The sequence below is a fragment of the Tursiops truncatus genome, chromosome 4 (assembly GCF_011762595.2).
Source record: "Tursiops truncatus isolate mTurTru1 chromosome 4, mTurTru1.mat.Y, whole genome shotgun sequence".
Lineage (NCBI taxonomy): Eukaryota > Metazoa > Chordata > Mammalia > Artiodactyla > Delphinidae > Tursiops > Tursiops truncatus.
This window is the reverse complement of record NC_047037.1, coordinates 6,980,129-7,052,217: the sequence shown is the minus strand read 5'-3', so window position 1 is coordinate 7,052,217 and position 72,089 is coordinate 6,980,129. Positions and strand designations below refer to the sequence as shown.

The 72,089-nt window shown below is 39.7% G+C and overlaps 2 pseudogenes; both read left to right on the top strand.

Moving 5' to 3' along the window:
- Positions 1-21,092: 21,092 nt before the first annotated feature.
- On the top strand, positions 21,093-22,040 carry LOC101338648 (E3 ubiquitin-protein ligase RNF220 pseudogene; annotated as a pseudogene).
- Positions 22,041-49,126: 27,086 nt separating this feature from the next.
- On the top strand, positions 49,127-51,202 carry LOC101317346 (centromere protein U pseudogene; annotated as a pseudogene).
- Positions 51,203-72,089: the final 20,887 nt, after the last annotated feature.

Below are 72,089 nucleotides of genomic sequence, written 5' to 3'. Positions count from 1 at the left end.
GGCTAAACAAGGCTCGCTACAATGGTAGAATGGGAGCACTCCATGCTTTGATAAAACTCTACAGAGATAGAAAGCTTCTTGCCTTCTAGTCATTATGTCATCACTAGGGAAAGAGAGAATTCTGTTTCTAACTATGAAGCACAATTCCAGTGACTTATGAAAGCTCTTGAATAGTAAATATGTACACCCCCTGCAAAAAAGTCCTATGTTAAATTCGTAGAAAAGCCTGAATGGGAGAGGGAGTGGTGAGAGTAGAGATCAAAGGATCTACATACCTTCCTGTATAAAAATGTTCTAAAGTCTGCTGGAGTCTCCTGTGTCAGAGATGACGTACCTGTATTGCTACCTGAAAGCAACAAAAGGCACCAGACCTCCATGGAGTAGCTATTGTGTACCAGATGCTCTAGTAGGACAGACAATAGTTCTTCATGGAGTTGAGAGACTGGAAATGAAATGGAAGTGGGCAATGGAGAAGGACGACAGACAACCACAATGTAAGCAAACAAATAAATGATTGAAAGTAGTGGGAAGTGCTACCACAGAAACAAACAAGGTTCTGAGAGTTATTTGGTGGAGATGGTAAAAGCAGTTCTGAGAAGTTAGACCTGAGACCTTAAGGATAAAATTAAGTCATCCATACAAAGAAAGAGGGAAGGGAGGGGAGTAGCAGGAGGAAGAAAAATGTTCCAAGTAAAGACCACAGCATGTGCTTGGCTGTGAAGAAGCCAATTTAACCTCAGAGTGTCCCCCACTATCCTTTTTCATTTTCACAGCCCAGGTGCTCCCATCCTGGCTTCCTGCCTCAGCCTACTTTTCACAACCTGTTTCCCAATTAAATTTTAACTTCTGTTTCAGTGCCTAAGCACCCCGCTCCCTAACAAAGCAATTCATTTTGATGTACTCTGACTAGAGGTAAGTCCCATGTGATACACTTTTTCTGCATGTTTTAATTTTTGTCTATATCACCTGTGTGTATGTGCGTGTATAAACTTACATGTAAAAAATAAATTCTAAGCAATATTTCAAAAGTCCAGCTGAGGGTAATATTTACGGTCAGTGAAAGAATACCCAAATATTCAATGATCACAGGAAAACCTTACCTTAATTTATATATATTGATAGTTTCTCAGAAAATCAAGGTTATACATATGTTTTTAAGTTACATTGTTATTTATTTACTTGTGAAATGTTTTAAATGTAGGGGGGGTTTTGATATTTTTGTTGTTGTTGTAGAGAAAAATCCTCACAGCCTTTTTAAATTGTTGAACTCCTTCAAATTTATTAAATAAGCTCAAAGAGTTGATTATCATAAAGCTGGTGCATAAAATCACCTGCTCTGACAAACATAACTTACAAATTAAAATGAACAAACACAATTTTCTGGCCACAGTCTAACAAACGAATTTTCCCACAACATTTGACTTCGGCCTATAAGCCCTTGAATTATTACAACAATATTGTCAACTTCATAGGAAATCTCACAGGGCTTCCCTGGTGGCGCAGTGGTTAAGAATCCGCCTGCTAATGCAGGGGACACAGGTTCGAGCCCTGGTCCAGGAAGATCCCTCATGCCGTGGAGCAACTAAGCCATGCGCCACAACTACTGAGCCTGCACACCTAGAGCCCATGTTCCACAACAAGAGAACACACCGCAATAAGAAGCCCATGCACCACAATGAAGAGTAGCCCCCGCTCGCTGCAACTAGAGAAAGCCCACATGCAGCAACGAAGACCCAATGCAGCCAAAAATAAATAAATTGAATAAATAAAAAGATTTTAGGAAACAGACACAAATTCAACAAAATAAATTTGATATAACTTTTGTATCATGGTAAATACTATGCAAATATTCACTTTTGTGTGTGGTCAGTGGAAACAAAGTATAATGCTTAATTGTGGCCTTTAAGTTCTCAAAAGCTCTAGGGTCCATAGTTCTCTCCAGGTTTCTATTATTGAAGATAATAATCTCTAAATTTCAATTTTTTATTATTATTAAATATTGAACAGATATAAAGGAATAATTATAAAATGTATAAGGCATAAAGAATAACAATAGAGGAACCCACATGTACCCATAAACTCATGCTTCAGCTTAAGAAACAGAACACTGCTGATTAACCTCCAAACATGTCACCAATTCTGCCATTAAAATACTACATATAAAATTGGTGCAGTCACTATGGAGACAGTATAGAGGTTCCTTTAAAAACTAAAAATAGAGTTACCATATGATGAAGCAATTCGACTCCTGGGATCCAGAGAAAACTCTATTTTAAAAGATACATGCACCCCAATGTTCACAGCAGCACTATTCACAATAGCCAAGACATGGAAGCAATCTAAATGTCCATCAACAGATGAATGGATAAAGAAGATGTGGTATATTTATACACTGGAACATTAGTCAGCCATAAAAAAGGACAAAATAATGCCACTTGCAGCAAAATGGATGGACCTAGAGATTATCATACTAAGTGAAATAAGTCAGACAGAGAAAGACAAATATCATATGATAGCACTTATATGTGGAATCTAAAAAAAATGATACAAATAAACTTATTTAAAAAGCAGAAACAGATTCACAGACATAGAAAACAAACTTATGGTTACCAAAAGGGAAAGGGGGGAAGGATAAATTAGGATTTTGGGATTAACAGATACACACTACTATATATAAAATAAACAATAAGGACCTACTTTGTACCATAGGTAACCATATTTAATATCTTGTAATAACCTATAATGGAAAAAAATCTGGAAAAGAATAGATATATATATGTGTATGTATAACTGAATCACTTTGCTGTACACCTTAAACTATCACAAGGTAAATCAACTATACTTCTTTAAAGAAAATACTACATATGAAAGACATGAGTAGGGACTTCCCTGGTGGCGCAGTGGTTAAGAATCCACCTGCCAATGCAGGGGACACGGGTTCAAGCCCTGGTCCAGGAAGATCCCACATGCCACGAAGCAACAAAGCCTATGTGCCACAACTACTGAGCCTGCGCTCTAGAGCCCGTGAGCCACAACTATTGAGCCCGTGTGCCACAACTACTGAAGCCTGCATGCCTAGAGCCTGTGCTCTGCAACAAGTGAAGCCACCACAATGAGAAGCCCACGCACCGCAACAAAGACTAGCCCCCACTCGCCACAACTAAAGAAAGCTGGCATGCAACAACAAAGACCCAACGCAGCCAAAAATAAATTTATTAACTTAAAAAAAATTGGCTATTATTAAAAAAACAAGAAAAAAAGGAAGACATGAGCAGATGTGACTTTTTCTGAGCATTAGTTTACTTAATCAAATAACTTGTGTTGTTTCTGGAAGTTAAATTATGTAATCAATATTCAACACTTAAAGAAATGTACAAATGAGTGAGCTGAAAAATGAAGAAAGCGTATACAGAGTAAACAGAGATCACTTAACAGCCCTCTATGACAACCAAGATGAACAAATGATGAAAGAGTAAATCAGAACGGGATTCATAAAACAAAGTACCAAATGCAAATAGTCAACACTGTTCATTGTGGAAGAGCAAGAGCTTGAACTCTGAGCCCTAAGATGGAAAATATCTGGGTCAAGAATTCAAAACTTAAACATAACAAATGTTGTTTTGGTGAAAGTGATTCATCTCACCAATGTTCTGGGACATTAACATTTTAATGAGTTTCTTACAAGGAATACACCTGAAGAAAAAAACTACAAGGGGCATGTGTGTAGGATAACAACCAAGACAGAGGATGTCCACCAGATGGGCACCAAGGGTCATTCACTGCCTGTATTAGTCACGAATAACTACTTGTTGGTTCTGCTTCAGAATTTTATCTTAAATTAAACATATAAATAAGGAAATAAAATGCATTAACATTTTATTTAGTATTAAGAGACCTTAGAATAACTTATGTTAACACTATGTGCAGCTAGTTATTTCTTCAGTGTTTCCCTTTTCTTCCATAAGTTTCATAAGGGCAATGACCATGACTTTTTTTATTACTGTATCCACAAAATGTCCAGCCCAGTATCCAGCACATGAAGATCTTCATTAAATATTTGCTGACTGACTACAAATAAGTTCATTGGTTCAAGGTCTATCTTCCAAGAGGTAATACACTTGATTTTTAATAATAGCCTCCAGGAGCTTCCCTGGTGGCGCAGTGTTTGAGAGTCTGCCTGCCAATGCAGGGGACGTGGGTTCGTGCCCCGGTCCAGGAGGATGCCACATGCCGCGGAGTGGCTGGGCCCGTGAGCCATGGCCGCTGGGCCTGTGCGTCCGGAGCCTATGCCCCACAACGGGAGAGGCCACAACAGTGAGAAGCCCTAGTACTGCAAAAAAAAAAAAAAAAAAAAAAAAAAAAGCCTCCAAACTTTCCAACTTTCAAAACAGTCTTTTCATTATTCCAAGTCCACAACAATCCAATATTTTGAGAAACTTACTGTATATTATAATAATTTATATCATTTTTAAACAAAGGCATATAAATCTCAATCAGTACTTCCAATTGGTCAGATAACCAGTGTTATCTCCTTAAATTCTATAATATCAGCCAACATTAAGAAGTCATGATGTTATATATACTACCAAATGTAAAATAGATAGCTAGTGGGAAGAAGCCACATAGCATAGGGAGATCAGCTCGGTGCTTTGTGACCACCTAGAGGGGTGGGATAGGGAGGGTGGGAGGGAGGGAGAGCAAGAGGGAGGGGATATGGGGATATATGTATATGTATAGCTGATTCACTTTGTTATAAAGCAGAAACTAACACACCATTGTAAAGCAATTATACTCCAATAAAAATGTTAAAAAAACAAAAAAGGAAGGCATGATGTTATAACAAGCCTCTGTTGTCTAATCACCAAAGAATTTCCTTTAGGCTGTTTTTAAATACTGAAAATATTTCAAGACTGCCCAGCAAGTTCCTTCTTTCTGCTCAACCTTTTGCTTACATCTGCTACAGCCTCCAAAACTGCCCTCTATCCCATTCATGCAAAAATATTTATCTTCACATTTCACAAAACACAATGAAATAATTATTCTTTACTGATTACTCTTCCTCCTCTCCAAGGCTTCATACTGATAATGCTGCCAAAAAGGCAAAAGAAATACCACTGTCCCACGGGCCCAGTTACAAGGAGAAAATGACTGATTTCAGGAGTTATGGCCTTTCCCAATGTTAAAACTATTTCAAAACTTTGATTTTGTAAATTCTCATGAAGCATTAAACTTCATTAATTTTGTTATGTACCTACTGGCACTGAATTTTTCTTCTCATAGTTGGCAGAAGGACTCCAGGGTATTCAACTTTTCAGAAGTCTCAATTCTTCTGAACAGCCCTGAAGTTAGTTTATTCACAGACTGATAAAATGAATTGTTTCTCCTAAGAAGCCAGCTTGAAATATAGGGAGAAAAATAAAACTCTATTTTTCTCTTAAAAAAAAGAACCCACTATTTAAAAATGTATTAAGTCTTCTATTTACCAAGGATGGTTCTACACTTGAATAGCAAGTCATTTATTACTGAAGCCTGTGTATTGTGTTTGACTTCTGGAAAGAACTTACACCTTAAGTAGCAATATCTTCTTTCTATGGATTCTTCACTGCCATCATTTGTGTTCTTCCTGGAGCTTCCCCATCACCAGAGCTTCAATTCACTATTCTGTAAGAATTTATTCCTCACCCAGGATTCCGGAAGAGTTATACAAGTTTTCCCTAACCTGTCCCCAGATTAACAGAACAGTGAGTATCTAGTGCTTAAAGTAATCACATGCACATCAACTCTGATGAAGTTTTTTTCCTTCTAATTGTCAATGAATTTTGCGAAGCATTCAATTGGTTATGACTACAATTTAGGCTATAATCTTTCAGAAGGCTACAGGGATACTGGTGCAATAAATATAACTTACATCTCTGATATCCTAACCCCTTGCTCCTCAAAGAGTGGTGCAGGACCCAACAGCATAAGCATCCCTCGAGCGCTTGTTACAAATGCACAATTTCAGACCAAATCTCAGTTCTAGCGAATCATCAGCTGCATTTAAGCAAGATTCCAGGTGACGCCTATTCACATTATATTTTGAAAAGCATTGTTTTAACTGACATAATCCACCAGTGCCAACAGCATTCAGAACCATTTAATGAATCTGCCAACAACCACCACCACTAACCATTTATACAAAACATGTGTCCTGTTTCTTCACCAGTGTAACTAGTATAAATAACTGCACATTCTTAAAACCTGGCTTTTCAAACTGATGTGGAATGTTCACAACAAACTTATTCTTGGGTTGAGAGAATATTGTAAATATACTTCAGAAATTGGTTTTTATAAGCTAATATTTCTTGCACCTAAAATGGAATTCTAACCTGAACAGTAATATGTAAGCATATTACTTAATTTCTCTGGAGTTTACTTTTCTCATCAGCAAAATGGGGATAGCAATGGATACTCTAATGGAATATTGTGAGGATTAAATGGGATCACACAAATACTTGGAAAGGGAGGAAGCTGAAACCACACAAATACTTGGAAAGGGAGGAAGCTGAAACCAGAAGCAAGGCAGAGTAAGGCAGATGAAGGGATGGGGATGCATCAGAAGAATCAGCAGATGCAGGGGTGCCTGCAGCATGATCAGCATAGGGTGGAGATAGTAATGTGAGTGCCTGGGGTCCACTGAAGGACACTGAGAGGTTTTAAGCAGGCTGATTAAGGTATTAAGGATTTAGCTCTGCACGCTGCACGTGGAATGGAGTCTCAACTCTGATTACTCATTATAATCACCTGGGGAAATTATTTAACTCATACCTAGGCCACACCCCAGACCAATTAAATCAGAATTCTGCAGGTGAGACCCAACTACCAGTAGTTTGTGTGTTTCCCGGTGAATCCAATATACAATCAATTTAAGACCCACTTACCACTGGATGGGGAGACAAGAATAAGGAAGTGAGTCCACTAGAAGACTGTTGTATTAGTCCACATGAGAGACCATCGAAGCTTGGATGATGCTACTGGCAGTGGAAACAAAGAGCTTCCAGGTATCTCTAAAAAGCATCTCAGGAGGCTGCTTCCTCAAATCTCTCACTTCAAAGCTGTTGAAGGTGGTTTTACAGTATAGGCGTTATGATTTCCCTTCTTTCTCTAAGGTTCAAATTTTACAATGCTTCCTTTTGTAGTCATGAGACACGCTGGGACCTGGGACCCTTTGCTGCAGTGCTTGCACCTGGATACACCTCTCCTCCAGCAACAAAATACAAACTGTATGGGACTAAAAGTAACTGCCTGCATGTTCAGTTGGGGCAAATTATGGACAAAAGATACAGAGAAACCAAAAAACCCAACTGCCACTTTTCAAGAGCCTGGAACAAAAGCAGAGGGTCGGGAGCAAAGGCAGGGTACTGCGCATGCCCCCTGCGCACAACACCACAAAGGGATGGGCAGACCACCTAAGCCACACCTCCAGCCTGACCCCCCCTGGACATACCCTTACCCTCACCCCCATATAAGGAACAAGCTTGCCCTCCCCCGCCCAGGGAGGGAGCAAGCAACGGAAACTTACTTGTTCTCGCTCCCCTCTGCTGAAGCTCCTGAATTTCTTGTCTGGCCTCTAATCAATTTCTGTTGGTTAAAGAGGCCAAGAACCCTGGTCGGTAACAGCGCTACTCCGCTAAGGATACACTGACTCTAGGAAATAGCCTTTCTGTTAACCCTCTAGCCTCCTCTCTCCCGTCCTAATTGGCCCTGCAGAGTCCCTGCTTCCTGTGACCGAGTTCTCCGGGAGCTCTGAGCCCACCGCCGGTCACCTGGAAGAAAAAATTAGGAAGCTGACCTCGCGCTTCCCTCTGCCCGTCTCTGAGGTCTTCTGTCACTGCGTTGCGGGTTTAGAGGTCAGAGGTCAGACAGGCGCGCCTGCGCCTTTTGGCCTCGGGCGGGGCGGGGGCGGGGCAGCCGGAACCGCGGGGGTTTCTGGGAAGCGCCTGAGGCAAACGCCGCCCGGCTGCTGGGCTCGGCCTGTATCCCGGAAGCCGAGTCCTCCGAGCTCTCCGAGCCCTCCGGGATCCGGTGGTCCTGCGACTGCTGTCCCCAGCAAGTCAACAGTTCCACAAACAATTTTTCCCCAATGTCTTCTCCCCAAGCTGCCCAGCCCACATAGCCACCCGGATGGCTGGAAAGGGCTTTCTCAACCAGGGCTTTCTCGGTCTGCCTGCCTGGAACTTTCACTCGAAGTGAGAGAAGCAGAGCGAACAGATGGATACCAGATCTGCCATTTGTTTGGATTCGTGTTCTGAAGCCCTTTAGATAAGACCTTCCTATCACCCATCTCAGAAGCATAAAAGTGTGATGGGATTTTCAGCGGACCGACAAAAGAACCCAGAAGGGTAGAGGAAAAAGTTTTCCTCCTCTCCAATACGAAGAAATGTCAGGGAAAGATCACCGCCTTCACCCCAAGGAGAGAGGCCTGAAACAAATCCTTCCCTGGCAGCCTCAGAAGGAACCAACCCTCCCAACACCTTGACCTCGGACTTCTAGCCTCCAGAACTATTTCTATTTACAGTTCTCTCATATGAGAGTTCAGACAGACCCACAACTTCCAGAATTAAGTCCCCAGCTTGCCAACTACAGCTCTTGGGGCTTCTCGGCCTCCATAATCATGTGAGTTAATAACCTATATAAATCTCTTTATCTAACATATACAAGTTCTGTTTCTCTGAAGGGCCCTGACCAATACAAGTAGTAACTTTCTAAAAAGTCTAAGAAACCTTGGAGTACTTATCGATAGATTACATTGCTTCTTCAGTTAATGCTTTTGTGCTTGAGCAAAACTTCCTCCTTTCATAGCATTGCCCTTATGCGGCTCCAGTCTGTGTTCAAATGTGTTCCTAGGATGCTTAGAGCTTTGACTTGGATGAGCCCAGCTAGAAGGCATCTTGGGCATTCAGTGAATGATAGGAAGCTGGGACTGAGGGAACTCGGGGCAGGGGCAGAGAGGAAGGGAGTAGCCAGAAGTGCAGTGTGCACCCTTCTAGGGTCTTCTGTGGAATAGTCAACATGAGGCTACAATCAGTGTGACAATTCTAGATGATCCATCTATTTGTAATAGACTCCCGGGGAGCCATGAGCTGGATATATGGGGTACAAAGGAGGAAGGGTTGCAGGAACTTGGCAAATATCAATCAAGTGGGCTGACTCTTTGGACAAGATTCTAGTCCCAGTAGAGGACCTGGAGGGTTAAGTAGGAAGCATCAGAGATGCACTAGATATATAACATGGGAGTGAAGAGAATAGGCAGCTCATTAACAATGGGGGTACCCAGGGCTCATCCCAGTGATCCCAGGTATGATTGTACACCCTATCTACCCAGTGGTAGTATCTGTTCTGTTTCAGCTTTTTTAATGCAGGCCAATGAAAGCGTTCCCAGAATCTAACAATCAGATGAATTATTTGAACCATCCTCTTGTAGCTGTTACAGATTTATAGCCTTCTGAAGGGTACTACAACATGATTGGGTCCAGAATTACATGGGCTTGAACCTGAATGAGAGGAGATGGAGATGATTCATTATGAAATAAATATCAGAAATTAGAATCAGAGACCATGCCTTTTCATAATAGCAACAAAAGAAACATTCTTATTGGGTAGCCAGGCCAGAACTGGCGTGAGGCAAGCAAGGTGTTTAGAATTTGTGCACAAGGTGCCTTTCTTGCCTCAAGTAAGTGGCCCGAGGTTGGCAATATCGACCTAGTAGGGACCCTGCTGGTTACCAATATTGACCCAAAGATATTTGATAAAAAACCTAAGAAATGTGGGGAAAACACAGCCTTCAAAAGAGATAAAAAAAAAAGGTGAGAATGGGGGGTGGGGGAAAGGGAGAATAGAATATAGTAGACAGGTGAGAATGGGGGGTGGGGGAAAGGGAGAATAGAATATAGTAGACAGGTGAGAATGGGGGGGTGGGGGAAAGGGAGAATAAAATATAGTAGACAGGTGAGAATGGGGGGTGGGGGAAAGGGAGAATAGAATATAGTAGACAGTAAGCTCTGCACTGTGGTGCTGGAGGGCCCAGTGGCGACAGCGGAGGGGAAAGGCAAAAACGTGGAAGGAGAGCAGTAGACGTTCTCACAGGAGAGTGGAAGCAACAGTGAGTAGCTCAGTGCCAGTGGGGAGTCTGACTCGTGAAGACAGCCTCATGCCAACAAAAATGCGTATCAGTGACAGGACAGGTGAACTCGTGTGTGTGTGTGTGTGTGTGAGTGTGTGTGTTTGTGTGTGTGGGAGAGAGAGAGAGAGAGAGAGAGAGAGAGAGAGAGAGAGAGAGAGAGAGAGAGAGAGAGAGAGAGATTGACAAGGGAATAGCCAGTATCCTTATCCTTTTCAAACAGAGGTTTCTGGACTTTGTCTTGAAATTATACTTTATGGCCATGTATTTGCCATTTGCCCTTATACCTATTTTTTAAAAATTTTTAGATTTATGTATTTATTTTTGGCTGCATTGAGTCTTCGTTGCTGCGCTCAGGCTTTCTCTAGTTGCGGCGAGCGGGGGCTACTCTTCCTTGCGGCGCGCAGGCTTGTCATTGCGGTGGCTTCTCTTGTCGCGGAGCACGGGCTCTAGGCGTGCAGGCTTCAGTATTTGTGGCACACGGGCTTAGTTGCTCTGCGGCATGTAGGATCTTCCTGGGCCAGGGCTCAAACCCATGTCCCCTGCACTTGCAGGCGGATTCTTAACCACTGCACCACCAGGGAAGCCCCTTATACCTATATTTAAATCAGGAGCTCTCCCATTGTAATCTTGGGCATGTTGCTTAACATTTCAGTGTTTTAGTTTCCTCATCTGTAAAGTGGGGCTTACTCTACATATGGTTGCTATGAAAACTAAATAAATTAATAAATGTAAAGTGCTTAGAGTAGCATCTGGCATATCATATGACATTCAACAAACGTTGTTGCCGCCACTATTGTTATTAGTAGTAGCAGTGGTGTGTGAATCTATTACAGCAATATCAAAGTATGTTATACATAATAATGACTGCAGCTCTTTAGTAAATCATTAAATATGTTAACTTAAGAGTGAAAACATACATGTTGGAATGGATGTTACATGTGGATGTTGGAATGATTTCTGTCAAACTGTAGTTAAATAGTTAAGGTTGGGGTTTAAAGGGTTTCGTATTTGCTTATGTGGAAACTTAAGCTCCTTGAATATATCATTTCTAGATAGTGTTGGATAATTGAGATGTTACCATGAACAGTTATGAAATATTAAAAAAAGAATCTACAGGAATTGGTAGTGGATTGGCATAGAGCTGGAGTGGGGTGTGGAAGAGAGAAGAATCAAGGGTGCTTCCTACATATCTGCATAGATGGTGGCTATCCTCTGATAAGGAAAAGATGGAGAAAACACAGGTTGGGTGGAGTGGAGAATCATGAGTTCAGGACATGTTAAATTTGAGACAAGTGAATCATACTGGACTAGAGATGTAAATCTGTGGATCATCAGAATAGAGGTAATATTTTGAGCTATGGGAATAGATTAAATATCTCAGTAAAACATAAAGAGAGAAAGAAGAAGGAAAGTATTGCATGCCAACCCAAGAAAAAGCATAAAGTATTGATGGTTGCAGATAATGTAAATTGGTGTATTTGAGTCTCCCAGGTGATTCTGATAATGAACCAGGCTGGAAACCACAGCTTTATAGTATTTTTCTAATAAACTCTCTGGCAAAGGTACTTCTCCCATGGTTCAAATAATCCCAAGAACGCTGAGAAGGGGAATATGCTGCTCAAAATACTCAGCAAAAGTAATTACTGGGAGAACCCATGAAAAATATCAGTAAGACAATAGAGAAATATGATGTGTATAATAAAATATAATAGATGTGTATAATAAAATATGATGTGTATGTAACTATGTTTCTTAAAGAAAGAAAGTCAACTAATCAGATAGATATCAACATAACAAATATCCTGGTTTCTTGTGCCAACCATTTGAGACCAGGTAATTAAACGTTCTCAAGAAGTATATGTATTTTTCCCAGAAGCTTGCAGCAAACTTCTTAGATCCTGGTAGTGTCAGAAGGAATCATGAAGGGACAGATGGAAGCTCTAAAATGGAACAGTGATTACAGTAAAAGAGCATAACTGTTATTTATAATTACATGCCTCTGAAGAGTTCTTTCCTTCCAGTTCTAGAGGTTTGACCCCTTCTGAGGTAGAGTACTTGTAAATACTAGGGAAGTAAGACAGGTTTAAAGGTTATCTGTCAGGAGGTGGGGGCATATACTTCACAAACTTCCATAGCTTCATGAAAGAAGACTAAAAAACACAGTAAATGTCGTCTTAAGAAATAGGTGCTTAAAGTCAGAATGAATATAAATAATTTATTTAAATATATTTCAGGGCAATACCTATAACTTCTAATAGATAATAAAGACGCATAAAAAGTAGTTTCATTCCATAAAAAAGAATGAAATTTTGCCATTTGCAGCAACACGGACTTGGAGGGCGTTATGCTAAGTGAAATAAGTCAGAGAAAGACAAATACTGTATGATATCACTTATATGTGAAATCTAAAAAATACAACAAACTAGTGAATATAAAAAAAACAAAAAATCAGACTCGCAGGTATAGAGAACAAACTAGTGGTTACCACTGGGGAGAAGGAAGGGGGGAGGGGAAATATAGGGATGGGGGAGTAAGAAATACAAGCTATTATGTATAAAATAAGCTACAAGGGTATATTGTAAAACACAGGAAATATAGCCAATATTTTATAATAACTATAAATGGAGAATAACTCTTAAAAAAAAGTGATTCAGGGACTCTTTCCCAAACTCTGATACTGTCAATGCTGTTATGTGTGGCCCTCCTCTATATTCTTCATTAGTTACCCCACTGGATATCACCCATTATTTAAAATAAATTCATAGAATGAGGAATCTAAAAAAAGTAGATTCATTCCAAATAATCTACTAAAAAAAATGGCAGTCAGAAAGCAAATAAGGACATCCAGATAGCATATGAGTTCTACAAGCAGAATTTTTCCATTTCAACCTCTGCCAAATAAGGAGGCAGCTCCATCCAAAGACTTCTGATCTCTCTGCATCCTCTCTCTGGATAATCTCATTCTCTCACAACACTCATGTTGATGTCGGTGACCCCTAAATTCAGACTTCTTTCCCAACTCTTTTTTCACGTTTTCAATGGCCAGCTGAACATTTTCACCTAGTTAATCTTAAACTCACTCTGTTCAAAATTGAGTGCATTCTCTTCCTTGGAAAACCTGCACCTCCTTTTGTGTTATCTTTTTCTGTTTATGTCATCACCACCTTTTTTTATCCCTTATAAACTGTAAATCTCAGCTCTATCTTTGTCTCCTCCTCTTCTTTGCCTCCAGCAGATGCTGTAAATCTGTGTATTTTTAGCTTCCCAGTTGCCAAGCCCTACACTTTTACCTCAAAAGAGTCTGATGTTTGTCCCATCTTCCCAATTTCCTCTGCCATTTACATGTCTAATTCTTGTTATTTCTTACCAAGACTAGTATTGTAGCCACCCCATTTAATATCTCCTGCACAGGTGGATGTTCTAGGAGGCTAGTGAAACTTAGATTTCAGAACCCAACACTCACATGAGCCCCTTCCAAGGTCCCCTACCTAATGTCAAATTCATTCTTGAAGAGCACCCCCCTAATTATTTAAGCTTCAGGCCCTCAGAGCACCAGACTTCCTAAGGCATGACTGACCATGCCAATCTCTGACTCAGTGGCTCACCATCAACCCACCCAAGGTGACTACATAATAAACACATTCTCCTCTGCCTGATTGAACCTTTCTTGGTCTTGCCCAAACATGCCTTCCCACCTATATCCCTTTTAGTCCTCTTAATATATACTATTCTTAAACCAGTGAGTTGCTACTACACACCCTCTTGTTAACCAACTCCACTGTGCTTTTGCTGACATATTTTCCTCCAACAAGAGCATCCCTCCTGCCTCACCCTCACCTTTCTCCCTACCATACCCCCAAGCTGAGATTTCACCCAGTGCTAAGGTTCCATATTAGGTATCATCATCCTCGTGAAGTCCTCTTAGATGTTTGCTAGCTAAATGCAAGTTCTCCCTCCTCTAAACTCCCACTGACTAGAATTTCCCAAATGAAATTATTACTTTATATCTTTGGGGTATAAGCAAACAATGGCCCATGTGTTAAATCCATACATTTATGGATTTGTTAAATCCATAAATAAATCCTGTTCATAAATAAACTTTTATTGGCATACAGCCACACCCATTTGTTTACATATTGTCCTGTGGCTGCTTTTGTTATACATGACAATAGCAGAGTTGAATCTTATAACTTTTATCCAGAATATATATTTTTTTCATCTTTTAAACTTTCTAAAATTGAGAGGCTTTCTTTTTAGTCATTAGTTAATTAGGTAGACTACCTTATCCTATCAATTTTTATTTGCATTGTTATTTCTTGCATCCCAGGTGAAAGATACCTGGAATGCAAGGAACAAGGAGTAGAGACATTAAGATGTCGGCTGGGTACAATGGGAAGACACTGACTGATTTATACCTTAAGAAAAATCATTCCTGTTATAAGGGCTTGTGGATATAAAAATCCTCCATCAAAGTTGTCTTACCACAGTAGACAATGAAATGTGATTCTCAGATACCCTTTCAAGAAAGGACTCACTTTGGGACTTCCCTGGTGGTCCAGTGGTTGGGACGTCACCTTCCAATTCAGGGGGTGCAGGTTCGATCCCTGGTTGGGGAGCTAGGATCCCACATGACTCGCGGCCAAAAGACCAAAACATAAAAGAGTCAATATTCTAGCAAGTTCAATAAAGACTTTGGAAATGGTCCACATCAAACAAGCAAAAATATCGAAAGGAAGGAAGGAAAGAAGGAAGGAAGGAAGGAAGGAAAAGAAGGAAAGAAAAGGAAAGAAAGGGAGAGAGAAGGGAGGGAGGGAGGGAGGAAGGGAGGAAGGAAGGAAGAGAGAAAGAAAGAGAAAGAAAGAAAGGACCCACCAGCTGTGAGGAGAGTGGTTGGCTGATAGCCTTGCCAACACAATGTGTACTCAAACTTTCTGATATTTGCCAACGATAGGTGAGAAATGGCATTTCAATAGTTTCAATAAGCATTTCCTTATCATGAACAAAATTGAACACTTTTTCGTATTCTTATTTTCTTATGTTTAAGAATTTTTTCATTTCTGTAAGGTGTCTCTTCATATCCTTTGACCATTTTTCAGTTGGGCTGATAGTCTTTTCAATATTTATTTGTAGAAATTCTTTATACATTAGGGAAATTGACCTTTTTTCTACAATGTAAACTGCACTTCATTTTCCTAGTTTGTCACTTGTCTTTTGACTTTGTTTATGGTGGCTGTGTTGCAAGGATTACTTCCTGCAGGTCTGGAATTAGCCTGAACTGTTTGGCAGAAACACATGCACAGCATTGATCAAGGAATGAAATGAACTGATTAATAGTGTTGCTTTGAAACCATGGGTTTTAGGTGAGTTTTGGCATAGTAGTTTATACCAGCTTGTTAGCATTGTTGATTGTTAGCAGTGAGACTGATGATTTGTACCCAGCCTCACTAAGACTCCTAGAGGAGCTCTGACTTAAGCTCTTACATGGAAGGAATATGCCTAAGTGACCAGCAAGGTAAGAATAAGCCCCATCTGAGGCTCCTTTGGGGGCTCCCTGGTTCTGAGATATTTTGTGGAAGGAAGGAAGCCACCATACATCAGTGGTTCCTGATCTGAGAGATAAAGTACATCCTGGTACAGCCCTCCAGACAGAGTATGGTTGAAGTTTGCACCTAGCCTCTCCAGGCTGCCCTTGGCTGTGATGCATATGCTTATTTTAATGTTGTTGCTATATTATATCATTTTCCTAAAATAAACTGTAGATTTGAAAGCCATTGTCATTTGGGATCCTATGAGTCTTCTTAAGCAGTCAAATCCTGTCGCCATCAGTAAATGCAGTGACTTTTGCAATGCAAATTTCTTTTTATCTTTATATAGTCAAAATTGTCAATCTGCTTTATAGCTTTGGGATTTGTTGTGTTATTATTTTTATCTAAACTAATTTTTTCATCTGATTGTTGATTTATTTTATCTTCGCTGTTGGCTTAAAATTGCTTCATTTGTTGTAGAATTTGAATCTCAGATTTGTTGAATGGGATCTTTTGCCTTCTCTCTCTTTCTCTCTCTCTCGTCTCCATCCCAGGTGGACTTATATTGATGATTCAAAGTCCTTATCCCAGAGTGATTTGGGGAAATATAACAAATCCAGTTCAGTCACTGAGCCAGTGGGAGACTTGCTCGGTTGATATTGGTGAGGCTGAATCCCAACCCCTCAGGCTCACAAATTAGTCATAAGCCCACAATAGCCTCTTTATGCCTCATTTCCGGAGCAGGGGACATTAAACAGTGAGCCCTATACAGTCCCTATATACATGTAACCCGAAGCCCAGAAAACCTATACTTTGAACCTCAATCACACCTTTGATTTTCTGCCCAGAGAGATGTTCCTCTAGATTACGAGCCCACACAGGGTCTTTTATATGTTATATATCATTCCAACATGTTTGGAGAAGAATTTATGACTCTATCTTGATCAGAAATGTATGGTGATATGCAAATATTTTTCCTATATTTCTCTATCTATATGCTGAAAGAAATAAAATGTTATATTATTAAATAAAATATGTATTTCACATACATATTTTACTGTCTGTAACTATGCTCCCAAGAAGAACTCTCTTCTAAAACCATGATCAGGAGAACAAAGAATAGCTTTCAGAAGAGTTTGATAAATAACCTCTAATCACTCTCAATCAGGACTCCAGCCAGAATTTCTGACACTGCTGTATATTTTAATAATCCCAGCTACTCACTAAGCAATCCTTCCATGTAACAATAGATCACTGACCCACCATTCCAACTAAAGTTCTGAGTGTGATGTTTTGATTAAAAACTAAATTGCTAAGCATTGTACAATAAAAATCAGACTTCTATAATTATGGGTTTAAGTAGCTGAAAGTGCCTGAAAGAACAGCCTCTGATCTCTTCTTTCACTGATACAGGCAAGAGGATTAAAGCTGAAAGACCATCCAGAGATCTGAGGTCGGAAAGAATGCATGGACAAAGTGGTCCATAAAGAGACTTGGGATCCAACTGAGATCCAGCTTAAGAGTCTTAGAAAGCAAAGTCATTAGCACCTAGCAAAGGCTCTGAGCCTCAGCTAAATCTCTACAGAACTATTGTTCTCCCATAGTAATGAAATGGAGAAAATTATGTTCACTAGAATTCTTTTTCAGGGACAGTACTACCTTTGTTTGGAAGTCACTCCTCAATAAGCCTGCCTGGGATAGATGCTGAGACCTGCAGGGAACCTCAGAGTGTGTGGAAGTGACCTGGAGGAAATTCTCGGTGAAGCCAGATGGAGAGGGGGGAAAGGAAGAAGTAGAAAAAGGTGCGATAGCAAGAAAAGTGGCAAGATGTGCAATATGCCTGTGATCCCTTCCTACGTCCCTTCCCCAAAATTCAGTAAAGATCCTCAAAATATATGTAAAAATTTGATGGGAATGTTTTTTTTTTCCAGTGGAAACAGTGAACGGATGGGCCTATACATCCAAGGGGTCCTGGAACAACTTAGAAACAGCCTACACAGACAAGGGAATACAGGAGCAGAGAGAAACAGAGTCAGCAAGTATTTTCTATAAAGAGCAAACAAGTAAATATCTTAGACCTTGTGAGGTCCATAGTCTCTGTCACAACTGCTCAATTCTGCCTTGTAGCATGAAAGCAACTGTGGACAATATGTAAAATATATATATTTCAGAATTGGAATTTCACATAAGTTTTCATGCATCACAAAATATTATTCTTCTTTTAGTTTTTTCGTCAACCATTTAAAAATGTAAAAGCTATTCTTAATTTGTAAACCATATAAAAACATAAAATTTGGGCTTCCTTGGTGACACAGTGGTTAAGAATACACCTGCCAATGCAGGGGACGTGGGTTCGAGCCCTGGTCTGGGAAGATCCCACATGCAGCAGAGCAACTAAGCCCGTGTGCCACAACTACTGAGCCTGTGCTCTAGAGCCTGCGAGCCACAACTACTGAGCCCATGAGCCACAACTACTGAACACCGCGCACCTAGGGTCTGTGCCCTGCAACAAGAGAATCCACTGCAATGAGAAGCCCGCACACTGCAACGAAGAGTAGCCCCTGCTCACCACAAATAGAGAAAGCCCACACGCAGCAACGAAGACCCAACACAGCCAAAAATAAATAAATAAAATAAATAAATTTATTTTAAAAAATAAAAAAGCAAGAGTTACAATGTTAATATAAAATCAGAATTAAACATTGAAAGCATTAAACAGGAGTGTCATTAAAAAAAAAACATAAAATTTGGCCCATGAGCTATAGTTTACTCTCCCCTGGCCTGAGATATAAGGTATAGGAAGGCAGTTAAGTCATGGGAAGACCTTCAGGCTGTCCCAGGGAGTAGAAGACATGCTAGTCTATAAAGGTAGGGTTGTACCTGCAGCCATGCAGGTAACTTCTATCAAAGCTCCGGCAGCTCTATAATAAAGACATGGGAAACTCTAAGGAGCTTCTTAGTTACCTTAGAGGACCCTCCCTCCTGACCTCTGCACTCCTCTTTCTGCCCAGTGAAACATGTTTGTGTAATATTTAAGCAAAACAAGTGTTTTTTCAGACTAGGAGGGACAAGGAGAAAAGTTTCATGGTGAATAGAAAGAAAGTGATCAGATGACACAAATTTGTTTTTTGGGAACTCAGGATGCAGTTAGATTCCAGGCATAGACTTTCAAAGACTTGAATTCATCATATAATTACATTATTATCTTGGAACTTTGAAGATGAAGGCCCTTCTTTCTCTGGGTCCTCTGAGCCACACATATCCTAAACTAGAAGGTAAATGAAGAATCAAGCAATTCAAGCTTCCATGGGGCTTACAGGCAATGGTGTGGAAGTTTCTGGAGTAGGGAGAGAAAGCTCATGTGTTCCTGAGTCACTCCAAAAAAAGTATTAAAAAACTGAAAACTGCATGTTAGACTTAGAGTAATAGAAAAGGGAACATGTGGGGAGAGAAAATAGATGTGGATAAGTAGATGGGTATAAGAAGAAGAAATAAAGATTAGAGAATTGACTTCAGTTCAGTTTCTAATTCACTAATTTTTTTCTTCCCCACGGCATTTAGAAAGTCAATTGTATTTCCAGTTTAAAATTGCCTTACAGTTTTAAAAAACTGCCTTATGGTCTAAAAATTGCTGGTAAATGTTTTAGGCATTGTTGGAATTCAAAGCCTTCTGGAAAATATGTGGATCACATATTCCAAATTTGACTGTATAATGTACTAACACATCCAGCAGGTCAGAGAATCTCAATACCTTTCCTTAAACTGGTCCTAGTTAAGGACTTAACAAATTGCTCAGGGAGATTCCTCTCTAACTCTGATGGATTAAAAAAAAAGTGAATGTTCTCCCCTCCTTCAGAAACATTAAGGGCATTGGTTCCCGTCCCTTCTGGTCCCAAGATGCTGCTAAGGGCAACCCCTTGAATCCAGCTGAGATAGGCTGGGACCTGGGATTCTTTACCAGAGTGCTTGCACCAGGACAAAGGTCTCCTCCAGTAACAAAATACAAAGACACTATGAATGACTAAAAATAACTACACTCATGTGCAGTTGGGGTAATTATGCACAATAGGATACAAAAAGGCCACAAACCAACTGCCATTTCTGAGGTGCCAGGAGAAAAAACAGGGTACTGTGGCATGATTCCTGCACACGGCACCACCACAGAGGTGAGCAGACCGCCTAAGGTGGGCCTCCTGTGGACCCATGGACCTGCCCCTTCTATTATCCCATTTAAGGACCCACAGAGCTTCTCTCAGGGAACAGTAAAGACACCTGTTTCTTGTTTTTGCTCCTTGGAACTACAGAAGTAGCCTCAATAAAGCCTTACCTGAAATTCTCATCTGGCCTCTTATCAGTTTCTACTGATTAAAGGATCCAAGGGCCCTTGTCAGTAACACAGACTCATGGTGTTCTTTGGTTTTTACTTAGGTCTTTACATCTTTAAAAACACTTGGGATTGCTTATAATAAAACACAGGCAGAATAAGACTGAAGATGATGGGACCTCCCTGGTGGCACAGTGGTTGGGAATCTGTCTGCCAATGCAGCGGACACGGGTTCGAGCCCTGGTCCGGGAGGATCCCACATGCCACGGAGCAACTAAGCCTGTGCGCCACAACTACTGAGCCTTCACTCTAGACCATGAGCACCACAACTACTGAAGCCTGTGCACCTAGAACCCGTGCTCCGCAACAAGAGAAGCCACTGCAATGAGAAGCCCATGCACCGCAACAAATAGTAGCCCCCTCTCGCCGCAACTAGAGAAAGCCCGCATGCAGCAACGAAGACCCAACATAGCCAAAAATAAATAAATAAATAAATTTATTTGTTAAAAAAAAAGATCAAAGATGATTAAAATAGGACCAAGGGCAGCTACAAGCAAACAAGGGAATACCGAGGAGCTATAGAAATGCTCACCAGAAATTTGCTCTGTTTCTGACAGAGAATGAGGTATGTGTCCTTCATTATTATTAGAAGGAAATACACCAGTTTATCTGAAAGATTCAACCCTTTGCTTCACCCTAAGTTTTGAAATGAATTTCATTATTCAGTAACATGGGTTTATTTATCAAGACCGACCTCTGTGCCTCTGGATGTTATAGGCAATAGAGAAACAGAAATAGAGTGCATTTCCTGTCCTCCAGGTGTTCATGGTGTAGGGAGGAAACAGGTATCTAGATAAACTACTAATATGGGTTAAGATCCCTAATGGAACCATATACAATATACTATAGAGGAGCCATCATGACTGCCACCGCCACCAGGCAGCCAGGGGCAATCCGCCCACATACCCGGCCACGGGGTCCCGCTAGAGAAGCCCCCTGGCGGCTATGCTGAGTGTCTGAACCAATGACTTAGCAGGGCGGGGGGCCGGCAGGAAGGAGGAAGTAGGCCTTCCCGCAGACCCTACTGAATGCTCTGATTGGGAAAATGAAACGGAGGAAGCAAGACAAAGGGCAGAGGCTCCTTCATGGCTGTGAATGATGCCCTGGATCGACTGATACCCTGGACGTGGGGCATGAGAACAGCACCACCCTGGGGCATGAGTGGAGCCCACGGAGGTGGAGGCGGGCCACCACTCTCCTGGGAGGTGGTTTTCCAGGCTCTGGCTTCCTCATGTACCACGGCCAAGAGAATCAGGACAGGGATGCTGACTTGGATGTGGATGACATTCTGGAGCTTGGGAAGCCATGGTACAAGGAGGCTGATGCCATCCCCTGCACAGGCGAGGAGCCAGGTGAAGCCGAGGAGAGAGGCACACTCCTCCAGGGGGCAGTCCTAAACGGCCCTCCCAGCACATGCACCACGCCCGAGTTCTCTAAACAGGCGAGGAAAGAGATGCCTTCTACCAGCAGCGGTGAGAGCAGCACGCAGGAGGCCGTGCAGAAGACCGGCAAGGAATAGCAACCGAAGATGTAGCTGTGACCATGTCTGAGGCCCTGCCGGGTCAGGGAGCTTGGACGGCGGCTATCCTGTGGGGACCATTACAAGTGCCTTGTCGGCATGGACTCATACTCGATGCCCCTGAAGACCATCCAGGGTTAGCATGTGCTCTGTGAGGGGTGCTGACTGCGGACCCTGGTTGCTGAGAATCTCCACCCAGAGACCCACGGAGAATCCACTCGTGAACCAGCCACCCCAGGCAGGCCTTGCCTCCAACAGCCCCCCTCTCCGCCCCCTGTCCCCCATGATGTGACCTCCCCCTTGTACACACTTCCACTCAGGTTCTCCACGTACATACATGCACTCACCAAGGACTCTGGAGCCAGAGTGGAGGCAGAGGCTCAGGCCCTGCCTGCCAGATCCCACCAAGATGGGGGACCATACCTGTTCCAGGTTCCATTCCTGGGGTAGGAAGGTGGGGGCAGTAGGAAGGGGAGGTAGCCCAGCAAGGCTCCTGAGATCCAGCCCCCAGCCTGACAGATGGACAGACAGACATGCAAACACCAAACTGAATCACATGTAACAACAGGACCATATATGTTTACAATGTTGTGTATAAATGGGACAACTCCTCCCCTTAGGTTGTAGGAGTTTCTTCTTTTGCTAAGAACACCTGGAAGCAGCGCCGTCTTCAGGTCTGGCTGGGGGCCAGGCCCTTCCACCTCTTGGGGTGCCTGCCTCTCCCCCTCCCTGCACCATGGTGTCACTTCCATCTCCCATGTGCTCCATGTTCAGTGGTGTATATTTCTTCTCCCAAACATGGGATGCATGCCCTAAGGACATGATCTTCTTAGCCTTAGCTCCGGGGGCTCTTCATCAGGGGTTAAGGAAGTCGGGAGGCATGGGAAATGGGAACCCAGCTGAAGCAGGGGCTGAGATTGGGGCTGGAGGAGGGTGCTTCTGGCTGCACAGACTTCAGCTGAGAACCCTTCCTGGAATTAGAGCTACTGTTCCCAGGGAAAAGTATTGTCTGCCCTGCCCCTCTTTTGGACCCCATGGACTGATGCTTTGTCTGTATATGCTATACAAAGGTACTTGTCCTTTCCCTTTATAAACTACATTCAACATGGATTAAACCAATATAGACAGATTTATTGAAGATGCTATAGTGTACAGAGATAAAGGAAAATAACTTTGCCTATGGTTGGCTAGCTAAACTTCCTGTAGAAAGGGAAATTTGAAAGATGAGCAGAGGAGAGGCAGCTGCCCGGGCAAGGAAATGGTCAGCCCAGCTCTGCACTGAGGGATGGAGGAATGCCCAGGAGCCGCCTCTGTTGCTGCTTGGCTGTGTGGCCGAAAATAAAATCTGCAATTTTTTTTAATACTGTTCTAAAAATAGGGGGTTTGCTTAAATCCGCCAGTTGGTGTTTTGATTTTTAAATTATGTGCAGAGGATCATGCTTAAACCCTAGTGAGTATCAGAGTGGGGAGGGCCTATAATTCACTCAAAATAAATAGAAGAAAAACACATCAGGGCTTGTCTCTGAGGTGGGAGAGACAAGTTCAGGACATTGGTCCATCAGAGACCTCCCAGCTCCACGTAATACCAAACAGGGAAAATCTCCGAGAGATCTCCATCTCAACACCAAGACCCAGCTCCACTCAACGACCAGCATGATACAGTGCTGGACACCCTACACCGAACAACTAACAAGACAGGAACACAACCCACCCATTAGCAGAGAGGCTGCCTAAAATCATAATAAGGTCACAGACACCCCAAAACACACCACGAGAGGTGGACCTGCCCACCAGAAAGACAAGATCCAGCCTCATCCACAAGAACACAGGCACTAGTCCCCTCCACCAGGAAACCTACACAACCCACTGAACCAACCTTAGCCACTGAGGGCAGACACCAAAAACAACAAGAACTATGAACCTGCAGCCTGAAAAAAGGAGACCCCAAACACAGTAAGATAAGCAAAATGAGAAGACAGAGAAACACACAGCAGATGAAGGAGCAAGGTAAAAACCCACCAGACCTAACAAATGAAGAGGAAATAGGCAGTCTACCTGAAAAAGAATTCAGAATGATGATACTAAAGATGATCCATAATCTTGGAAATAGAATGGAGAAAATACAAGAAACGTTTAACAAGGACCTAGAAGAACTGAAGAGCAAATAAACATTGATGAACACCACAATAAATGAAATTAAAAATTCTCTAGAAGGGATCAATAGAATAATTGAGGCAGAAGAACGGGTAAGTGATCTGGAAGATAAAATAGTGTAAATAACTATTGCATAGCAGAATAAAGAAAAAAGAATGAAAAGAATTGAGGACAGTCTCAGAGACGTCAGGGACAATATTAAACACATCAACATTAGAATTATAGGGGTCCCAGAAGAAGAATAGAAAAAGAGACTGAGAAAATATTTGAAGAGATTATAGTTGAAAACTTCCCTAATATGGGAAAGGAAATAGTTAATCAAGTCCAGGAAGCACAGAGTCCCATAAGGGATAAATCCAAGGAGAAACACGCCAAGACACATATTAATCAAACTATCAAAAATTAAATACAAAGAAAAAAAAAGCAGCAAAGGAAAAAGCAAGTAACATACAAGGGAATCCCCATAAGATTAACAGCTGATTCTTCAGCAGAAACTCTGCAAGCCAGAACGGAGTGACAGGACATATTTAAAGTGATGAAAGGGAAAAACCTACAACCAAGATTACTCTACCCAGCAAGGATCTCATTCAGATTTGATGGAGAAATTAAAACCTTTACAGACAAGCAAAAGCTAAGAGAATTCAGCACCACCAAACCAGCTTTACAACAAATGCTAAAGGAACTTCTCTAGGCAAGAAACACAAGAGAAGGAAAAGACCTACAATAACAAACCCAAAACAATTAAGAAAATGGTAATAGGAACATGCATATTGATAATTACCTTAAATGTAAATGGATTAAATGCTCAAACCGAAAGACATAGACTGGCTGAATGGATACCGAAACGAGATCCATATATACGCTGTCTACAACAAACCCACTTCAGACCTAGGGACACATACAGACTGAAAGTGAGGGGATGGAAAAAGATATTCCATGCAAATGGAAACCAAAAGAAAGCTGGAGTAGCAAATCTCATATCAGACAAAATAGACTTTAAAACAAAGACTATTACAAGAGACAAAGAAGGACACTACATAATGATCAAGGGATCGATCCAAGAAGAAGATATAACAATTGTAAATATTTATGCATCCAACATGGGAGCACCTCAATACATAAGGCAAATACTAATAGCAATAAAAGGAGAAATCAACAGTAACACATTCATAGTAGGGGACTTAAACACCCCACTTTCACCAATCAACAGATCATCCAAAATGAAAATAAATAAGGAAACACAAGCTTTAAATGATACATTAAACAAGATGGACTTAATTGATATTTATAGGACATTCTATCCAAAAACAACAGAATACACATTCTTCTCAAGTGCTCATGGAACATTCTCCAGGATAGATCATATCTTGAGTCACAAATCAAGCCTTGGTAAATTTAAGAAAATTGAAATCCTATCAAGTATCTCTTCTGACCACAAAGTTATGAGGCTAGATATCAATTACAGGAAAAAATTTGTAAAAAATACAAACACATAGAGGCTAAATAAAACAATACTTAATAACCAACCAAGAGATCACTGAAGAAATCAGAGAGGAAATCAAACAATACCTAGAAGCAAATGACAATGAAAACACGATGACCCAAAACCTACGGGATGCAGCAAAAGCAATTCTAAGAGGGAAGTTTACATCAATAAATTCCTACCTTAAGAAACAAGAAACATCTCGAATAAACAACCTAACCTTACGCCTAAAGCAATTAGAGAAAGAAGAACCAAATACCCCAAAGTTAACAGAAGGAAAGAAATCATAAAGATCAGATCAGAAATGAAGGAAACAATAGCAAAGATCAATAAAACTAAAACCTGGTTCTTTCAGAAGATAAACAAAATCGATAAACCATTAGCCAGACTCACCAAGAAAAAAAGGGAGAAGACTCAAATCAACAGAATTAGAAATAAAAAAGGAAATGTAACAACTAACACTGCAGAAATACAAAGAATCATGAGAGATTACTACAAGCAACTATATGCCAATAAACTGGACAAAATGGACAAATTCTTATAAAGGCACAACCTTCGGAGACTGGACCAGGAAGAAATAGAAAATATGAACAGACCGATCACAAGCACTGAAATTAAAATTGTGATGAAAAATCTTGAGCAGACAAAAGCCCAAGACCAGATGGCTTCACAGGCAAATTCTATCAAACATTTAGAGAAGAGCTAACACCTATCCTTATCAAACTCTTCCAAAATATAGCAGAGGGAGGAACACTCCCAAACTCATTTTACGAGGCCACCATCACCCTGATACCAAAACCAGACAGAGATGCCACAAAGAAAGAAAACCACAAGCCAATATCACTGATGAATATAGATGTAAAAATCGTCAACAAAATACTAGCAAACAGAATCCAACAGCAGATTAAAAGGATCATACACCATGATCAAGTGGGGTTTATCCCAGAAATGCAAGGATTCTTCAATATACGCAAATCAATCAACGTGATACACCATATTAACAAATTGAAGGAGAAAAACCATATGATCATCTCAATAGATGCAGAAAAAGCTATCAACAAAATTCAACACCACATTTATGATAAAAACCCTGCAGAAAGTAGGCACAGAGGGAACTTTCCTCACCATAATAAGGGCCATATATGACAAACCCACAGCCAACATCATCCTCAAAGGGGAAAAACTGAAAGCAATTCCACTAAGATCAAGAACAAGACAAGGTTGCCCACTCTCACCACTCTTATTCAACATAGTTTTGGAAGTTTTAGCCACATCAATCAGAGAAAAAAAAGACATAAAAGGAATCCAAATCGGAAAAGAAGAAGTAAAGCTGTCACTGTTTGCAGATGACATTATACTATACATAGAGAATCCTAAAGATGCTACCAGATAACTACTAGAGCTAATCAATGAATTTGGTAAAGTAGCAGGATACAAAATTAATGCATAGAAATCTCTTGAATTCCTATACACTAATGATGAAAAATCTGAAAGTGAAATTAAGAAAACATTCCCATTTACCACTGCAACAAAAGGAATAAAATACCTAGGAATAAACCTACCTAAGGAGACAAAAGACCTGTATGAAGAAAATTATAAGACACTGATGAAAGAAATTAAAGATGATACAAACAGTTGTTGAGATAACCATGTTCTTGGTTTGGAAGAATCAATATTGTGAAAATGATTATACTACCCAAAGCAATCTACAGACTCAATGCAATCCCTATCAAACCACCACTGGCATTTTTCACAGAACTAGAACAAAAAATTTCACAACTTGTATGGAAACACAAAAGACCCCGAATAGCCAATGCAATCTTGAGAAAGAAAAATGGAGTTGGAGGAATCAGGCTCCCTGACTTCAGAGTATACTACGAAGCTACAGTAATCAAGACAGTATGGTACTGGCCCAAAAACTGAAATATAGATCAATGGAACAGGATAGAAATCCCAGAGATAAACCCACGCACATATGGTCACCTTATCTTTGATAAAGGAGGCAAGAATATACAATGGAGAAAAGACAGTCTGTTTAATAAGTGGTGCTGGGAAAACTGGACAGCTACATGTAAAAGAATGAAATGAGAACACTCCCTAACACCATACACAAAAATAAACTCATAATGGATTAAAGACCTAAATGTAAGGCCACACACTAGGCTGGAAAACATAGGCAGAACACTCTATGACATAAATCACAGCAAGATCCTTTTTGACTCACCTCCTAGAGAAATGGAAATAAAAACAAAAATAAACAAATGGGACCTAATGAAACTTCAAAGGTTTTGCACAGCAAACGAAACCATCAACAAGACGAAAAGACAACGCTCAGAATGGGAGAAAATATTTGCAAATGAAGCAACTGACAAAGGATTAATCTCCAATATTTACAAGCAGCTCATGCAGCTCAATATCCAAAAAACAAACCACCCAATCCAAAAATGGGCAGAAGACCTAAATAGACATTTCTCCAAAGAAGATATACATATTGCCAACAAACACACGAAGGAATGCTCAACATCATTAATCATTACAGAAATGCAAATCAAAACTACAATGCGATATTATCTCATACCAGTCAGAATGGCCATCATCAAAAAATCTAGAAACAATAAGTGCTGGAGAGGGTGTGGAGAAAAGGGAACCCTCTTGCACTGTTGGTGGGAATATGAAGTGGTACAGCCACTATGGAGAACAGTATGGAGGTTCCTTAACAACTAAAAGTAGAACTACCATACGACCCAGCAATCCCACTACTGGGCATATACCCTGAGAAAACTGTAATTCAAAAAGAGTCATGTACCACAATGTTCATTGCAGCTCTTTTTACAATAGCCAGGACCTGGAAGCAACCTAGGTGTGCATAGACAGGTGAATGAATAAAGAAAATGTGGCACATATGTACAAAGGAATATTACTCAGCCATAAAAGGGAACAAAATTGTGTTATTTGTAGTGAGGTGGATGGACCTAGGGTCTGTCATACAGAGTGAAGTAACTCAGAAAGAGAAAAACAACTACCGTATGCTAACAGAAATATATGAAATCTTAAAAAAAATAAAAATAAAAGGTTATGAAGAACCTAGGGATGGGACAGGAATAAAGACACAGATGTAGAGAATGGACTTGAGGACACGGGGAGGGGGAAGGGTAAGCTGGGATGAAGTGAGAGAGTGGCATGGACTTACATATACTACCAAATGTAAAATAGATAGCTAGTGGCAAGCAGCCACATAGCACAGAGAGATCAGCTGAGTGCCTTGTGACCACCTAGAGTGGGTGGGAGGGAGATGCAAGAGGGAGGAGATATGAGGAACATATATATATGTATAACTGATTCATTTTGTTATAAAGCAGAAACTAACACACCATTGTAAAGCAATTATACTCCAATAAAGATGTTAAAAAAAAAAGGAATCCAGTGAGAGAGGTATCAAAGGAAAAAAAAAAAGCTAAATGGCCATACTAAAATATTCCTAAACAAGGTCTGTTCCAGATAAACTGAAATCTCAATCTGCAGACATAAGGAACTCTGATATTTTAAAGACTTCCTTTGAAAGGAACCCTTCGTTAAAAATTCTCGCCTTGGCAGATATAGTCTACCCTGTAGAAATACATAATCCAAGAAACTTCACAGCTATCAAGAAAAGGTTTCTCCATGTTGCTGCAAGTGGCATTTTTCATTATTTATAATGGCTGAGTAGTATTCCATTGTATATGTTTACCACAACTTCTTTATCCATTCATCTGTTAATGGACACTTAGGTTGCTTCCACATCTTGGCTATTGTAAATAATGTTGCTAGGAACATTAGGGTGCCTGTATCTTTTCATATTAGTGTTTTCAGTATTTTTAGATATATACCCAGGAGTGGAATTGCTGGGTCATAAGGTAGTTCTGTTTTTAGTTTTTTGAGAAATGGCCATACTATTTTCCACAGTGGCGGCACCAATTTACATTCTCACCAACAGTGTATGAGGGTTCCCTTTTCTTCACATCCTCACCAACATTTGTTATTTGTTTGTGTGTGTGTGTGTGTGTGTGTGTGTGTGTGTGTGTGTTTTGTTGATAGCCATTCTGACAGATGTGGGATGATATCTCATTGTGGTTTTGATTTGCATTTCCCTGATGATAGCAGCATTGAGAATCTTCTCATGTATGTGTTGAACACATGTATGTCTTCTTTGCAAAAATATTCAGATTTTCAGTCCATATTTAATCAGATTGGTTTTTGATATTGAACTGCATGAACTGTTTACACATTTTGGATATTAACCCCTCATTGGTCATATCATCTGCAAATATTTTCTCCCATTCAGCAGGTTGTCTTTTTGTATTGTCAATGTTTTGCTTTGCTGTCCAAAAGCTTTTGAGTTTAATTAGGTTCCATTTGTTTATTTTTGCTCTTGTTTCCTTTGTCTTAGTAGACAGATTTTATTTATATATATATATATATATATATATATATATATATATGGCTACAACTTATGTCAAAGAATGTTCTGCCTATGTTTTCCTCTAGGAATTTTATGGTTTCCAGTCTCATATTTAGGTCATTACCTACTTCAACTTTATTTTTGTATATTGTGTGACAAAATGTTCTAATTTCATTCTTTTGCATGTAACTGTGCAGTTTTCCCAGAACCACTTATTGAAGAGACTTTTTTTTCTCATGTATATTCTTGCCTCCTTTGCCCTAGATTAATTGACCATAAGTGTGTGGGTTTATTTCTGGGCTCTCGATTCTGTTCCACTGGTCTGTGTGTCTGCCGTTGTGCCAGTACCATACTGTTTTGATGACTGTAACTTTGTACTGTAGTCTGAAGTCAGGGAGCATGAAACCTCCAGCTCTGTTCTTTTTCTCAAGGCTTTTTTGACTTTTCAAGGTCGTTTTTGTTTCCATACAAATTTTAAAATTATTTGTGCTACTTCTGTGACAAATGCCATTGTTATTATCATAGGGATCACATTGAATCTGTAGATTTCCTTGGGAATTATGGCCATTTTAACAATATTAGTTCTTCCAATCCATGAACACAGTATATCTTTCCATCTGTTTGAGTCAGTTTCATCACTGTCTTATAGTTTTCCAAGTACAGGTCTTTTACCTCCTTAGGTAGGTTTATTCCTGGGTATCTTATTCTTTCTGATGGCATTGTAAATAGGATTCTTTGCTTAATTTCTCTTTCTGCTAGTTCATTGTTAATATATAGAGATGTAACGTAATTCCATATGTTAAGTTTTTGTCCTGCTACTTTACCAAATTTATTTATTAGTTCTAATAATTTTTAGTGGCATCATAAGGATTTTCTGTATATAGTATCATGTCATCTGCAAATGATGACGGTTTTATTTCTTCCTTTCCATTTTGAATTCCTTTTATTTCTTTTTCTTGTCTGATTGCTGAGGCTAGGACTTCTAATACTGTGTTGAATAAAAGTGGTGAGAATGGGCATCCTTGTTCCTGAATTTGAGAAAATGCTTTCAGCTTTTTACTGTTGAGTATGATGTTAGCTGTGGGTTTATCATATATGACCTTTATTGTGTTGAGGTATGTTCCCTCTATACCCACTTTGTTAAAAGTTTTTATCATAAATGGATATTGAATTTTGTCAAAAATTTTTTCTACATGTGTTGGGATGATCATATGATTTCATTTCTTCAGTTTGTTAATGTGGTGTATCACACTGATTGATTTGTAGATATGAAACATCCTTGCACCCCTGGAATAAATTCCAGATGATCATGGGGTATAATGCTTTTAATGTATTGTTGGATTCCATCTGCAGTTTTTCCATCTGTATTCATCAGTGATATTGGCCTGTAATTTTCTTTTATTGTGATTTCTTTGTCTGGGTTGGTATCAGGGTGATGCTGGCCACAAAGAGTGAGTTTGGAAGTGCTCCTTCCTCTTCAACTTTTTGGAATAATTTGAGAATAGGTGTTAACTCATCTTTAAATGTTTGGTAGAATTCACCCGTGAAGCTGTCTGGACCTGGACTTTTGTTTGGGGGGAGTTTTATTTATTACCAATTCAATTTCATTACTGGTAATTGGAAGGTTCATATTTTCTATTTCTTTCTGGTTCAGTCTCGGGAAATTATACCTATCTAGGAATTTGTCCATTTCTTCTAAGTTGACCATTTTATTGGCATATAGTTATTAATAGAAATCTCTTATGATCCTTTGTATTTCTGTGGTGTCAGTTGTAACTTCTCCTTTTCATTTCCGATTTTATTGATTTTGGCCATCTCTTTTTCTTGATGAGTCTGGTTAAATGTTTATTTTGTTTATCTTCTCAAAGAATCAGCTCTTAGTTTTACTGATCTTTTCTACAGTTTTTTTAGTCTATATTTCATTTATTTCCATTTCGATCTTTATGATTTCTTTCCTTCCACTAACTTTGGGTTTTGCTGTTCTTCTTTCTCTAGTTCCTTCAAGTGTAAGGTTAGGTTGTTTATTTGATATTTTTCTTGTTTCCTGATATTGCTATAAACTTCCCTCTCAGAACTGCTTTTGCTATGACATAGGTTTTTGGTTATTTTGTTTTTGTTTTCTTTTGTCTCCAGTATTTTTTTATTTCCCCTTTGATTTCTTCAGTGTTCCATTGGTTGTTTAGTAGCATGTTGTTTAGCCTCTCTGTTTCTGTGGTTTTTGCAGAGGTTTTCTTTTCTTTTCTTTTTTTTTTTTTTTGTGTTATGTGGGCCTCTCACTGTCGTGGCCCCTCTCGTTGCGGAGCACAGGCTCCGGACGTGCTGGCTTAGCGGCCATGGCTTATGGGCCTAGCCACTCCACGGCATATGGGATCTTCCTGGACCGGGGCATGAACCCGTGTCCCCTGCATCAGCAGGTGGACTCTCAACCACTGCGCCACCAGGGAAGCCCGTTTTTTCCTTCTTGTAATTGATTTCTAGTCTTGCACTGTTATGGTCAGTTAAAATTTTTTTAAAAAACAAAAACCAGTGCACTAAAATAATCTAAATTCTTCTCAGCCAACAGAAGTCTAGAAATGCTGCATAAAATATAACCATCTCTGAACTGGGTTTCGTTTTGTTTTGTTTAAGTTTACAGGGAAAAAAAAAGGAAACCTCCAGATGCTATAAAGGAAAAGTAAGCTAAATATTAGAGTAGTGAGGGCTTGCTCTGATATTAGACTTCCCTGGAGGGTAGGTGTGGATCTTGGTAGTCTTATTAAAGTCCTATAAAGAGCTAGATAACTTCATCAGACATCTGATTTTCTAGTACAGTGCTTCCCAAGCTTAAATGTATGTAGAATCTTCAATGAGCAACACTTGATAAATTTCTATTAAATAAACTCACACCCGAGCCTGAATGTCTCAGAAAGTCATTCATGTCTGCCATCATTTCAATACTTTGCAAAGCAAAACTCCTTGTATCTGTGCTTTGGGATCCACAACCAACTGACTGGACACCTGGGCAATGGGCAAGTCATATAGCTCTGAGTGATTCACAGAAAAAAAGAGATGGAGATTATATTGTGTCCGCTACCCCAAATTGGAATAGGGATTTTTCAAGACAAGCTAAAGTAACTCTTCTCAGGATTAAAATGCATGAAAGTTCTGAAAGTTGCTTAGCACATTGTCATTTATGGGTAACAGATACCAAAGATTTTCCAGAACCCATCCCTTCTTTTTTTGTCCTGTCAATTCCAGGATTACAATTAGCAATGGAGACTGCTAATTGCCTTACAAAATCCATTCTCCCGTTCTTCTACAGCAATAGAGTTTAGGAAAGAGTTACCCAGTTAACACAATATTGCCTGACCGCCCTTGAAGCTAAGTGTAGCCATGTAACTGCTATCACTAATTTAACATGAGCAGAAGTAAAGTGTGCAACTTACACTTCAGTTACTTATGAGAAAAGATAACTTGCCCTAGACATCCCCTCCTTCCCAGTCTACTGTGCCTGAGATTCTGCTTGACCATGCAGATGAACACAAAGCCCGAGGATGTGGAGGAACCCACGAGATGAAAGACACCTGTGTGGAGCTGAGCTGCCCTCACCTGGACACTCACCTCAAAAATCTTGTGTGAGACTTGAATAAACAAAATTCTATTTTAAACCACCATAATTTAGCTCCCTATGTTGTAACAGCTTTGCCTGTATGTTATCTACTGCTATAGCCTTCTGAAGAAGCTGTCAAAAACTGAGTCTTACTAAATTAATCTGATAAAGCAATTTCACACCTTCCTAGGGTAGCTATACCAACCATCCATTAGAATTTACTGTGTTTTAATAATAAAAGAGATATATTTATGGGCAAAACTATTTAAATGAGATTGAAGAATTTAGCCATTTTTCTATCGTAAATCATTGTGCTTTAAATAACAAGAGAAATATATTTAAAAGCAAAACAACTTGGAGAAGATATCAATTTGTATCACTATCAGTCACTTTTATTTCCAGTTATTCAGTAAAAGCTGATGATATGTGGTGTAAAGGGGGAAATTATTTATATAAATTATCAAAGCCAACTCTCTTTCCAAAATCAAAGTGAACACTGATTCATCCTATCCCTGCTGATATACAGCTCATGCATTGAAGAACATATCATTGTCATAGTTCATTAGGCAGATTTTCCCAGCATGTTACCTCTTTCCATGGCTCCATGGGTTAAGGAAACAGCACGGCTTTTGTTATAAGATCCACCTCTATCTGAACATTGGATTTAACGATTGCTATCTGTTAATTCATTTAGCACTAGGGATACAAAGATGGATGTGTTTCTATCACTATCCTATAGGAACTCTTGGCCCAGAGTTGTAGACAGACATCTAAAAAGATTATTACAGGGACTTCTCTGGTGGTCCAGTGGGTAAGACTCCATGTTCCCAATGCAGGGGGCTTGGTTTCGATCGCTGGTCAGGGAACTAGATTCCACATGCATGCCACAACTAAGGAGCTAGCGAGCCACAACTAAGGAGCCTGCCTGCCACAACTAAGACCCAGTGCCACCAAATAAATAAAGTTCTAGGAGGGTAAGCTTGCAAGAAAAGAATCTTTAAAAAAAAAAAAGATAAAAAAAATAAAGTAAAAAGATTACTACACACAAAATAGCAGAGGAGAGCAGGTACATCAAGAGAGGCCAAAAGGGTATCTCATCCATTTATGAAGGTCAGGGACTTTGTCTTCTTCAACACTTGTATCCCAGTTTCCATTTAATATATACTGATCAAATCAAAATTAATTTACACACTCTTTGGCCTTAAGTGAGTTACTTCTTTAAGTCATATTTTCCTCACCAGTAAAATGGAAAAACTAACCTTTGCCTCATAAGATTGTTTTGAGGAATAAATGAAATAAAATGTGTAAAGTACCTTCACGTAGTAAGGACTTAATATATTAAAGCCCATTTTCCTTCTCTTCCCCTTCCAACAGTGACTTGAAGCTAGAAATGTTGATGTGTATTACATTTATTTTCAATTTCCCCACTTTCACTAATTTCTATTTTTTTTAATCTTTATTGGATTATAATTGCTTTACAGTGGTGTGCTGGTTTCTGCTTTATAACAAAGTGAATCAGTTATACATATACACACGTTCCCATCTCTCTTCCCTCTTGCGTCTCCCTCCCTCTCACCCTCCCTATCCCACCCCTCTAGGTGGTCACAAAGCACCGAGCTGATCTCCCTGTGCTATGCGGCTGCTTCCCACGAGCTATCCATTTTACATTTGGTAGTGTATAATGTCCATGCCACTCTCTCGCTTTGTCACAACTTACCCTTCCCGCTCCCCATATCCTCAAGTCCATTCTCTAGTAGGTCTGTGTCTTTATTCCTGTATTACCCCTAGGTTCTTCATGACATTTTTTTCCCTTAAATTCCATATATATGTGTTAGAATACGGTATTTGTCTTTCTCTTTCTGACTTACTTCACTCTGTAAGACAGACTTTAGGTCCATTCACCTCATTACAAATAGCTCAATTACGTTTCTTTTTATGGCTGAGTAATATGCCATTGTATATATGTGCCACATCTTCTTTATCCATTCATCCGATGATGGACACCTAGGTTGTTTCCATCTCCTGGCTATTGTCAATAGAGCTGCAATGAACATTTTGGTACCTGACTCTTTTTGAATTACAGTTTTCTCAGGGTATATGCCAAGTAGTGGGATTGCTGGGTCATATGGTAGTCCTATTTGTAGTTTTTTAAGGAACCTCCATACTGTTCTCCATAGTGGCTGTACCAATTCATATTCCCACCAGCAGTGCAAAAGTGTTCCCTTTCCTCCACACCCTCTCCAGCATTTATTGTTTCTAGATTTTTTGATGATGGCCATTCTGACTGGTGTGAGATGATATCTCATTGTAGTTTTGATTTGCATTTCTCTAATGATTAATGATGTTGAACATTCTTTCATGTGTTTGTTGGCAGTCTGTATATCTTCTTTGGAGAAATGTCTATTTAGGTCTTCAGCCCATTTTTGGATTGGGTTGTTTGTTTCTTTGTTATTGAGCTGCATGAGCTGCTTGTAAATATTGGAGATTAATCCTTTGTCAGTTGCTTCATTTGCAAATATTTTCTCCCATTCTGAGGGTTGTCTTTTGGTCTTGTTTATGGTTTCCTTTGCTGTGCAAAAGCTTTTAAGTTTAATTAAGTCTCATTTGTTTATTTTTGTTTTTATTTCCATTTCTCTGGGAGGTGGGTCAAAAAGGACCTTACTGTGATTTATGTCATAGAGTATTCTCCCTACATTTTCCTCTAAGAGTTTGATAGTTTCTGGCCTTACATTTAGGTCTTTAATCCATTTTGAGCTTACTTTTGTGTATGGTGTTAGGGAGTGATCTAATCTCATACTTTTACATGTACCTGTCCAGTTTTCCCAACACCAGTTATTGAAGAGGCTGTCCTTTCTCCATTGTACATTCCTGCCTCCTTTATCAAAGATAAGGTGACCATATGTGCATAGGTTTATCTCTGGGCTTTCTATCCTGTTCCATTGATCTATATTTCTGTTTTTGTGCCAGTACCATACTGTCTTGATTACTATAGCTTTGTAGTATAGTCTGAAGTCAGGGAGCCTGATACCTCCAGCTCTGTTTTTTGTTCTCAAGATTCCTTTGGCTATTCGGGGTCTTTTGTGTTTCCATACAAGTTGTGAAATTTTTTGTTCTAGTTCTGTGGAAAATGCCAGTGGTAGTTTGATAGGGATTGCATTGAACTTGTAGATTGCTTTGGGTAGCAGAGTCATTCTCACAATGTTGATTCTTCCAATCCAAGAACATGGTATATCTCTCCATCTATTTGTATCATCTTTAATTTCTTTCATCAGTGTCTTATAATTTTCTGCATACAGGTCTTTTGTCTCCTTAGGTAGTTTATTCCTAGATATTTTATTCTTTTTGTTGCAGTGGTAAATGGGAGTGTTTTCTTTATTTCACTTTCAGATTTTCCATCATTACTGTATAGGAATGCCTGAGATTTCTGTGCATTCGTTTTGTATCCTGCACTTTACCAAATTCATTGATTAGCTCTACTTAGTTTTCTGGTAGCATTTTTAGGATTCTCTAAGTATAGTATCATGTCATCTGCAAACAGTGACAGCTTTACTTTATCTTTTCCAATTTGGATTCCTTTTATTTCCTTTTCTTCTCTGATTGCTGTGGCTAAAACTTCCAAAACTATGTTGAATAAGAGTGGTGAGAGTGGGCAACCTTGTCTTGTTCCTGATCTTAGTGGAAATGCTTTCAGTTTCTCACTATTGAGGATGATGTTGGCTGTGGTTTGTCATATATGGCCTTTATTATGTTGAAGAAAGTTCCCTCTATGCCTACTTTCTGGAGGGTTTTTATCATAAATGTGGTGTTGAATTTTGTTGAAAGCTTTCTCTGCATCTATTGAGATGATCATATGGTTTTTCTGCTTCAATTTGTTAAGATGGTGTATCACATTGATTGATTTGCGTATATTGAAGAATCCTTGCATTCCTGGAATAAACCCCACTTGATCATGGTGTGTGATCCTTTTAATGTGCTGTGGGATTCTGTTTGCTAGTATTTTGTTGAGGATTTTTGCATCTATGTTCATCAGTGATACTAGCTTGTAGTTTTCTTTCTTTGTGACATCCTTGTCTGGTTTTGGTATCAGGGTGATGGTGGCCTTGTAGAATGGGTTTGGGAGTGTTCCTCCCTCTGCTATATTTTGGAAGAGTTTGAGGGTAGGTGTTAGCTCTTCTCTAAATGTTTGATAGAATTCCCCTGTGAAGCCATCTGGTCCTGTTGGAAGATTTTTAATCACAGTTTCAATTTCAGTGCTTGTGATTGGTCTGTTTATATTTTCTATTTCTTCCTGATTCAGTCTTCGCATGTTGTGCTTTTCTAAGAATTTGTCCATTTCTTCCAGGTTGTCCATTTTATTGGCATAGAGTTGCTTGTAGTAATCTCTCATGATCATTTGTATTTCTGCAGTGTCAGTTGTTACTTCTCCTTTTTCATTTCTAATTCTATTGATTTGAGTCTTTTCCGTTTTTTTCTTGATGAGTCTGGCTAATGGTTTATCAATTTTGTTTATCTTCTCAAAGAACCAGCTTTTAGCTTTATTGATCTTTGCTATCATTTCCTTCATTTCTTTTTCATTTATTTCTGATCTGATCTTTATGATTTCTTTCCTTCTGCTAACTTTGCAGGTTTTTCGTTCCTTCTCTAATTGATTTACATGCAAGGTTATGTTGTTTATTCGAGATGTTTCCTGTTTCTTAAGGTAGGATTGTATTGCTATAAACTTCCCTCTTAGAACTGCGTTTGCTGCATCCCATAGCTTTTGCGTCGTCGTGTCTGCATTGTCATTTGTTTCTAGGTAGTTTTTGATTTCCTCTTTGATTTCTTCAGTGATCACTTGGTTATTAAGTAGTGTATTGTTTAGCCACCATGTGTTTGTATATTTTTTTTGTATATTTTACAGATCTTATCCTGTAATTGATATCTAGTCCCATAGCGTTGTGGTCAGAAAAGATACTTGATACAATTTCAATTTTCTTAAATTTACTAAGGCTTGATTTGTGACCCAAGATATGTTCTATCCTGGAGAATGTTTCATGAGCACTTGAGAAAAATGTGTATTCTGTTGTTTTTGGATGGGCTGTCCTATAAATATCAGTTAAATGCATCTTGTTTAATGTATCATTTAAAGCTTGTGTTTCCTTATTTATTTTCATTTTGGATGATCTGTCCATTGGTAAAAGTGGGGTGTTAAAGTCCCCTACTATGAATGTGTTACTGTTGATTTCCCCTTTTATGGCTGTTAGTATTTGCCTTATGTATTGAGGTGCCCTATGTTGGGTGCATAAGTATTTACAATTGTTATATCTTCTTCTTGGATCGATCCCTTGATCATTATATAGTGTCCTTCTTGGTCTCTTCTAATAGTATTTATTTTAAAGTCTAATTTTTCTTATATGAGAATTGCTACTCCAGCTTTCTTTTGGTTTCCATTTGCATGGAATATCTTTTTCCATCCCCTCACTTTCAGTCTGTATGTGTCTCTAGGTCTGAAGTGGGTCTCTTGTAGACAACATATATATGGGTCTTGTTTTTGTATCCATTCAGCCAGTCTGTGTCTTTTGGTGGGAGCATTTAATCCATTTACATTTAAGGTAATTACCGATATGTATGTTCCTATTCCCATTTTCTTGTTTTGGGTTTGTTATTGTAGGTCTTTTTTTTCTCTTGTGTTTCTTACCTAGAGAAGGTCCTTTAGCATTTGTTGTAAAGCTGGGTTGATGGTGCTGAACTCTCTCAGCTTTTGCTTGTCTGTAAAGGTTTTAATTTTTCCATCAAATCTGAATGAGATCCTTGCTGGGTAGAGTAATCTTGGTTGTAGGTTTTTCTCCTTCATCACTTTAAATATATCCTGCCAGTCTCTTCTGGCTTGCAGAGTTTCTGCTGAAAGATCAGCTGTTAACCTTATGGGGATTCCCTTGTGTGTTATTTGCTGTTTTTCCCTTGCTGCTTTTAATATGTTTTCTTTGTATTTAATTTTTGATAGTTTGATTAATATGTGTCTTGGCGTGTTTCTCCTTGGATTTATCCTGTATGGGACTCTCTGTGCTTCCTGGACTTGTTTAACTATTTCCTTTCCCATATTAGGGAAGGTTTCAACTATAATCTCTTCAAATATTTTCTCAGTCCTTTTCTTTTTCTCTTCTTCTTCTGGAATCCCTATAATTAGAATGTTGGTGTGTTTAATGTTGTCCCAGAGGTCTCTGAGACTGTCCTCAGTTCTTTTTATTCTTTTTTCTTTATTCTGCTCTGCAGTAGTTATTTCCACTATTTTATCTTCCGGGTCACTTATCCGTTCTTCTGCCTCAGTTATTCTGCTATTGATCCCATCTAGAGTATTTTTCATTTCATTTATTGTGTTGTTCATTGTTGTTTGTTTCATCTTTAGTTCTTCTAGGTCCTTGTTAAATGTTTCTTGCATTTTCTCTATTCTATTTCCATGATTTTGGATCATCTTTACTATCATTATTCTGAATTCTTTTTCCGGTAGACTGCCTATTTCCTCTTCATTTGTTAGGTCTGGTGGGTTTTTATTTTGCTCCTTCATCTGCTGTGTGTTTTTCTGTCTTCTCATTTTGCTTATCTTACTGTGTTTGAGGTCTCCTTTTTGCAGGCTGCAGGTTCATAGTTCCCATTGTTTTTGGTGTCTGTCCCCTGTGGCTAAAGTTGGTACAGTGGGTTGTGTAGGTTTCCTGGTGGCGGGGACTAGTGCCTGTGTTCTGGTAGATGAGGCTGGATCTTGTCTTTCTGGTGGGCAGGTCCACGTCTGGTGGTATGTTTTGGGGTGTCTGTGGACTTGTTATGATTTTAGGCAGACTCTCTTCTAATGGATGTGGCTGTGTTTCTGTCTTGCTAGTTGTTTGGCATAGGGTGTCCAGCACTGGAGCTTGCTGGTCGTTGAGTGAAGCTGGGTGCTGGTGTTGAGATGGAGGTCTCTGGGAGATTTTCGCCGTTTGATCTTATGTGGAGCTGGGAGGTCTCTTGTGGAGCAGTGTATTGAAGTTGGCTCTCCCACCTCAGAGGCACAGCAGTGACTCCTGGCTGCAGCACCAAGAGCCTTTCATCCACACGGCTGAGAATAAAAGGGAGAAAAAGAAGAAAGAAAGAGAGAGAGAGAGAGAGAGAGAGAGAGGGAGGGAGGGAGGGAGGGAGGGAGGAAGGAAGGAAGGAGAAAGAAAGGAAGAAGAAAGGAGGAAGGAAGGGAGGAAAGGAGGGAGGGAGGGAAGGAAGGAAAGCAGGAGGGATGGAAGGAAGAAAGAAAAGGAAAGAAAGGAAAGAGGGTAAAAAAATAAATTTAGATAAAATAAAATAAAGTTATTAAAATACAAAGTAATTATTAAAAAAAAATTTTTTTTAAGAAAAAACAAAAAAAATGGATGGATAGAACCCTAGGAAAAATGGTGACAGCAAAGCTATACAGACAAAATCTCACACAGAAGCATACACATGCACACTCACAAAAAGAGGAAAAGGGGAAATAATAGTAAATCTTGCTCTCAAATTCCACGTCCTCTCTTTGGGATGATTCATTGTCTATTCATGTATTTCACAGATGCAGGGTACATCAAGTTGATTGTGGAGCTTTAATCTGCTGCTCCTGAGGCTGCTGGGAGAGATTTCTCTTTCTCTTCTTTGTTCACCTGCTCCCGTGGCTCAGCTTTGGATTTGGCCCTGCTCCTGCGTGTAGGTTGCGGGAGGGCGTCTGTTCTTCGCTCAGACAGGACGGGGTTAAAGGAGCAGCTGCTTCGGGGACTCTGGCTCACTCAGGCCGGAGGGAGGGAGGGGTGCGGATGCGGGGCGAGCCTGCGGCGGCAGAGGCCAGCAGGACATTGCACCAGCCTGAGGCGCGCCGTGCGTTCTCCCGGGGAAGTTGTCCCTGGATCCCGGGACCCTGGCAGTGGCGGGCTGCACAGACTCCCGGAAGGGAGGTGTGTATAGTGACCTGTTCTGGCACACAGGCTTCTTGGTGGCTGCAGCAGCAGCCTTAGCGTCTCATTCCCGTCTCTGGGGTCCGCGCTGATAGCCGCGGCTCGCGCCCGTCTCTGGAGCTCCTTTAAGCAGCGCTCTTAATCCCCTCTCCTCGCGCACCAGGAAACAAAGAGGGAAGAAAAAGTCTCTTGCCTCTTCGGCAGCTCCAGACTTTTTCCTGGACCCCCTTGCGGCTGGCCATGGCGCACTAATCCCCTGCAGGCTGTGTTCACACCGCCAACCCCAGTCCTCTCCCTGCGCTCCGACCGAAACCCGAGCCTCAGCTCCCAGCCCCACCCGCCCCGGCGGGTGAGCAGACAAGCCTCTCGGGCTGGTGAGTACTGATCGGCACCGATCCTCTGTGCGGGAATCTCCCCGCTTTGCCCTCCACACCCCTGCTGCTGTTCTCTCCTCCGCGGCTCCGAAGCTTCTCCCTCCACCACCCGCAGTCTCCGCCCGCGAAGGGGCTTCCTAGTGTGTGGAAACTTTTCCTCCTTCCCAGGTCCCTCCCACTGGTGCAGGTCCCGTCCCTATTCTTTTGTCTCTGTTTATTCTTTTTTCTTTTGCCCTACCCAGGTACGTGGGGAGTTTCTTGCCTTTTGGGAGGTCTGAGGTCTTCTGCCAAAGTTCAGTAGGTGTTCTGTAGGAGTTGTTCCACGTGTAGATGTATTTCTGGTGTATCTGTGTGGAGGAAGGTGATCTCCGCGTCTTACTCTTCCACCATCTTCCCGATTCCCCTCACTAATTTCTGTACTAAATATTCTGTCATGTATTTCTGTTTTCAGCCTATAGATCTCTTGTGGATAGAATGTTCTGATAGTTTATTACTTTCTATAAGGAACACTATTTCCATATAATGGCTGTAAATTTGCTTCATCAAGTGTCAATGGAGTTACTCTGTTTTTTAACACATGATGATTTGTTGCACAATTTTGTTCACATGAGCCAAACTGTAATTTCCTCAACTGAGTCCAGACACAAGAAAAACAGTCTATCTTCAGTGAAAGAAGATCAGAAAATCTCAACCCACCAGTCCAAAATTGTAGCATAAATCAGTCACCCACCTCCAGCCATGTTGGAAACAGAGCCTGAGAGAAATTAGCTCTTATTCTATCCATGGGTGAAGATCCAATATGCACCACTACACATACAGAAAATCCAGTCACAGAAACCAAGGTGAAAACTGATACAAAAATGGAGTTCTGGCAAAAAGGAAAATGAAACTTCCCTATGGAAAAGCCTCCACTACTAAAAACATATGCAAGCCCACACACACACACAAAACCACATATATACATACATAGAAGATAACTGCCTTTAAAGAAAAACTCGTAGAAATGATAAAACACAGAAGATATTCATGTAATGATAAAATTCATGTACCAAAAAGTACATGAGAGACTTCACCTTCTTGATAGGAAGGAGTAGATTGTGGAAGAGCAATTCTTCCTCCAAAAACAACTAGAAAAAATTGCATATAGTACCAAAAAATATCTATTTGAAGGCTCAGAGAGCTGCAAGGCAATTAGGACAGAAGAAGCCAAGAAAGGTTAAGCCAAGTAAAGCCATTTTTATCTTCAAAGCATTTGCAAATTCTTGGCGTCGTGTAAAAATCTGGGAAGAGGACTACAAACGTGGAGCTCCTGACAAAGTTAGAAAGATTAGAACTTGGGCCGCCTCCTAAGGCAGCTAATAATTGAGTGCTCAGGTTCATAAAGAGAAAAGAAATGGAGAGAAGTGTGACACGTCCCACCCAAGGCTTGTGTTGGATGCATACACTGAATGGAGCAAAAATCTAAGAGGTTAAACAAAAAGATGCTGAAAGGAAGGAAGAATTTTGAACACTCTCAAGTGCCAAGGAGGCAAAAATAGGAATTCAAGACCAGAAAGTATAAGGCTCTAGTAAATATTTCAGCTGGGACTTCAAAATGGCTACATGCCAGGTACAGGGATAAACCAAATATCATACGATATCACTTATATGTGGAATCTAAAAAAATGATACAAATGAACTTATTTACAAAACAGAAATAGACTCACAGACATAGAGAACAGACTATGGTTACCAAAGGGGAAAGTGGGGAGAGGGATAAATTAGGAGCTTGAAACTAACAGATACACACTACTATATATAAAATAAACAACAAGGTCCTACTGTATAGCACAGGTAACCATAGTGGAAAATAATATTTTATATATATATATATATATATATATATATGAACTGAATCACTTTGCTGTACATCAGAAACTAACTCAACATTGCAAACCAGCTGTACTTAAATTTTTTAAAAAAGACATGGATGAAAGAAACTGAAGACAATACAGATGGAAAGATACACTGTGTTCTTGGACTGGAAAAATTAATGTTAAAATGACCATACTGCCCAAGACAATCTACAGATTCAGTGCAATCCTTATCAAAATACTAATGACATTTTTCACAAAACTAGAACCAAAAAATTTTAAATTTGTATGGAAACGCAAAAAAACCCAAATAGCAAAAACAATCTTGAGAAAGAACAGCAGAGCTGGAGGAATAACACTCCCTGACTTCAGACTATAATACAAAGCTACAGTAATCAAAACAGTATGATACTGGCACAAAAACAGACACATAAATCAATGTAACAGGATGGAGAGCCCAGAAATATACCTACACATTTATGGCCAATTAACCTACAACAAAAGAGATGAGAATATATAATGGAGAAAAGACAGTCTCTTCAATAATTGGTGCTGGGAAAACTGGACAGCTAGATGTAAAAGAATTAACATGGAATATTTTCTTAGACCATATACAAAAATAAACTCAAAATGGATTAAAGAACCTAATGTAAGACTGGAAACCATAAAACACCTAGAGGAAAACATAGGCAGAACACGTTAACATAAATCTAGAAAGTTTTTTTTTTAATCTGTCTCCTAAGGCAAAGGAAACAAAAGCAAAAATAAACAAATGAGACCTAATTAAACTTAAAAGCTTTTGCACAGCAAAGGAAACCACTGACAGTACAAAAAGACAACCTACTGAATGGAAGAACATATTTGCAAATGATGTGACTGATAAGGTGCTATATCCAAATCTATAAACAGCTCATACAATTCAATATCAAAAAAAAAAAAAACCTGACTAATAAATGGGCAGAAGACCTGCACAGACTTTTTTCCATAGAGGAAATGCAGCTGGCCAGCAGAGACATGAAAAGATGCTCAACATTGCTAATCATCAGGGAACTGCAAATCAAGTCCACAGTGAGATATCATCTCACACCTGTCAGAATAACTATCAATAAAAAGACCACAAATAAATATTGGTGAGGATGTGGCAAAAAGGAATCCTCATACACTGTTGGTGGAAACTGGTGCAGCCACTGTGGGAAATAATATGGAAGTTCCTCAAAAAACTAAAAATAGAACTACCATGTGATCCAGCAATTCCACTCCTGGGTATATATCTGAAGAAAATGAAAACACTAATTTGAAAAGATACATGCACCTCAATGTTCCTAGCATCATTATTTACAATTGCCAAGATATGGAAGCAACCTAAGTGTCCATCAACAGATGAAAGGATAAAGATGATGTGGTATATATATACTATGTAATACTACTCAGCCACAAAAAAAGAGCAAAATTTTGCCATTTGCAGCAACATAGATGGACCAAAGGGTATTAGGCTTAGTGAAATAAGTCAAAGAAAGACAAATACTGTATGATATCACTTATATGTGGAATCTAAAAAATGAAACAAGCAAATCAATAAACAGAAGAGAAGCAGACTCACAGATATAGAGAACAAGCTAGTGGTTACCAGTAAGGAAAGTGATGGGGCAGGGGCACGAAAGGAGTAGGTGATTAAGAGGTACAAAATACTATGTATAAAATACATAAGCTATAAGGATATATTGTACAGCACAGGAAATATAGCCATATTTTATAATAATCGGAATAGAGTATAATCTATAAAAGTACTGGAGCACTATATACTTTAAACTAATATAATATTATAAATCAACTATATTTCAATTTATAAAAAGAGAGAAAAGAGAGCAGTGCATTCAGGGAGGTATTGGAAGGACAGGAATAGAAACACAGATGTAGAGAACAGACTTGTGGACACAGAGGGGGAAAGGGAGGGTGGGATGAATTGAGAGAGTAACATTGACATATATACACTACCATGTGTAAAATAGATACCTAGTGGGAAGCTGCTGTATAGCGCAGGGAGATCAGCTCAGTGCTTTGTGATGACCTAGAGGGGTGGGATGGGGAGGGAGGGAGGGAGGCTTATGAGGGAGAGGATATAGGTATATATATAGCTGATTTACTTTGTTGTACAGCAGAAACTAACACAACAATGTAAAGCAATTATAATCCAATAAAGATATTAAAATAAATAAATAAAAATTAAAAAGAGAGAGAGAAAGGTAAAGTGGAGGTGAACCGAAGCAACCCAGCTGACAGGCAGCACCAAGGCTCCCAGTGTTATGAGTGAAGCCACCTTGCACATTAGAGCCTTCCCAGCCCCGGTCGAGCACAGCTGCATGAGTGAGCTCAGCCAGCAGTGTGCAGAGTAGAGATAAGCTGTCTCTGCTGAGTCCTGCCAGGATTTCTTGACCCACAGAATTTTACACAATAAATGGTGTTGTTTTAAGGCACTAGGTTTTGGGGCGGCTTGTGATGCAGCCATCTAATAAGCCATCTCTTTCCCCTACCTCCTTATCTCTATTACTCAACTGCATTCCAGATCTCATCTGTCTGGGTGTTTTTAGGAAGCCAGGAAACGATGCCCAGGTAGAAAATCCTCCCTGGAGCCAAAATGGGCCAGCAGGCTTGCTTCCTGCCCACATTTCCCAAGCCAGTCTTGTCCCATTTCCACTTTGCTTTGCCTCAGATAAACTTTTAGGAACTTTCCCCATTTCTGATTTATTCTGCAACACCTCTGTCTCATAATAGCAAGGCCACTACCATATTCAGCTTGGATCTTCCCTCAGAGACCCTAAAATCACAATTTGCATATGGTTATTTTTGAGCATGAGAAGTATCTGGAAATGTGCATATGTATATCTGTATGCACTTACTTATTTTTATTTGTATGCCCTAGGTCTCAACCAAGTCAAAATTACATTTAATTCTATATATATTTGAATAATACAACCTAGATGTCTACCTCTTTATATGTCTCCCAGTGCCAACTAATAATGTACCAATTTCTGACAAAAAGCCCCTTTTAATTCTCTATAAAAGATTCTTTAACCCAATTTGATTTATTCAGTAGTCACAATATGAATATGAATTGACCTGGAGAGATTATTCAGTGTTTTTAAGAGATCTAAACTGTTTCCAATAGCAACCAGAGAATCAGCTTGACATTTCAGACTATGAAAACCTTAGAGTTCATCCATATGATGAGCCCAGCAGAGAACTGGGTGGTTTATGCATTTTAATCATCGATAATTTGGGTGGTTGCTGATGAGAAGACTTTAATGTGAGGAACTTGGAGAGTGTCCCACGGAGAGTTGCCAAGGTAATTAAAACAGCCTTGTAAATCAGTTTTAAGAATATGCCAGGCTGCCCATGTGACCACCAGCCTGTCTGACCCTCCCCTCCCCTCCCCTGGCCACCCCCATCTATTCGCCAGACGTTCTCAGCCTTAATTGAAATTGACAACACAGTGATGACCAAAATGTGCCATGGTTTATACAGCACATACTACTTCATAATCTCATAGGGAATGTGATACGAAATGATGAGATAGGTTGTTTACACCCTGCCGACTTTCTGAAAGTGTGTTACATAGCCTACATTAAAAAAATGCAATGAGAATTAACACAAGGTAATAGCCAAGCTTGGGCGTTTTTAAATGTATATAGGAGAAGGTAAAGAAGTAGAAATTAAATCCCCAAAAATGCTAAATGAAGAAACCTAGGATATGTGGATATAAATGTAGCCTTGACAATATAGCATGGAAGAGAGATGGTGGGAGGGGAAGGAAAAAGCACACTCAGAGTGGGATGAAGGAGTTGGAAGAAGAGATAGTGGAAGCGATAGTGGAAGCAGAGTGCTGACATATACTGGGTTCCAGTCTCCATATAGTGAGCTGCTCTAGAGCTTTCACGTGTCTCATATAATCTTCATGGGATTTGGTGAGAACATTGAGGCTCAGAGCTGGAGTCTCACCCAAAGTCTCACAACCAGAAAGTGATGGAATATTATGCCTAACTAACCTAAAGCTGTATGACTCCAAAGCCAATTCTCCTTCTGCCCCCAAATTCTCAGTCAACAAGGAATTTATTTAAGGGCACTAAACAATAGAATAAATAGTCTTATGCAAAGCAGTTAATTCATGCATGCAAGGGTGGGTCTATTTTCAGAAGTCAAGTATGTTGTAGTGGTGAGGCATTTGTACACAGTGGTTAAGGGCACAAGATCCAGAATAGGCAAAAAAAAAATTTTTTGAATCTTAGTTGCATCACTTCCTAGCTGTGTGATCTTTGGCAATTTACTACACCTCTTGGACCTTCACTTTCCCCATCAGAAAAGTGAGAACAGTTATGCTTAGTTGATTGGATGTTGAAAGGATGACACAACACAATACAGAATGCTTAATAAAGAGCTCTGAACACAGAACTTAATACATGTAAACTATAATAATCTATTTTATTCTCATTCCTATATAGATGATTATTAAAATGATTTTTAATAATTTTAATGATTTTTTCTTTTGTTAAAGCAGCTTTATTGAGGGGTAATTTACATACCACAAAATTCCCTCATTTTATACCTACAACTCAATACTTTTTATTAAATTACAGAATTATACAGCCATCACCACAATCTAATATGAAACATTTCCACCATTCCAAAAAGAAATCTCATGCCATTTGTGTTCATCTCCATTCCCACCACCAACCCCAGGGAACCACAAATCTTCTTTTTCTCCCTACCCTTATTCTAGCTTGGAACAAAGGTCAACACTATTGGGCTTACCTGGTGGCGCAGTGGTTGAGAGTCCGCCTGCTGATGCAGGGGACACAGGTTCATGTCCCAGTCCAGGAAGATCCCACATGCCACGGAGCGGCTGGGCCCGTGAACCATGGCCACTGAGCCTGCGCGTCCGGAGCCTGTGCTCCACAACGGGAGAGGCCACAGCAGTGAGAGGCCCACGTACTGCAAAAAAAAAAAAAAAAAAAAAAAGGTCAACACTATTAAGAAAAATATTAATTAAATATTAATATTTTAAAATACAAGACTTAAAAAAATTTACAAAGAAAATCAGTTATATATTACTCTAAATGATCACTCAAAGTAGAAGGTGTAATATTGATGTTAAACCAAACCGACAATAGTGATTAAACCTTGCCAACGAAAGCTCATTATTCAGACAACATTTAGTAATAGGTCATAATGCAAATTCTCCTTTGAAAAAGATAAATATATATGTATACATGTGTTATTCTTCTAAATTTGTGTAACTCTTTACATTTTATAAGTAAAAAATGTTTTTGTTTAAAAAAAAGAAAATCAGTTATAAACACAATTGTCAAATCATTTTAATAATATGATATGGTGAAATATGTGCTTTATTACTAATGAATTAAATAACAAGATCTAGTGTTGGCTCCAATAACGACTATAATTTTAAAGTAATGATGAGTATTAGTGATAATTTGAGTATCTGCAACAAGTATGATATGAAAGAAAGATGATTTCTTTTTTTTTTACTAGTCTAAATGGAATAGTTTTTATTGAGTGAAAAATTCTTTAAATTCTATGATGCTTTACAATTTTCAAAAGTTTCACACACATAATTTAATATAATCCCTTTTTATTTCCACTACCCTTATCTTGCCCCTTCCCTCCTCCTTCTCCCCACTGATAGCCACTAGTTCATTCTCTATAAGATGGCCATGATTTTACTGAAGTATTTACAGGTAAAATAACATACTCTCTGGTATTTGCTTCAAAATACTTTAGCTTTAAAAGGGGACTGGAGAGAGTGGTGGGCTGGGATGGCCCCGCCGGGGCGAGTGTGGTGCTCTGGTACGAGATGTTCAAAGAACACTGTAGGAAGAACACACTCCACGAAAGATACCCTCCTCTACACAGCACTCTATATATGCTGATGAGGAAGAATTCTCCAAACACTGCGGATCATCTATCCCCTCAACTCCTCAAGGAAAAGAAGCACAAAGAAGTTCGGACACTTCTGAAATTGAAGCAAGTGAAAACGAGTCTGTAAAAATTAGTGCAAAAAAGCCAGGAAGAAAACTCAAGTCCATTAGTGATGAATCTGAAAGCACTGAAGAAAGTGATATAAGAAGAAAAGTTAAACCAGCAGACAACATAATACACGACAACATGAAGCTGTTTCAGCTACAGCATCTTCAGAACTTTCAGAGAAACCAGCTGAATCAGTCACGCCTAAAAAGATAGGACCCCTTAATGCTGAGCTCTCTGTTGAAAAAGAGACCCTGGCAACAGAAAGTCAACTGAAAACTCAGAAAAAGATGTTTTGTGGCAAAAGGAAGAAACCAAGAAGTGAAGTCACAGATTTGGATACTTCTGACTATGTACCTATTTGGTGTTTAAAAGAAAAACAGTCACATCATGGAGTTAGATGTTGTTTTGTCTGCATTTGAGAGCATCCCCTTAGAGTATAAACAAAAAATAGACTCAGAATTTGTAAGGAAGCCATCAACAAACTTCATTCTAATTTGAAAGAAGAACTCATCGAACTGCTTAAAGAAATCCAGATGTTGAAAACTCTGAAAAGGAAGAACGCTAAGATGATCTCAGATATCGAAAAGAAAAGGCAACTTTTGTCTTTTTGTGTTTGTTTTTTTCTAATTTCTAACTTGCCTTTTATTTTTCTTTCTTTGTTTCTATTTGGCTGCATTGGGTCTTCGTTGCTATGCACAGGCTTCAGTAGTTGTGGCTCGTGGGCTCTAGAGCGCAGACTCAGTAGTTGTGGTGCACAGGCTTAGTTGCTCTACAGCATGTGGGATCTTCCCAGACCAGGGCTCAAACCCATGTCACCTACACTGGCAGGCAGATTCTTAACCACTGCACCACCAGGGAAGCCTGGGAACCCATTTTTAAAAGGTAGAATTTAAGACATCCAGTTCCCTTTAGCATTTTCTCACAAGCATGAGTAGTGATATGACCAACATTTCTAGGATCTATGTAATGAGCTGCAGCCAATAGAATAGTCTCGTTTCTGTTTCATCCAAATTCTGCAGTTTACTCAGTTATTGCCTGTGGCTCCTTGCATAAATAGATCTGGGGATATTTGTCTCCAGTTAAATTATTTTATGAAACTTGAAATTACCTTCAGTATTAGTGTTATCTTTCTTTGAGAAATCAACTGCCAAATAACAAAGAAAATTTTAGCTAAACCTCATCTTACTTACAGATTTCAGCCAGAAAAGGGTTTTCCACATTTAGTACCAACCCTACCCACCTGTTCTCTATCCCTTTTGTAGATAGAACCCATAAAAGGTAAAATCCAAGTACTCTATGAAGAAATAATGTATTCTAAAGAGAAATAGACTCACAGACATAGAAAACAAACTTATGGTTACCAAAGGGGAAAAGGGTAGGGAGAGGGATAAATTAGTAGGAGTTTGGGATTAACAGATACAAACTACTATATGAAAAATAGATAAATAACAAGAACCTACTTAAAGCACAGGGAACTATATTCTATATCTTGTAATAACCTATAATGGAAAAGAGTCTGAAATTTATATATATATGTATAACTGAATCATTTTGCTGTATACTTGAAACTATCACAACATTGTAAATCAAGTAACTATATTTCAATTAAAAAAAAAGAAATAATGTATTCTCCATGAAAATTCTACGTACATAAATTCTTTGGTCCTTCCCTTTTTTTCCCTCACAGATATGGCGGAAGCCCAGAGATGTTTAGATCTTCTCCCTTCGTCTGCGGTTACCTTCATGGTTGCTTGTGATTGAAAGCTTTCCAAAACCCACTTGGGCCTCTGAGCAGCACTCCAGCAACTGCACGTTAACCTGAGTAACTAGAGACTACAGCTAACAGACCTCACACCTGTGTTTTCCCCACTGCCAGCCTTTCACACCCACACCTTGTTACTAAAGCAATTTAAAGAACTGTATTCTGAAAAGAAATTTTTTTACATGTTATTTTTCCTTTCTAGATGTCTCACTTCAATTAGATAGGACATTGTTCTCCCCTTACCAGGCTGATTAACCCCTGGTGCTGCCCTATCTGTGTATGTGTGTGCTCCATTTTTCCATTTATCAGCCTTTGGTTGCACTTATCCACTGACCTGTCTATTGCTCCTTCTAGACAAAGAGTTTCTTCAAGGCAAGGGTCATCTCTCACATGCTTCTAAATCACTAAGCATCTGACACAATGCCTGGTGCACAGGAAATATTCAAAAATTGGTGATGAACACATGGCCCATACTACATTCTGTCCAGTGGGTAAAACCACGTCTGACACCTAAGTATTTCCACGTCAGCTTTGCTATTCTTAACTTCAATAACTGCTATGTGCCTAAATATGGATATAAAGTACATATTTATATTGCTCAGTTGGCCCTTTCCATCTGTCTTCTGTTCTAGGAAATTTCCTTTATTTCTCTGAGTATATCCTTCATTCCAGTTCTCATTCCAAGAGACTACCTTTTCTCCTAAAACTCCCATTAATTGAATGTTACACCTTCTAAATCTGTCCTCTCTCTTTCTCTCTCTCTTTCTCTCTCTCTCTCCTGACATCATATTCATACTTTCCATTTTTTATCTCTTTGTGCTGTTTTCTAAGAGAAGTTTCTTCAGCTTGGGTTCTCAGTGGTATCCACTGGTTCATCTATTAAATTTTTTCCAATACTATATTTCTAACTTACATGCAGTGAAATGTGCAGATTTTAAGTATAGAGTTTGATGAATTTTAACAAATGTATATATCCACCTTTATATCCAAGAACTCAATTTATTACCCACAGATCCATGCTGAAAGAATGATGAGAAAACAAACTTCAGAAAAAAGAAAATAAATCTCAGAGGAATAGATAAATGCATGAACTATTAGAAAAATTTATTCTTAAGTCTAAATAATTGTTTGTTAAAATATTCAAAATAATCTGAAACTAGAATTCCAGTTGAAATCAAAATGGGAGATGGAGAAGGACTTCCCTGGTGGTCCAGTGGTTAAGACTCCATGCTTCCACTGCAGGGGGCATGGGTTCAATCCCTGGTTGGAGAAATAAGATCCCACATTTCATGGGGCATGACCAAAATAAAATGTGCAAATAAAAATGTGTTTAAAAAAAAGATGGGGGGCTTCCCTGGTGGCACAGTGGTTGAGAGTCCGCCTGCTGATGCAGGGGACACGGGTTCGTGCCCCGGTCCAGGAGGATTCCACATGCCACGGAGAGGCTGGGCCCGTGAGCCATGGCCGCTGAGCCTGCGTGTCTGGAGCCTGTGCTCCACAACGGGAGAGGCCACAACAGTGAGAGGCCCGCGTACTGGAAAAAAAAAAAAAAGATGGGAGGTGGAGAAAAGAGAGGAAGCAGAAGACATAAAAGCATGCTACATTTTTTGTATTGTTTAATGGAAGGCTACAGAGATACTACTTTACTGCAGACATTAGAACAATGCATTTAATATGGAGACACAAAAGACCCCAAATAGCCAAAGCAGTCTTAAGGGAAAAAAACGGAGCTGGAGGAATCAGACTCACTGCCTTCAGACTATACTACAAAGCTACAGTAATCAAGACAATATGGTACTGGCACAAAAACGGAAATATAGATCGAGGGAATAGGATAGAAATCCCAGAGATAAACCCACACACCTATGGTCAACTAATCTATGACAAAGGAGGCAAGGATATACAATGGAGAAAAGACAGTCTCTTCAATAAGTGGTGCTCGGAAAACTGGACAGGTACATGTAAAAGAATGAAATTAGAACACTCCCTAACACCATACACAAAAATAAGCTCAAAATGGATTAAAGACCTAAATATAAGGCCAGAAACTATCAAACTATTAGAGGAAAACATAGGCAGAACACTCTATGACATAAATCACAGCAAGATTCTTTCTGACCCACCCCCTAGAGTAATGGAAATAAAAACAAAAATAAACAAATGGGACCTAATGAAACTTCAAAGCTTTTGCACAGCAAAGGAAACCATAAACAAGACCAAAAGACAACCCTCAGAATGGGAGAAAATATTTGCAAATGAAGCAACTGACAAAGGATTAATCTCCAAAATTTACAAGCAGCTCATGCAGCTCAACAACAAAAAAACAAACAACCCAATCCAAAAATGGGCAGAAGACCTAAATAGACATTTCTCCAAAGAAGATATACAGACTGCCAACAAACACATGAAAGAATGCTCAACATCATTAATCATTAGAGAAAGGCAAATCAAAACTACAATGAGATATCATCTCACACCAGTCAGAATGGCCATCATCAATAAATCTAGAAACAATAAATGCTGGAGAGGGTGTGGAGAAAAGGGAACCCTCTTGCACTGCTGGTGGGAATGTGAATTGGTTCAGCCACTATGGAGAACAGTATGGAGGTTCCTTAAAAAACTACAAATAGAACTACCATATGACCCAGCAATCCCACTACTGGGCATATACCCTGAGAAAACCGAAATTCAAAAAGAGTCATGTACCAAAATGTTCATCGCAGCTCTATTTACAATAGCCCGGAGATGGAAACAACCTAAGTGCCCATCATCGGATGAATGGATAAAGAAGATGTGGCACATATATACAATGGAATATTACTCAGCCATAAAAAGAAACGAAATTGAGCTATTTGTAATGAGGTGGATAGACCTAGAGTCTGTCATACACAGTGAAGTAAGTCAGAAAGAAAAAGACAAATACAGTATGCTAACACATATATATGGAATTTAAGAAAAAAAAAAATGTCATGAAGAACCTAGGGGTAAGGCAGGAATAAAGACGCAGACCTCCTAGAGAACGGACTTGAGGTTATGGGGAGGGGGAAGGGTGAGCTGTGACGGGGCGAGAGAGAGTCATGGACATATACACACTAACAAACGTAGTAAGGTAGATAGCTAGTGGGAAGCAGCCGCATGGCACAGGGATATTGGCTCGGTGCTCTGTGACAGCCTGGAGGGGTGGGATGGGGAGGGTGGGGGGGGGGGAGATGCAGGAGGGAAGAGATATGGGAACATATGTATATGTATAGCTGATTCACTTTGTTATAAAGCAGAAACTAACACACCATTGTAAAGTAATTATACCCCAATAAAGATGTTAAAAAAAAAAAAAAAAGAAAAAGACACATGCACCCCAATGTTCATTGCAGCACTATTTACAATAGCCAGGTCATGGAAGCAACCTAAATGCCCATCAACAGACAAATGGATAAAGAAGATGTGATACATATATACAATGGAATATTACTGAGCCACAAAAAGGAATGAAATTGGGTCATTTGTAGAGACGTGGATGAGTCTAGAGACTGTCATACAGAGTGAAGTAAGTCAGAAAGAGAAAAACAAATATCGTGTATTAACACATATATGTGGAACCTAGAAAAATGGTACAGATGAACCGGTTTGCAGGGCAGAAATTGAGACACGGATGTACAGAACAAGTGTATGGACACCAAGGGGTAAAGTGGCGGGGGGGGGGTGATGAATTGGGAGATTGGGATTCACATGTATACACTAATATGTATAAAATGGATAAGTAATAAGAACCTGCTGTATAAAAAAATAAAATAAAATTCAAAAAAAATAACAACACATTTAAGTGTGCATGTTAAAATCTAAAAGTAATCATAGTAGAGTAATGAAAAAGTGGACACCACATCAGAGCAGTTTGGTAAGGCCATTGTGAGAAGGTACTACTTGAGCTAAGACCCAGAGGGTGAGAAGGGTCCTGTGATGCAAAGATCTAGGGAAAGCATATTTTAGGCAGAGGAAATAGCATGTGCAAATGTCTGGAGGCAGCAAAAGGATTGGTGTGTTTGAGAACCAGAGAGGAGCCCAGTATAGCTGGAGCGCCAAACAAGAGTGAGAAAGAAGCACTTAGATCTGAAAGGTAAGAAAGAGTCAGACCATGCGAGGCCTTTACACAATGTTAAAGGGTTTGGATTTTATTCTAATTTTTGAGGGGTGACCCTGAAGTGAGTTTTGTTTGTTTGTTTTATTGACATATAGTTGATTCACAATATTATATACATTTCAGGTGTACAACATAGTGATTCACAATTTTTAAAGGTTATAGTCCATTTAAAGTTATTGTAAAATATTGGCTGTATGCCCTGTGTTGTACAATATATCCTTGTAGCTTATTTACTTTATACATGGTAGTGTGTACCTGTTAATTCCCTCCCCTTATCTTGTCCCCTCCCCCTTCCCTCTCCCCACTGGTAACCACTAGTTTGTTCTCTATATCTGTGAGTCTGTTTCTTTCTTGCTGTATTCACTAGTTTGTTTCATTTTTTTTAGATTCCACATATAAGTGATATCATAGAGTCTTTGTCTTTCTCTTGCATTTCTCTGATGATTAGCATCTTTTCACATGCCTGTTAGCCATCTGCATGTCTTCTTTGGAAAAATGTCTATTCAGTTCTTCTGCCCATTTTTTAATTGGGTTGTTTGTTTTTTTGATATCGAGTTATGTGAGCTGTTTATAGATTTTGGATATAAGCCCCTTATCAGTCATATCATTTGCAAATATTTTCTCCCATTCAGTAGGTTGTCTTTTCATATTGTTGATGTTTTCCTTTGCTGTGAAAAAGCTTTTAAGTTTAATTAGGTCCCATTTGTTTATTCTTGTTTTTGTTTCTTTTGCCTTTGAAAACAAAAAAAAATATTGCTACAGTATATGTCAAAGAGTGTTCTCCTTTGTTTCTTCTAGAAGTTGTATGGTTTCAGGTCTTACATTTAGGTCTTTAATCCATTTTGAGTTTATTTTTGTTTATACTATTAGAGAATGTTCTAAATTCATTCTTTTACATGTAGCTGTCCAGTTTTCCTAGCACCATTTGTTGAGGAGACTGTCTTTTCTCCATTGTACATTCTTGCCTCCTTTGTCATAGATTAATTGACCATAAGTGAATGTGTTATAAAATCATTATGGAGAACAAGTTTCAAAGAAAGAAAAGTGGAATCCAAGAGGCTAAGTCAGAGGTGATGGAGATTGGATTGGGAAATGGCAATGGAGATAGAAATGAATGGATCGGGGGAAAATTTTAGAGGGAACACTGACAGCCCCTGGTGGTGATGGGCTGGACATGAGGGTGAGGGAAAGGAGAAAGTTAAAGATGATTCCCAGGCTTCTGGGTTTTACAATCAGGTGAATTGTTTTTATAGTTGGGTAAATGGTTTCTATAATTGAGTGAGTGGATTTTATAATTGTGTGACCCTTACTGAGTTGGGAAAGTAATTTGTCTGAGAAGAGAACAAGGAGTGAAGACCACAGGCCTCCTTTACATGCATCCAGATGCCCTTTTAGATGCCCACGTGCAGGTGTCTGTCCACAAACCTGGGGTTCTTTTTTTTTTATTGAAGTATAGTTGATTTACGATGTTATGTTAGTTTCAGGTATACAGCAAAGTGATTCAGTTATATATGTGTATCTATATTTTTTATATATAAATATATATACATATATATTCTTTTTCAGATTATTTTCCATTATAGTTTTTTATAAGATATTGAATATAGTTCCCTGTGTTATACAGTTGGACCTGTTGTTTATCTATTTCATACATATTAGTGTGTATCTGCTAATCCCAAACGCCTCCTTTATCCCTCCCCTACCCACATTCCCCTTTGGTAACCATAAGTTTGTTTTCTGTGTCTGTGAGTTTATTTCTGTTTTGTAAATAAGTTCATTTCTATCATTTTTTAGCTTCGACGTATAAGCAATTCCCATGTGTTCCTCTACCAACATGGAAACATCAACTTTTATTTCCCTGAATACCAAACTACATTCTTATGAGCTCTGAACACACAGAGTACAAGATACTCTGTTCATTTGGTAGAAATGGCATTCCTCCCCCAAAAGGCACTAATATCTTTACCGGGGGTTGATGCACAAACTTGAATAGAAAAAATGATTTCCACAACATCCACCTGAAGTTTAGCACTTCCTTCAATTCTGAATATTGGCAAAAAACTGCAGTATTATTTGCTATACCTGTGACTGTGTTACAAATACAATTACAAATATTTTCCTATCACGTCAGAGGTGTTCCAAGTATCTCAAAATGTTATTTGTGCTCATCATTACTTTGAAATATGCCAGTTATTTGACCTGACACTAGATCTTTTTATTTAATATGCTATTAAATAATATGATATTTAATATCACAATATTTTAAAGATTTGATAATTTTTTTCAGTATAATTGGTTTTCTTTGTAATCCCATGCATTTTATTTTATGCATTTAAAAAACATTATTCTGAGAAGAAACCCACAAGGTTCATCAGACTCTAAAGTTTGTCAAGTGCTTAAAACATGCCCAGTTCCTATTAGCACTACGTAAGTTTTAATTAAACAAATAAATTTCATGGGTTACTGGTGGGAGGGGGTTACAGAGTCATGGACTGGGAAGGCTAGGAATGGAGAAAAGCAAGTGAAAAAGGAAACAGGAAAAATGTAATTTCACTAAATAAAATCCCAATATGTGTGATATGATCCCACTAATGCCTGTTTATATAATTTTATGCTTATTTATAAAGCAAAATTGTAAAACAATGGACAAATTTTAAATCTCATAAGTGTTGGAAGTCATTTTCCTAACACTGTGTTCAGAGTTCAAAGATAAAATAATAAAAAGCCAGAGTTAAGGCATCTGCAGAAAGACCAAGCATAGCAAATTCATCCACTGAGACTATACACCCTGCCTTTCTCTGATTGTAGAACCAGTCCCAAGTTACTGAATTTCAGGAAATTTTCATTAAAAAGTAAGACAGGTGAGAATTTAAAGAAAACATTATCATCTGTTCTGTGAAAATCTCTTTCAAAACACTTACGGTTTCTTGGCAGTTCACTTGAGAACAACAACAAAAAAGAGGCAAATAATGTGTTGTAAGATATATTATGAGAAAGCCAGGCCACACCTTCAGAGTCCACCAGGGTCCTTCCCCAGGATCCCCATCACCCGCAGACCTCCTGGCATGGGTGACGCTCTCTGATCTCGCCATGTCTGAGGACTATTCCCTTTCAGTCAGTTAAGTCCAAAGTGAGCCTCAGTCTTTCCAGGTTATCCTTCTTGCAAAGAGGAGAGTCATAGGTTACCAGGGGTCCCCAACCCCTGGGATCTAATACTTGATGATCTGAGGTGGAGCTGATGTAATAATAATAGAAATAAAGTGCACAATAAATGTAATGCACTTGAATCACCCCGAAAGCATCCCCAACCCACAGTCCTTGGAAAAACTGTCTTCCGCGAAAACGGTCCCTGGTGCCAAAAAGGTTGGGGACTGCTGGACCATTATACTGTAGGCACCATCCACTAAGCTTCCATCTACCCTCCATCCATTTTTCTTACTGAAGCCAAAATCATTGTTTCTAAACACAAATGTGATTCTCTCAAACTCTCCCTCCAAAAACCTTTTAGTCTCCCCCATTTCTCTCTGGATCTGGACAAAACTCCTTCATGTGGCTCCAACGCCCTGTGCGGTCTCACCTGAGCCCACCTCTCCAGCCTGACTCACCACCATGTTCCCTGCATCTGTGCTCTGCACACTCGGCCCTCCTGTCCCCTGACCTCCCTGAGCCTCCCTCTCCTTGGGGCCCTTTGCATGTGCTCATGCCTGTGACTGGAATGTCCTCCCACCTCCTCACCAAGGTAGAGCCTGTGAATCTTTGAGACCCAACCTCCACCCCAGTTTCTTCATACTTTAGCCTCTCTGAGATTAGAGTGTGTCCTACAAGTGAGTGGAGTCTTGTGAATACTGTTGGCCCGGATGCAAGTCAATTCTTCCAACAGTTTGCCTCTGCCAGTCATCTCAGGGAATTACCAGTCTGAAGTCACTTTAAATTCTCTCCTTGAGTTTTGGGACATATTACTGATGTGAATTCAGATGGAGAACGCTTAAGCACTGACTTGACGTTGAAATTCTCGAGAGAGTTTTCTTTTCCTCCATCAGCTCAGTGCCGACATTGAGACAAGTAAATTTCCTTGCTGTCCCTTTCCGTGAGATCATTTATTTCTCACTTGCCCTTTTATTGCGGGGGGCATCCCAGCTTCATGTGGAGGTTCCCTTTTAGGAATTCCCTTGTGGATGAGTTTTTTCTCAGTGGTACATAGAATAACCATGCATCATATAAAAACTGCCTCTTAAGTTTCGATGAAATACAGAGGTTCAAATTCCCCAGTTAGAGGCTTTCCTGGTATTCTGTATGGCTCCAGTCTTCCCACCCGTCACAGCGTAACTTCAGCTTTGTTTCTATGTGTGGTTAAATCTACCTCCCTTTCTAAACTGTAAGCTCTGTGAGGACTGAGACATGAGACTATATTTTTTTCATCGTGGCAATTCTAGAGTCTTCTAAATATTTTTCCAGCTCATACACCCTTTGAGCTACTTCATGCAGTTCTGGGAACAGAACTGTGGCAGATTCAAAGCCCAAACTGGGGCCATGATTTCCATGTTCTTGGTACATGGAGGCTTTCTACTTTCTGCAGATTAGAACCTCCCAAAGTTTCCCAGCTTGGCTAGAACTTACTGTTCACTCCTCAAACCCGAATCCCCTGAAAGCTAAGTTCTCTCCTTTGTCAGTTAACACAGCTTTATGCATTCTTCCAAAAAGGAAAAAATGAGCCCAGTTCTCCCTCCTTGCTTCCCCATTCCATTATAAAACTAATCATATTCAGATAATTGCACCAGCTCCTCCTTCAGACATCATATAATAAGGTAATGCTTATGGGTATAAAAATCATTTAATACATTAATGCATTTTTTCAAGTTTAACATTATTTACTAAAATCTTTATTACCCAAAGCATGGAGTGAAAAGGAAGGATGGAGTCAGTTAATACTAATAAGGATTTATTTACTAGTTTTTCCTGTTAGGAAGTAAAGATGACTACCATTTCCTTTCAAATAAAGAAAAGCGAAGGGGTTTCCTAGGACAGAGTTGATGATCCAGGAATCATCTTGCATAATAATAATAGTTATTGGGCTTCCCTGGTGGCGCAGTGGTTGAGAGTCTGCCTGCCAATGCAGGGGTCACGGGTTCGTGCCCCAGTCCGGGAAGATCCCACATACCGCGGAGCGGCTAAGCCCGTGAGCCATGGCCACTGAGCCTGAGCGTCCGGAGCCTGTACTCCACAACGGGAGAGGCCACAACAGTGAGAGGCCCGCATAACACACACACACACAAAAAAAAATAATAATAATAATAGTTATTTGCTTGGGGCTTACCACAAACGGTAGATGCTACTATTGTGTCTTTTAACAAATGGGGAACTCATAGCTAGGAATGGTTAATACTTGCCCACAAGGTCATAAATCTACAAAGTGATGGACATAAGATTTGAACTCTGGTAGTCAAATGCCTCTTAGTGAAGAAATGAATTTCAAAGCAGAAAATGATGGCTGGTTTCTCATTGCAATGAAAACGTATTCCCTTTAAACCTTAAAATAACTTGTTTGTTCATAAATGTAGGTAATTGTGATACACTTTGGGAGGATGTGGCCTTAAAACACAGCTTCTACCTCCATATATATGCTGGAAAATTTAGTTTTAAGTATTGATTAGTCAGAAGCCATTTCCTTCACAGTCAAGACCATTTTAAATCTTCTTTTTTTTTTTTTTTTTTGCGGTACGCAGGCCTCTCACTGTTGTGGCCTCTCCCGTTGTGGAGCACAGGCTCTGGACGCGCAGGCTCAGCGGCCATGGCCCACAGGCCCAGCCGCTCCACGGCATGTGGGATCTTCCCGGACAGGGGCACGAACTCGTGTCCCCTGCATCGGCAGGCGGACTCTCAACCACTGAGCCACCAGGGAAGCCCTAAATCTTCTGAAAGAAATAAACATTGAATTCTAAAGTCCCTTATTTACATAGTGATTATGCATATTTACTTGCCATTTATGACTCTTTTTTTTGGCCAGTATATAGTAGACATTTATTAAATGCTGCATTGATTGGATGATGGATGAATGGATGGATGGATAGATGGATGGATGGATGGATGGATGGATGGATAGATGATGGATGGATGAATGGGTAGATGGATGCATTGATGGATGGATGGATATCTGGATGAATAGATGGATGGATAGATGACGAATGGATATATGGGTGGATGGATATCATGGACTCTTTCTTGGGCACCTGGGTAAGATCTACTCTGACTGGGTGTTTTGATCCTTGGCTCTTTCAGTTCTCTTTTGGTGCCTAATAAGCTACTCCAAAACTTGGTTAAAAAATTAACAATTTATTATTTCTCATGATTCTGTGCGTTAACTAAGCTCAGCTGGGTGGTTTTTCTGTTCCACGTGTTGTTGGCTGGATCACTCTTGTGGCTGCATTCAGCTAGGAGCTGGGCTGAGCTGCCTTGGTGTTCCTCCCCGTGGTTTATCTCTCAGTGATGTATCTCATCCTCTAGGCATTCTCCAAATGGCCTTGCATGTGCAGCAGAATATCCTGGACATCCATTCAGCATGGCAGCTGGGTTCTACGAGAGAGAATTCCAAGAGGACCAACCCCCAAATGCAAACACTTACCAATAGTCATATGGTCACACCCAGACTCACTGTGGGAGGGGTCACAGAGAACATGAATCCAGGAGCTGTGATTCATTTAAGCCACTGTGTAAGAGTCTACCTCATTGGCTAACTTGCTGCCCCTTCCTATCTCTTTGGATATGAACTGGTCTAGAAAAGTGGAGTTGTAATAGTCAGAATGCTTTAGTTAAATGTAATGAAACTCAAACAAACTAAAGCAAAAACAAAATAAATTGGCTCATGTAACTGTAATCAAGCATAGCTGGAACTAGGTGCTCAAATATTGTATTCAGGACTCTCTCTCCCTCTGACTCTTGGCTCTACTTCATTCCATGTTAGCTTTATTTCCTAAAAGCCAGTTACCATATAATGAAAAAATCCCCAATGATCCGTATTTAATTTGTTTTCATACCTTACAACCTCAGAAGGTGAGAGATCTCTTATGACTTTAATTTCCCAAAAGAGACTATTTGCCCAGAGTCCCCAGACAGAGAGGAGAGTTCTTGCCACATCAGTGGGTCTGTGGAAAGGATCCCTTTAGTCCCTTTTTCACTAAAAGAACAGCTGTTCAAGTCATTAACGCTGCATAACAAATCACTAAATTTTAAGTGACTTAAAATAACATAAATGATCATTTTCTTATCTCATGGGGGTGAGAAATTTGACACTGGCTCTGTGGGCAGTTCTGGCTCAATATCTCTGAAGCATTTGCAGTGCTAGGTGACTGGAGCTGGAAGTGGGGTGGGGAGGTGGGGTGGAGGCCAGCAGGAGCAGATGGGCGCTGGCCAGGCATCGCTCTAAGGGTAGTTCCAGGGCTTCTCCAGGTGGTCTCTCCACATGCGATAATTTGGGCTTCTTCATGGCACGGTGGCCTCGGGGCAGTTGGACAGCTTCCATGGCAGCACAGGCCCCCAGCAAGAGTGTTCCAACCAGCAACTGGAAGATGCACCACCTTTTCTGACCGAGACCTGGAAATCATGGAACATCACTTCCACTGACCAATTCTGTTGGTTAAAAGTGAGACATAAGAGATTCGAGGGAAGGGGAATTAGATTCCACCTTTGATGAAGGAGGGGCAAATTTCTACAAAACCATGTGGACTGAGAAATATTCTTATGACCATCTCTGGAGAACGCAGTCTGCCACAGCAGCCCTTACAGAGCCCTGGCTGGGTGTAAAGAGCTTCAGTTCTGACGTGTATACCACACAGGCCTAGGTTATCAGGATATCGTGCTGCAAACATGTTTCTCTAACTTCAAATTACCTTTGCTTTAAATGAAGTACCCACAGATTTCCATCTCTTTTTTTAAAGGTATGATTTAGTTCTGCTGTTGTTCTTGTATTTTACCCATCAGGTCCATGTGTTAGTAATGGGAGGAAAACAGTGTTACTGCAGTCCCCATGCCCAAAACTAGATTTCAGCTCTGTTCCTAATCTCTGAAACTTCAGTCTCATTCAGCAAAAATCTCCACCAAATTTAAATCGGGTTATTCTTTATTTTTTAACTTGAGAGAATAAAGCATATGAAACTCTTGGCTTTTCTTTTTCGTTCTCTTCTCAAAAGTGAATCCAGATATAAGGAGTAGATGAGTTTTGAGCAAAATAGAGTCACGCAAAAAATACCAGAAAGTCTTGAAAGCAAGCAGAGAGAAAAGACATATGGCCAACAAATAAACAATAATTAGTCAGAAAGCAGTTATTTCTAAAATAACAATGTAAACTAAAATACAGTGAATATTGCCAACATGCTGAGTGACAGTAATTATCAACTTGTCAGGCAAACTTCCACATCCAACTAAAACATGTGATTGAAAATAAAAATGCGATTGAGGGTGTGACCAAGATGGCAGAGTAGGAAGACCCTGAACTCACCTCCTCTGCAGGCACACCAAAATTACAACTTACAGAGCAACTATCTATGAGAACAACCAGAAAAGATTTTCCAAAACTGAAGATATAAAGAAGGAACCACAATGAGATGGGTAGTGGCGGCAGAGACACAGTTTAGTCAGGACCCACACCCCTGAGTGGGTGACCCCAAAACAGGAGAAATATCACAATTGCAGACGTTCTCCCCAAGAAGTGAGCAGCCCCAGCCTCATACTGGGCTCCCTGGCCAGGGGTCCTGCACCAGGAAGACAAACCGCCAAAACGTCTGGCTTTGAAAACTAGTAGCACTTATGTTTGGGTGCCAGAGTACTATAAGATACACATGCACATGCAAAACCTCACATGTTCTGAGTCCCAATGCAGAGGCAGTAATTGGAAAGAAGCCTGGGTCAGACCCACTTGCTGACCTTGGAGATCCTGCCAGAGGGGCAGGAGGCAACTGGGACTCCCCCTGGGGATGAAGACACTGGTGGCAGCCATGTCGGGGAGTTCACTCTACCGCAATGATGCCAGCACTGGCGCATGCCATTTTGGAATCTACCATCTAGCCTATTAGCGCCAGAGGCATACTCGCCCACCAGCAAACCAGCACTAGCCTCGCACCGCTCTGGGGCATGCAGGCAGCCTCATAGCAACATGGCCCCACCCGCCAGCAGGCCCTCAGTGGATGGCGGGAGGTTGGAGCCTGGATTTTCATTGTTGGAGTGGGTGGTTATAGATAAGCAAGGAACGAGGTCTAGAATGAGCCATGCGGTAATGGAGTCGGAGACATCCACGTGCCACAGTGTTCATTGCAGCTCTATTTACAACAGCCAGGACATGAAAGCAACCTAAGTGTCCATCAACAGATGAATGGATAAAGAAGATGTGGCACGTATATACAATGGAATATTACTCAGCCATAAAAAGAAACGAAATTGAGTTATTTGTAGTGAGGTGGATGGACCTAGAGACTGTCATACAGAGTGAAGTAAGCCAGAAAGAGAAAAACAAATACCGTATGCTGATACATATATATGGAATCTAAAAAAAATTAAAAATGGTCATGAAGAATCTAGGGGCAAGATGGGAATAAAGACACAGACCTACTAGAGAATGGACTTGAGGATACGGGGAGGGGGAAGGGTAAGCTGGGACAAAGTGAGAGAGTGGCATGGACATATATACACTACCAAACGTAAAATAGATACCTAGTGGGAAGCAGCTGCATAGCACAGGGAGATCAGCTCGGTGCTTTGTGACTACGTAGAGAGGTCGGATAGGGAGGGTGGGAGGGAGGGAGATGCAAGAGGGAGGAGATATGGGGACATATGTATACGTGTAGCTGATTCACTTTGTTATGCAGCAGAAACTAACACACCATTGTAAAGCAATTATACTCCAATAAAGATGTTAAAAAAAAATGGAGTCAGAGACATCAATATAAACTCTTGTTTACCTTATTGTAGATACAAATATTTATACATAGAAATATTTGCAGATATGTGTATATACATGGATTAATATTCACACATATATTTGCTTGCTCTATCAGCCAAGAGGGCACAGAAGCAAAGATACCCCTGTAGCAACTAACACGCTTAGTGCCCAGAACTTGGTTTCCCGTAGCATTCTCTTACTAAAAGGTCTGGTTCGGGCTCCTTAGAGAAATGGCTAATTCTATGACTGGGGCAGAAAATATACAAGATGAGCCTGGAGCATCTTATAGTGCCAGAAAATTCAAAAGTGCTAAAAACAAACAAACAAAAAAACACACTGGAATGTTTTGAGCAACAAAATTAAATAGCATGGGGTTATAACCCAAAGTATAGAATAAATATCTATGATATAAATAAATGATGAAATAGACTATAAATGGGGGGTGATAGACAAATCTCCCATGCAGAAGAATCGCAAATAATTTATGTAGACACTCCACTCTCAGAGAGGTGGAACGTAACCTCCCACTTAAGTGTGGGCTGCACATGGTGACTGCCTGCCATAGAAAACAGTATGGAAAAGGGGAAAAAAGAGTAACTTGACAGTAGAGAAACTTGAAAACACTACCTTAGCCAAGTGATCAAGGCCAACATCAACAGTGATAAATAATGTTGAGGGTATGTTCCTTAGATGTGATGTGATGAGGATAACCCTTTACCTCTGTGGTCTTCCCCCCAGAACACATAACTGCAGTCTAACCATGAGGGAAAAAAATCAGACAATTCTCAATTGAGGGATATTCTACAAAATACCTGACTAGCACTACTCAAAACTGTCCAGGTCATCAGAAACAAGTAATGTCTGAGAAACTATTATCATAGCCAAGAGGAGCCTAAGGAGACATGACAACTAAGTGGAATGTGGTGTCCTGGGTGGGATCCTGGGGCAGAAAAAGGACATGAGGTAAAAACAAAGAGATCTGAATAAAGTGTGGATTTTAGTTAATGACACTGTATCAGTATTGGTTCATTCATTGTAATGGACCTTAATTAATTATTAAGAAGTTAATAATAAGGGAATCAGTGCGGGGAACTATCTTCACAATTTTTCTGTAAACCTAATACTGTTCTAAAATTAAAATTTTATTTTTAAAAATAAAGTGAATGCTACCCAAAGAGAAGGAATGCATGCACGCCTGAGCAGAGAGCAGGCGTGTAAATAGTAAAAGAGCTATACCAACAGGGAGGGTGAATGGTGGACAGCTAGTACACATAAAGCAAAGGCACAGAACTGCCAGAAAGCTTAACGCTTTGTCACTCCAAGTGTGACCTCTAACCAGCAACACTTTATCACGTGGAAACATTAGAAATGCAGAGTCTCAGGCCCTACCCCAACTTACTGAATAAGAATTTGCATTTTAACAGGCTCTATAGGTGATTTATATGCACTTTAAAATTTAAAAGGCACCAGCTTAATGACTATCAAATACAGATTGTCTGTTCATCCTCTGTCCTCCCCAAACCCCACCTCTCCACAGCAAAATTCTTTCACCTATAAAGCTCAATAATTCGGTTTTTCTTTTTATCTTTTAAAATTTGTTATACGATTTTTAAAGGTTACTTCTCATTTACAGTTAGTACAAATATTGGCTATTTCCCCCGTGTTGTACAATACATCCTTGAGCTTATCTTACACCCAACAGTTTGTACCCCAATTTTCAACCCCGATATTGCCCCTCCCCCTTCCCTCTCCCCATCGATAACCACTGGTTTGGTCTCTATATCTGTGAGTCTGCTTCTTTTTTGTTATATTCACTAGTTTGTTGCCTTTTCTAGATTCCACATATAAGTGACCTCGTACAGTTCAATAATTCAGTTTTTCTGATAGACATCCTTTACTACAAAAGTCGATGAACTTACCAGGGATTCTAATTGTGAAAATATTTCTAACAGAACAAATTACAGGCTGGATCTTTGGACAAAGACAACACTTTTAGTCTTAATTTAAATTCTGTAGTAGTTAACTCTCCTCAAACAACTTAGAGAGTTGGTATGGGGAGTTCTTTTGTTAAAAGATAATTGTTTATTGATTGGTTTGAAGTATTGATATATGTAAGCTTACTCCAGGAGAGCAAGAAAAAGGCTTTCCCTCTGCCCAGATGAAGGTGTATTCACCTCTATCTACAGAGTGGAAAATCAGCCAAAGTACTTACAGGTGGAATAAGGACTGTACGCTCCAGATTACTCTCAGGAAACATTTCTGAGTCTAAATGTACTTTTTAATTATCTCTTCCAATAGCACCATGCTAATTGGCTAATTTGGAAATGATATGAGATCCCGTGTGCTTTAAAGAAAATCTGTTTGTTTATATATTTATTTGCACCTGAGACTGTCTTATTTCTGGCAGGACAAATGTTATTAAAACAGAATCACCTGCTTATTTTAACCAGATTTTTTTTTTAACGAACATACATGAATTGGATTATCCCTAGGGTTTCAGGAGGAAGTATTGGCATTTTGAGTCATGGGAAATTGCCACTTAGCCAGGAAATAAATGAGCTTTAAAAAGATCCCATTATTTTTTACAAGGTTATTATTGTAAATGTTTCATAATAGAAGAAATGCCCTTCAAGTTTACCCTCATTGTTGGTTTATGATTGGGGTGTTAACCTCTAAGGAGTCCGCTCTTCACATCAAGCCACAGTGAGTTTTCATAAGTGGTTATTACATAAAATAAAATTACCCTTTATTGGTCCCCATAATATTTCCAACAAGTTCCTCCATTTGTTAGCTATTTTGTGAGGAAGATTTATTGAGTTTATTTGTCTGGGCTAGGAAACAGTGGCTTTTTTAAGTTTTTATGAGTTGAACATATTTTACTATTAACAAGACCATCCTGAACTCTGTAGAAACATGATTTAGGTGAAAACGTGGTGATATATTTGGGTATTTATTTATATTTCACATGAATATTTCACAATGCTGTACCTGTTTCACTAAGAGATGGAACTTCATGATCCAAACAGACTTTCCCTCTAGCTTACTATTGAAAATGTTCCTTTCCAGTCTAACTACTGCCACTAAATAATGAAAGAAGAAACTGCTAGGATCACCCTGGATTTCAGAAAGTGCAGTGGTAAACAGTCTCTTCCCTCCAGCTTGATATTCTCCTTTTTTTCTGAAAGTATTATTGAACGGGCTGCTGCTCTTCTGCACTGTGGGCTGAACCTCATCGCGAAGTTTAGAAATGTTAGGGTGCCCCCTACCGTTGCAAATGGGGAAGCACGGTTCTTCGCTGTTGCATTCGGGGAACAGGATTCTTCCAAAAGGAGTACTTAACCAAAGTTCACATAAGTGATGGTTAGTCACATGGAAGGCAGGTAAAGAGGGAGGAAGGGAAATGGGAGGGAAGGAGGGGAGGGAGAGAGAAATAATAACTCTACCTAAGGATAAATTTAAAATTTTGGAGCAGAGCTGCTTTAATGTTCAGCCTGGTCTAGAGATCCATCCATGAAGAGGGCAGGGGATTTGAATATTACACCACCAAAAATATATGTGTATGTGCACTTTTCTGAAATGATAGTGTGTAGCTTTCATCATATTTCAAAGGGATATGTAACCAGGGTCACTCTCTCTCTGCCACCTTCCCTGTCACCCTTTTTGGTAACGTCAACATCCCTGTAGGTGGTCTCCTACTTATCACCAGACTTCCCATTGTTTGAACTCCTCTCTTTCAGTGATCTTGTTCTCCAACCGATTTCAGTCACTTATGCCCATTGTCGCACCCCAAACATTGTTACCAACAACCCTACCATCTCCAGGGTCTCACGTGCAAGCGTTCCACTCTCTGATCACCGTCTCCTATTTTTCTAGCTTCTTTTTTGTGATACTTCTCCACAATTCTTGACCCACTGGAATGGTCCAATCCATTGACCCTGCCATTTTTCACTACCATTTCACTTCTGAACTCCCTCTTTACCCATCTTAGTTTCTGTGGTAATCACTAGAATTGTTTCCTAGCATGCACTCAGCTCCTATATCCACCCCCCCACCATCTTATTCACCAGGAGAAATTCCTACCCTCGCTAAATCCAGAGCTCCACTTACTCCACGTCTGAAGTTCAGTGGTTGCATATGAAGAAAGGTATTAAGGAATCAGTGGAAGAATAACTGAGGCAGAAGAACGGAAAAGTGACCTGTAAGACAGAATGATGGAATTCATGGCTGTGGAACAGAATAAAGAAAAAAGAATGAAAAGAAATGAAGACAGCCTAAGAGACCTCTGGGAAAACATTAAATGCAGCAACATTTTCATTATAGAGGTCCCAGAAGGAGGAGAGAGAGAGAAAAGACCAAGAAAATATTTGAAGACATTATAGTCGTAAACTTCCCTAACATGGGAAATGAAATAGCCACCCAAGTCCAGGAAGTGCAGAGAGTCCCATACAGGATAAACCCAAGGAGAAACACACCAAGACACATAGTAATCAAACTGGCAAAAATTAAAGACAAAGAAAAATTATTGAAAGCAGCAAGGGAAAAACGACAAATAACATACAAGGGAACTCCCATAAGGTTAACAGCTGATTTCTCAGCAGAAACTCTACAAGCCAGAAGGGAGTGGCGTGATATACTTAAAGTGGTGAAAAGGAAGAACCTACAACTGAGATTACTCTACCCGGCAAGGATCTCATTCAGATTCAATAGAGAAATCAAAAGCTTTACAGACAAGCAAAAGCTAAGAGAATTCAGCACCACCAAACCAGCTCTACAACAAATGCTAAAGGAACTTCTCTAAGTGGAAAACACAAGAGAAGAAAAGGACCTACAAAAACAAACCCAAAGCAATTAAGAAAATGGTCATAGGAACATACATATTGATAATTACCTTCAATATGAATGCATAAAATGCTCCAACCAAAAGACACGGGCTTGCTGAATGGATACAAAAACAAGACCCATATGTATGCTGTCTACAAGAGAGCCACTTCAGACCTAGGGACACATATAGACTGAAAGTGAGGGGATGTAAAAAGATATTCCATGCCAATGGAAATCAAAAGAAAGCTGGAGTAGCAATACTCATATCAGATAAAATAGACTTTAAAATAAAGAATGTTACAAGAGACAAAGAAGGACACCACATAATGATCAAGGGATCAATCCAAGAAGAAGATATAACATATAAATATATATGCACCCAACATAGGAGCACCTCGATACATAAGGCAACTGCTAACAGCTAAAAAAGAGGAAATTGACAGTAACACAGTAATAGTGGGGGACTTTAACACCTCACTTACACCAATGGACAGATCATCCAAAATGAAAATAAATAACGAAACAGAAGCTTTAAATGACACAATAGACCAGATAGATTTAATTGATATTTATACGACATTGCATCCCAAAACAGCAGATTACACTTTCTTCTCAAGTGTGCACAGAACAATCTCCAGGATAGACCATATCTTGGGTCACAAATCAAGCCTCAGTAAATTTAAGAAAATTGAAATCACATCAAGCATCTTTTCTGACCACAACGCTATGAGATAGAAATGTATTACAGGGGATAAAACGTAAAAAACACAAACACATGGAGGCTAAACGATACATTACTAAATAACCGAGAGATCACTGAAGAAATCAAAGAGGAAATCAAAAAATACCTAGAGACAAATGACAATGAAAACATGATGATTCAAAACCTATGGGATGCAGCAAAAGCAGTTCCAAGAGGGAAGTTTATAGCTATACAAGCCTACCTCAAGAAACAAGAAAGATCTCAAATAAACAATCTAACCTTACACCTAAAGGAACTAAAGAGGAACAAACAAAACCCAAAGTTAGCAGAAGGAAAGAAGTCATAAAGATCAGAACAGACATAAATGAAATAGAAACAAAGAAAACAATAGCAAAGATCAATGAAACTAAAACCTGGTTCTTTGAGAAGATAAACAAAATTGATAAACCATTAGCCAGACTCATCAAGAAAAAAAGGGAGAGGATAAATCAATACAATTAGAAATGAAAAAGGAGAAGTTACAGCAGACATTGCAGAAATACAAAGCATCCTAAGAGACTACTATAAGCAACTCTATGCCAACAAAATGGACAAGCTGGAAGAAATGGACAAAGTCTTAGAAAGGTATAACATTCCAAGACTGAACCAGGAAAAAATAGAAAATATGAACTGACCAATCACAAGTAATGAAATTGAAACTATGATTAAAAATCTTCCAACAAGGGCTTCCCTGGTGGCGCAGTGGTTGGGAGTCCGCCTGCCGATGTGGGGGACGCGGGTTTGTGCCCCGGTCTGGGAGGATCCCATGTGCCATGGAGCGGCTGGGCCCATGGGCCATGGCCGCTGGGCCAGCATGTCCAGAGCCTGTGTTCTGCAGCAGGAGAGGCCACAGCAGTGAGAGGCCCGCGTACCGCAAAAAAGAAAATCTTCCCACAAACAAAAGTCCAGGACCAGATGGCTTCACAGGTGAATTCTATCAAACATTTAGACAAGAGCTAGCACCCTTCCTTTTCAAACTCTTCCAAGAAATTGCAGAGGAAGGAACACTCCCAAACTCATTCTATGAGGTCACCATCACCCTGATACCAAGACCAGGCAAAGATACTATAAAAAAAGAAAATTACAGACCAATATCACTGATGAATATAGATGCAAAAATCCTCAACAAAATACTAGCAAACAGAATCCAGCAACACATTAAAACACCATGATACACCATGATCAAGTGGGATTTATCCCAGGGATGCAAGGATTCTTCCATATATGCAAATTAATCACTGTGATACACCATATTA